The sequence below is a fragment of the Telmatherina bonti genome (assembly GCF_933228915.1).
Source record: "Telmatherina bonti genome assembly, chromosome: 13".
NCBI classification, from domain to species: Eukaryota; Metazoa; Chordata; class Actinopteri; order Atheriniformes; family Telmatherinidae; genus Telmatherina; species Telmatherina bonti.
Genome location: NC_136611.1, coordinates 5677795 through 5749883, shown reverse-complemented (window position 1 = coordinate 5749883; position 72089 = coordinate 5677795). Strand labels below are relative to the sequence as shown.

General features: G+C 41.3%; 3 protein-coding genes across 3 annotated transcripts in view; 2 read left to right on the top strand and 1 right to left on the bottom strand.

Moving 5' to 3' along the window:
- wdfy3 (WD repeat and FYVE domain containing 3) overlaps nucleotides 1-24299 on the top strand; it is a 137567-nt gene extending 113268 nt beyond the window's left edge. The window contains 24 exon segments of the mRNA XM_079252111.1: nucleotides 1958-2126; nucleotides 2197-2360; nucleotides 2475-2623; nucleotides 4459-4579; nucleotides 5929-6014; nucleotides 6175-6255; nucleotides 7185-7239; nucleotides 7327-7446; nucleotides 7534-7651; nucleotides 7749-7855; nucleotides 10782-10935; nucleotides 11028-11119; nucleotides 11209-11421; nucleotides 11508-11649; nucleotides 13334-13488; nucleotides 15984-16142; nucleotides 16235-16414; nucleotides 16992-17174; nucleotides 17255-17348; nucleotides 17424-17564; nucleotides 18539-18802; nucleotides 18887-18998; nucleotides 19077-19274; nucleotides 21283-24299. Of these exon segments, the coding sequence (XP_079108237.1) occupies nucleotides 1958-2126; nucleotides 2197-2360; nucleotides 2475-2623; nucleotides 4459-4579; nucleotides 5929-6014; nucleotides 6175-6255; nucleotides 7185-7239; nucleotides 7327-7446; nucleotides 7534-7651; nucleotides 7749-7855; nucleotides 10782-10935; nucleotides 11028-11119; nucleotides 11209-11421; nucleotides 11508-11649; nucleotides 13334-13488; nucleotides 15984-16142; nucleotides 16235-16414; nucleotides 16992-17174; nucleotides 17255-17348; nucleotides 17424-17564; nucleotides 18539-18802; nucleotides 18887-18998; nucleotides 19077-19274; nucleotides 21283-21403 (3378 nt within the window). The 3' untranslated portion in view covers nucleotides 21404-24299.
- A 4972-nt stretch (nucleotides 24300-29271) lies between these two features.
- Nucleotides 29272-61823, top strand: cds1 (CDP-diacylglycerol synthase (phosphatidate cytidylyltransferase) 1; the record flags this gene model as incomplete). The annotated part of the gene is made up of 14 exons (XM_079251196.1): nucleotides 29272-29340; nucleotides 42567-42718; nucleotides 47952-48048; nucleotides 48126-48223; nucleotides 51020-51159; nucleotides 52425-52483; nucleotides 53228-53310; nucleotides 53533-53620; nucleotides 55167-55235; nucleotides 55507-55659; nucleotides 56360-56479; nucleotides 56993-57096; nucleotides 59034-59165; nucleotides 61805-61823. 14 exons carry the CDS (start codon nucleotides 29272-29274, stop codon nucleotides 61821-61823), a joined length of 1383 nt encoding a protein of 460 aa, XP_079107322.1.
- Nucleotides 61824-70925: 9102 nt separating this feature from the next.
- Nucleotides 70926-72089, bottom strand: part of tmem175 (transmembrane protein 175) — a gene marked incomplete at both ends in the record, with an annotated part of 9555 nt that continues 8391 nt past the window's right edge. The window contains one exon of the mRNA XM_079251195.1: nucleotides 70926-71598. Within this exon, the coding sequence (XP_079107321.1) occupies nucleotides 70926-71598 (673 nt within the window). The remainder of the gene's footprint in view (nucleotides 71599-72089) is intronic.

Genomic DNA, 72089 nt, shown 5'->3' with positions numbered 1-72089 from the left:
TCCACCACCAGTTATCTACTGGGAGTAAAACAAGGGAAGATGTGTCTCCACCACCAGTTATCTACTGGGAGTAAAACAAGGGAAGATGTGTCTCCACCACCAGTTATCTACTGGGAGTAAAACAAGGGAAGAAGTGTCTCCACCACCAGTTATCTACTGGGAGTAAAACAAGGGAAGATGTGTCTCCACCACCAGTTATCTACTGGGAGTAAAACAAGGGAAGATGTGTCTCCACACCAGTTATCTACTGGGAGTAAAACAAGGGAAGATGTGTCTCCACCACCAGTTATCTACTGGGAGTAAAACAAGGGAAGATGTGTCTCCACCACCAGTTATCTACTGGAGTAAAACAAGGGAAGATGTGTCTCCACCACCAGTTATCTACTGGGAGTAAAACAAGGGAAGATGTGTCTCCACCACCAGTTATCTACTGGGAGTAAAACAAGGGAAGATGTGTCTCCACCACCAGTTATCTACTGGGAGTAAAACAAGGGAAGATGTGTCTCCACCACCAGTTATCTACTGGGAGTAAAACAAGGGAAGATGTGTCTCCACCACCAGTTATCTACTGGGAGTAAAACAAGGGAAGATGTGTCTCCACCACCAGTTATCTACTGGGAGTAAAACAAGGGAAGATGTGTCTCCACCACCAGTTATCTACTGGGAGTAAAACAAGGGAAGAAGTGTCTCCACCACCAGTTATCTACTGGGAGTAAAACAAGGGAAGATGTGTCTCCACCACCAGTTATCTACTGGGAGTAAAACAAGGGAAGATGTGTCTCCACCACCAGTTATCTACTGGGAGTAAAACAAGGGAAGATGTGTCTCCACCACCAGTTATCTACTGGGAGTAAAACAAGGGAAGATGTGTCTCCACCACCAGTTATCTACTGGGAGTAAAACAAGGGAAGATGTGTCTCCACCACCAGTTATCTACTGGGAGTAAAACAAGGGAAGATGTGTCTCCACCACCAGTTATCTACTGGGAGTAAAACAAGGGAAGATGTGTCTCCACCACCAGTTATCTACTGGGAGTAAAACAAGGGAAGAAGTGTCTCCACCACCAGTTATCTACTGGGAGTAAAACAAGGGAAGATGTGTCTCCACCACCAGTTATCTACTGGTATCTGGTATCTACTAGTTTTGTTTTTCTCGTCGCACTCGGTTTAGAGGCAGGATGCTGACCAGCTCTTGTTGCCATAGTAACACCTGATACACAAAAAGGTCTCATTCCCCCGCGCTAATGATTCTAAACATGCAAATGAAATGAAATGGGGAAAAAAAAAAAGACAAATACTTTATTAATCCCGAAAGGAAAGTCAATTATAATAAATATAATTGTTAAAAATAATTACAATATTTTAATAAATAGTTAGTTATTTAATTCATAAATATTTTTTCATAGTAGAAATTATTTTATTTACTCAATAAATCTTCAGTTATTTAATAATTAGTTATTTAATTCATAAATATTATTCATATGGGAAATAATATATAATGTATGTATTTTTCAGTTAATAAATATTCAGTTATTTCATTAATAATTACAAATGAATATTAATCATAATCTATTGTTACCAGACTACCAGACTCTACGATTTGTTCCACATGGATAAAAACAAATATGCAGCTCTGCTTTCTGTCTGGTTGTGGCTGCATGACAGCAGCAACACGTGGGAATGTTGACGTAGTTCTGCTGAGACAGAAACGCCGCCTCACGGCTTCGTTACTCTTTCTGCTCTGCCTGACCCTGAAGTTAAAACCTAGACGTGCTCAGATGATCAGATTACGTCTGTTTTGGGTTAAAAGAGAAAACAAACTAACTTTGACATGAAAAGTTGTTGTCTGGTGTTGCACAACCTCGTTTCTTTTGCATTTAATAAAAAAGTGACAATAAAGACCAGAAATGCAGCTAAATCTGGATTCTGGACGTGGTTTTCTGCTCCTTGCTCTGCAGAAACCTCTCCGCTACCGCCGAGCCATCAGCTACGACAGTAAGGAGTACTACATGCGGCTGCTGTCCGGGAATCCGGGCATGTACCAGCACTCCGTGGAGCACAACACAGAGGGGGAGACCACGCAACATGAGCCGGAGCATGGAGAGGACACCATCGCCCGAGTCAAAGGTAGAAACGAGACACTGCCTCCGTCGCCGCGTCTGGCGCCTCCCGCTGACTTTTCGTCTCTCCTCTCCAGGTCTGGTGAAGGCTCCTCTGAAGAGGTCTCGGTCCACGGCGGACGGCGGCGACGAGGACAGTCAGGAGCAGCTTCAGGAGCAGCTGCTGGAGTCGGGAGGCCCCGAAGAGGAGCAGAGGACGGACAACACGTCACTGCTGCGCCTCCTGGAGGAGGGAGAGAAGGTGGGAGACGAGCGTCTCAGACGGTTTTCCTTCAGCAGAACGTTTGTTCTGGCAGGAGTTTCATCCACAGGACGGTAACCTGAAGACAAATGATGAGCTGTTTGTCTCTTCCAGATTCAGCACATGTACCGCTGCGCCAGGGTGCAGGGTCTGGACACCAGCGAGGGGCTGCTGCTGTTCGGGAAGGAGCACTTCTACGTCATCGACGGCTACACCATGACTGTATCCAGGGAGATCCGCGACATCGACACCCTGCCGCCAAAGTAGGTCCACGCCTCTTCATCCGTCGCTCCGTATCCGGGCCTGGACCCCCGCGAGGGGAAGTAATTATTCAGCAGACTTGTTTCCTTTAAAGCATGACATCATCCCTGTGGACGCTGCAGCGGGAGGCTCTGCGGTGGTGGTGGGGGGGTGATGTAATGCTGCTGGCGGAGCATGCGTCTTCAGTCCCTCCAGCAGCTTTCTACATATTTATCTTTTTAAGGGCACTCGCTCTGCCTGTTCCTTTGAGACCACGTTGGAAAACAGCCCAAAGGAAGAAGAGACACCAGCAGATGGTCGCTAGATCCAGTCCAGCTCCCCTCCGGAGGGTTTCATCTCCTCTCAGAGTTTCTCTCTTTAAGTTTGAGAAATAAAAAGCAAAATGTTTGCTTTAGTTTTATTTAGAGAAAAACTTATTTCTGGTAATTTTGTTTCAGTATTAAAGTGCTGAAGGACTTGTTGTCTCCACGCTTCAACACACCTGACTGAAATAAACAGGTTGGCAAGAAGCAGTTGGATCCATTTGATTTAAATCAGGTGCGTTTGAGCAGGGAAACAACAAAAACCTGCCAGAAACTGGCCCTCGAGGACTGGAGTCTGACACCCCCGCCTTAAAGGGACATAAAATACTAATTCCTCCCATCTAGCGCTGAAATTATGTCTCACATTTTAACTATTAATGTGTGTTTTCCAACATCTGTTACAACAATAGCAGCCGGCGAGGTTTAAAAAGCCTGATGAAACCACGTCTTCTCGTACTTCATGGAGCAATTTAGAACAAACTTACTGCATGGAGACGACTCACGATCAAAACTCCAACTTCTGCTATTCAATGTTTCACACGTAACAACATGTGTGGTGAAATCTGGCGGCTGAAGCAGCGTTTGGTGTCGGTAGAGCCAGACTAAAAGCTGCTGTGGAGGATTTATAAGATGCATTTACCAATGACCCCCAGCTGCAGCCTGGAGAATGGGGCAGGGCTGCATATTGGTTGGGGTTGGACGTCCAATGGGTGGGGTTGGATGTAAAATGGGTGGGGTTGGATGTAAAATGGGTGGGGTTGGATGTAAAATGGGCATGGCTAGAGTTAGGGTTAGGTTTAATCCAATCAAAACTTTAAGGGGGCCCGGGTTGGACGTCCAACCCTTCCCAATATCCAGCCCCGCCTCATTCTACAGGCTGCAGCCAAGACCCTCTCGCATTTACTGCCACAAAAAGTTGCTGAAACCACATAAACATCCACTTCTGTAGCAACGATGCTGGTGTGTTTTAGCAGGATCTCCTGTTACGCTGCCATGGTAACAAGCAACACTGTTTAACCAATGAAACCAGTTAGCTTTAGGCTAATTTAGGCAGGAGAGAGCTGCAACTTCAGTCCCTTTCCAAGCTCTTTCTGCCTGAGGAAGTCTAGCTCCACGTTGAGCCGACTACTTCTTTTCGATGCTCCAGCCACACTACCTTGCTTGTCTTTCTTGCTGATGGTGAAAACTGTTCCTGCGCTGCTTCTGCAGTTTTATAAAAGACATTTTAACAGCTTTTCCAGCTTGTTTGGTCGAAAGCACCCCGCAGGGAAACGTTGAGGCTGTTTGTCCCTTCACAGCAGCTGTAGTTTCAACACGGCAGACTTTTATGGCCACTGACTGTCTGCTGTACATATAAACACATCTATAATTCATCGTGCCAACAGCGAAGGTCATAAAACACCAACGATAGCATATATACAGGCAGATATCGACAGTAGACAACAGAAAATGTTTCGGAATGTCCCTGTAAGGATGAAAATACTCGATACTGAACGAAAAGTTTCTAAGTGGATCATTGTGTGTTGTCTGTCCAGTTTGCATGAAGCCATCATCCCCAGAGGAGCGAGACAAGGCCAGAGCCAGCTGAAGAGAACCTGCAGCATCTTCGCTTATGAGGACATTAAGGAGGTCCACAAGAGACGCTACCTGCTGCAGGTGAGCAAGCATGTAGACACCGTCCGCCCACAACATGCACATTCAAAGACCTTAAATTCCCTTCATATTTTTAACCATTTGTTTCTTCTAAACTCTCAGCTGATTGGCCGATCATTCAGAAGCTTTTTGTTTCTGTTTGTAACGCACATCCCTGTTGAGGCCTTATGTAAATCAAATCAAAGTTTATTTGTATAGCACCTTTCATACAAAAAGCAGCTCAAAATGCTTGACATATAAAGCAAAACAAATAGACACATAATCATTCACACACACACACACACACACACACACACTGACACACCCCAATCCCATGTTGCCTGATAAAGCTTCTAAAATAGTCTTCTGTCTCTTTAACAGACAATAATAATAGAATTAAAAGAATAAACATAAAAGAGTTAACATCTGGCTTGGCAAACTGTGAGGAAACGATATCCTGGGGATCCTTTCACACCACGGGGCCAGGCAGCCCATAACCATAGGGTGTGTCACTACTGGAACGGCCCCGATCCATACCACAGCCAAATGGCTGCAATGCAAGGGCCGACCTGCCAGAGGCCATCCCCATAGCAACAACCCGGCAAATTGAGTAGGCAAGGCCCCCAGCATGTTGGATCCCCATGAGGAAAACACTGAAGTAACAGAACTTAAGATCAAACAAGACCAAGACCTACAAGGAAGCAGCTAAGAACACAAATTAAATAAATAAATACACGATAAAAGTGTGCAAAAAAAAATATATTTAAGAAATAAAGTGATAAAATCAGATAGAAATAAACAGGTAAAATTGAACAACAATAATAAATAAATAATCCTTACATAGACTAAAAACTGGATAAGATCATCTAAAAGCTAAACTGAAAAGGTCTTGAGCTTCTTTTTTAAAAAATCATGGGTCTCTGCAGCCATAAGGTTCTCCGGCAGGCTGTTCCACAGACTGGGACCATATCGATGAAAAGAGGCCTCACCGTAAGGTTTGGTTCTTACTTCAGGAACATGTAAAAGGCCGGTATCAGAAGACCTCAGGGTCTGTGAGGGCTCATATCTTAAAAGGATGTCAGATAAATAAGAAGGCCCAAGACCTTTAAGACATTTAAAAGTCACTAAAAGAATCTGAAAATCCTGAAACATGCAGTTAAACGTGTTGCTTTGTGATGTGGCTCAATGACAGCAGAAAAAGCTGGACTCTGCAGAGCTACAAGCCCACACAGCAGAAGGAAAGAGAAAAACGTTGCATCTTCACATGAACTTCACATTCAGCAGATTTTAGCTTAGACTGGCGAATCGGGACTTCACAGCAGCTTCTGCATGGGTTCGTCTCAGATAACATCCTGTCATGTTTCCTCCTGCAGCCGATGGCAGTGGAAGTCTTCTCAGCTGATGGAAGAAACTACCTGCTGGCCTTCCAGAAAGGGGTCCGCAACAAAGTTTACCAGAGGTATCGGGTCTGAATGTAAACTGGTCCACGTGTCGCTGAGCTGCTGCTAAGTTTAAGAATTAATAAGTGACTTGATGTCTTCATAATCACAGCTGGAGTCTGTAATGCAACGCAGCATGACGGTGTGACTTTACCAATCCAGATGTTTGATTCCCTGCAGGTTTTTAGCCGTGGTGCCTTCGCTGGCTGACAGCTCGGAGTCGGTTTCAGGCCAGAGGCCCAACACCAGCGTGGAACAGGGGTAGGCCTCCTGCATGTAGCATAACATCCTCTATGCTCAGGTTTAAACTCCACTTTGAGCCTTGACTTGACCTCACCCCTTTGTTTTCTGAAGGTAGAATACAGATTTTCTCTCAGGCATCAAGGAAAACGTCTTCTTTTTTGTCACTTAAGTTTTTATTGAGTTTTTTTGTCACAACAACAATACAATGTCTAGTTGGATTAACATTATCAACAAAGTAACTTAATGAAAAGAAATGAATAAATATTCTAATGACATGGGAGTGCTCTCTACTCTTAATAAGTGGTATTGCCCTGATCTTAAGCTACGTCTCTGAATTTATGGTGTCATGCCCCCTCTTTCTTTTTTTTTTTTTTAAATTCAACCCTCTTCCCCCACTTTGAATCAAATTTCCCCTCCTGTATCCTCAGTATATGCATTAGTCTGTCCATTTCATATATTTCCTCCACTATTTCCAGCCATTGCTCCTTTGTAGGTGGTTCGGTTTTATACCATTCTCTAGTGATAGTTTTCTTGCTGGCTGCTAACAGGGCCTTTTACTAGATATATGTCCTCACCTTGGATTTTCTCTTCTGTCAGGTTTCCTAGGTATAGCACCAGTCCTGTTCTGGGGAGTTCATAACCTAACACTTCCTTCATTACTTTCCAAACTTCCTCCTAATATGCTCAAAGTTTTTGGCATTTCAAGAATATGTGTGAGTGGTCCACCCCTTCCTGACCACATAGTCTCCAACACACCTTCAGTTCTACCGCGTACCTCCCTTTTGTCTAGAAAACGTCTTCTAGCTCCCTGGTTTTGCTTCAACGTTTTCATCTTCAACTTTATACACATCTTCATAAACAATGCAAACAGTTTGGTTCTAAATGTTTAAGTTATTGACCAAAGGAGAGAAAAATGCAGTTTATTTTTCTGTCTTGGCGTCGGTCAGGTCTGGTCTGCTCAGCACGTTGGTCGGGGAGAAGTCCGTGACTCAACGATGGGAGGTAAAGACCTTTCTGCTGATCTCAACACAAGAATCATCTCTGTGTCCAGACCCAAAGCATGCCTGACACATTTCCATTGTTTCCCAGCGGGGAGAGATAAGCAACTTTCAGTACCTGATGCACCTGAACACGCTGGCAGGACGCTCGTACAACGACCTCATGCAGTACCCCGTCTTCCCCTGGATCTTGGCCGATTTTGATTCGGAGGTAAGCGAAGAGTCTCCTAGCGGATCATCTTGAACGAGCTGCTGGAATCGAGTTGTGCTCATGTTTTGTGTCGTGTTTGGTGATCAGGAACTGGACCTCAGCAACCCAAAGACATTCCGTAACCTCGCTAAGCCGATGGGCGCCCAGACCGACGACCGTTTGACGCAGTACAAGAAGCGGTACAAGGACTGGGAAGACCCCAACGGTGAGACTGCAGAGAGAAGCCAATGCACTACATTTCAGTGATAGTTTTTACGCTTTGGGAAGAAAGCGGTGTGTAACTGTGACGTGTGTTATCCCAGGAGAAACCCCGGCATACCACTACGGCACCCACTACTCATCAGCCATGATTGTGGCCTCTTATCTGGTCCGGATGGAGCCGTTCACGCAGATTTTCCTCAGACTTCAGGTTTGATCCTCACCTTTTCTTCCCACTTAGTTTTTGTCTCGGCACTAAAGCTGGTCAAGTCTCGTGTCTACCGCTGGGTTTTTACCCGTTATGGTTTATTTTATTGTTTGTTTTTGTTCATTTGTTGATTATTTTGGCTAGTGGCATTAATCTAGTGTCTCACATCTACTTGAACATCTTCAGATCTTTTTTATGTCGTACGTGTGAAATCATTTCTAAATCAACATCTGATCAATATTTAAACAATCAGAAACTAATTCAGAATCAGCACCTCCAAATCTGAGACCATGGTCCTCAGCCGGAATAGGGTGGATTGCCCTCTCCGGGTCGGGAGTCAGGTCCTGCCTCAAGTGGAGGAGTTTAAATATCTCGGGGTCTTGTTCACGAGTGAGGGAAGGATGGAGCGTGAGATCGACAGACGGATCGGTGCGGCGTCTGCAGTAATGCGGACTCTGCGCCGGTCTGTCGTGGTGAAGAAGGAGCTGAGCCAGAAGGCGAAGCTCTCGATTTACCAGTCGATCTACGTTCCTACCCTCACCTATGGTCATGAGCTGTGGGTCGTGACCGAAAGAACGAGATCTCGTATACAGGCGGCTGAAATGAGTTTCCTCCACAGGGTGGCTGGGTGATGTATCGTGTATACTGGATATATCATGGCTAGTCACCTGTGCAATATAGAAAATGCCTATATTCATCATATTCGAGTATCCTGTTGTCACGCAGGTGTTTTTAGCTGTGGGCGGGGTTTTCTCACTCCTCCTCAACTCTGCACCGCTTTGCACAGAGAGTTAAAGCAAGCGCACCTCGTTACGTACATAACGTGAGCTACGTGCTCCGTCATGAGAGGCAGCGTGGAGCCACTGTTGCCAACTTGGTGACTTTCTCGCTAAATTTGGCGACTTTTTTTGTGAAAAGCGACAAATCTAGCGACTTTTACAGGAGTTACTGGAGACTTTCCTGGCGTTTTGGCGACTGACTTTAAAGCGCATATTGTAAAGTTATTGTCAGAACGAGAGTCTCTCCCCGTCCTAAAGCACTCAGTCGCTCCGGCTGCAGCTGCAGCCAGTCAGAGGAGCAGAGAGGACACCTGCACGACTCCACCTACAGTCACAATGAACAGCCAAATCCGCCACTGATCCCGCTCTGGATTACAGAGTGGCACGTAAATTACAAAGTTTTTCAAGTCACGCAAAAATAATTAATTCTATTTGATTACATTCACAACCTCTGTCACTTACTCACCTCGTCCACTGTGTGTGTGACACAAGCATATTTATCTAGCTCGTCATGTCTCTAGAAAGTACAGAAAGCAGTGGGAATCAAATCCTGAATTAAAAACTGGCTGAAGCCGTTTATTGGCGACGATACGAGGACATTCTGCCTGGATTATAAGACTGATTTCTACGCTAAACTCTGCCATTAAAAAAATACACGACAACTCAAAAACGTATCCATAAAGCAAAGCCTTATAATAGTTCATCATTTGAAAAGTCCCCCCTAGAGCACCTATTTTCATACGTTGCATTTATTACATCATGCAAAGTCACTTTATTTTGTTTTAAAATGACATGTTTCTGCCACTGCTTTAACTGTTCAATAAATACGGTTTTGATCAGTTTGCTTCGTTACAATTTCATCCTTTTGGCATGAATGTTTAAAATCAGCATATTTTAATGCAGTATGAGCAATTATGTTTTAATGGAGACACAAAATCATCTTACTGATGTGATTGTATGCACCAAAGCATTCATTCAAGGCTAAGGTAAATATCAAGATATATATCGTATATCGTGACAGGTCATAAAAATATCGGGATATTACTAAAAGGTCATATCGCCCAGCCCTACTCCGCAGGGTGGCCAGGCTCTCCCTTAGAGATAGGGTGAGGAGCTCTGTCATCCGGGAGGAGATCAGAGTAGAGCCGCTGCTCCTCCGCATCGAGAGGAACCAGTTGAGGTGGCTCGGGCATCTGGTCAGGATGCCTCCTGGACCTCCCTGGTGAGGTGTTCCAGACACGTCCCTCTGGGAGGAGACCCCGGGGAAGACCCAGGACACGCTGGAGGGATTATATCTCTCGGCTGGCCTGGGAACACTTCGGGACCCCCCCGCAGAGTTGGCAAATGTGGCTGGGGAGAGGGAAGTCTGGGCTTCCCTGCTGCTGCCCCCGCGACCCGACCCCGGATAAGCAGCTGAAGATGGATGAACTAATTCACATAAACACAAGAAACAAATCCCTCTTGGCACCTTTGTGGTACAGCTCAGTTAAAACTGGCAAAAACACAACAACCTCCTCCTTCTGCTTAAAGTAAGACAATAGTACAGTCTGCTGGAATCCTGTAAAATGTTCAATGTCACCATTTTGTCAACACAAAGAAATTTAAACAATAAAGAATTTGTCCTTTTATACCGTAATGACACTACGACCAAAATATGTAATTTTAATGAAAGTCAATGGGACATTTTGGCCACGAAGGTCTCCAGTGGGAGGGTCAGATGCTACATAAACAATACAAATGCAATCTAATCTGTTTGGCTGCCAATCTTTGTCAAATCCAAGACCAAAGTCTCATTCCCCTTGAAATTTATTAGGTAGAAAATTAATCATGTTTATGAGGGATTTTTAATAACTAAACTGACATTTAAAAACTTGAAATCCTAAAGTTGAATGTTTTTAAGCAGGTCTGAAGTTGTTGAAGTGAATTTTGAGGAAAATATCAGGAAACTATTGAGGTTTGATGATTTTATCGCAGTTTTTTTGTGCGTAGCCTTTTTCCTTCCATGAAGGTCATTGGAAAGCGGTAGATAAATGCTTTTTAGTTAAAGTTTGATGGAAAATGAGTCTCAGCTTCTTGTGAAGACTGCTTGTAGACGAACGAGTCCACATAAAAACAAGATGAAAACCAGTTCCTGTGTGTTTGATCGCCAGGGAGGTCACTTTGACCTGGCGGACCGAATGTTTCACAGCGTACGTGAAGCTTGGCTCTCCGCCTCCAAACACAACATGGCCGACGTCAAGGAGCTCATCCCGGAGTTCTTCTACCTACCCGAGTTCCTGCTCAACTCCAATAACTTCGACCTGGGTCGGTATTGGGAGGGTTTGGATATCTACGGCTCAAAAAAGTATCTGAGTGAATAAACTGTCATGTCTCTCATTCATTGCTCGACGTACCAGGCGCCAAGCAGAACGGCACCAAGCTGGGCGACGTTATCCTCCCACCGTGGGCCAAGGGCGACCCTCGGGAGTTCATCAGAGTTCACCGAGAGGTAGAAAACAAACCCACGCATCGCATTTACAGCCACAAGTTTTAAATGAACCTCAACCGTGGAGCATTTTCCCTCCGCTCCGTTTTCAGGCGCTGGAGTGCGACTACGTCTCCGCCCACCTTCACGAATGGATCGACCTAATCTTCGGCTACAAGCAGCAGGGTCCTCCAGCTGTGGAGGCGGTGAACGTTTTCCACCACCTGTTCTACGAGGGTCAGGTGGACATCTACAACATCAACGACCCGCTCAAAGAAACTGCCACCATCGGTTTCATCAACAACTTCGGACAAATCCCCAAACAGGTTGGGCGTCGATCTTCATGCAGAATATTCACAGTTGCCTGCTCTGGTGGATAAAGAGGTCTCACTGTTGTTGGTGTGTGTTTCAGCTCTTTAAGAAGCCCCACCCTCCTAAACGGGTACGCAGCAAAGCCAACGGTGAAGCAACGGGTGTTCCTCCCAACTCAAACAGCGACAAGATCTTCTTCCATCATCTGGACAATCTTAGACCTTCTCTTGCACCGGTTAAAGGTACAAGACGCACATCTCAGATATAAAACCTTTTCTTTAAAGGCAGACTGAATTACTGAACAAACTTTTTGTTCTAGCTTAGCTAGTTTCCACTGTTTAACACTTTGTCACTGAAAACAGAGCATGAATATGTTTGTTTCAAACCATGTAGAGACCAAGCAGCGATCTCCTGCAGTTAGAGTGAAGCCAGAAGCTGCAGTTCCCCCTTCATCCACTAGGGGCTCCAAAACAGGGAATCCCCATAGACTCCCATGTTAAAAAGACCAATTTCACAGCAGAAATAAATATGTTTACAGCAGAAATAAACATGTTTACAGCAGAAATAAACATGTTTACAGCCTGGTACAAAAACATTTTAGGTTTAATAGGTCAGGTTTACCTTTATGACAACTGTGGGGGTCGTGAATTTTTTTCTAATTCCTCCATTTAAAAGTAATTTCGTCACTAATTTCAGCATATTTAGGGGCGTGTGCTTTTTATTGACAGGTATCCAGTCTCCAGTTCTCCTGCTAGAAAGAGGAACAACTGTAGTTTTTAGCCGGTTAACAGCGTGATTTAGCTTTAGCCCACTTAGCTCTGTTAGCTGGTTAGCTCAGTTAGCGTCTAGCTACAAGCAGGTGGAGTTCGCTAGATGTCAATCATCCAACCCCTCTTCAGCTTCACCTCTTTGCCCATGTTTGTATTTTCCGGGCGAGACGACACGCCTGATCCTGCCAAAATGGCGATGGTAGGAACCGCCCACCGAGCTTTAACTCAGCTCTTCAGAAACCTACGCTTGACGTCACGGAGGCTCCGCCCATCTTTTATGTACAGTCTATGGTTCAGAGACATCTTGTTAAAGATTTATTCTTCAGCTGCTAAAAGGCTGATTTTGTGCCTGCTTTCCTATGGATTGTTAAAACTGAGCTCAGATTTCTAACTTGATTTGTTGTTTTTGACATTGTTGGTGGAAACTTGACAGTAATCTTTGGATTTTCATCTTCGGTTCCAAAGACAATAATTTCTGATTTATTTAGCTGAAGAAAGCTCAGTAACATCCAAGCAGACTTAGGCACATACTGAAACTTTGTATGTTTGGGACAGTAAGATAGAGCTGGGTGTCATCGGCGTAATAATCATGCCGTTTGTTTCTTTAATCTTAGGGGCATGTAGCTGCTGAATCGTCGGGGCCCCAACATGGCGCCCTGGAGAACTCCAAGTGTCATTTTCAGTCGATCTGTAGTTTCCAGCTGACACAAAGTCCCTCACAACTGAGCAGCATTTAAATCAGTTCAAAAGCCGATGAGCAGCTCTCCTCTAGGATGACAAAAACTGCTGATATTTCTGTATTTCATATATCTACAACAGGAAATTTGTTGTCAGTGTTGAAGAACTAAAGTTTTTTTTCTATATTTAGGGTTAAAAATAAAACAGTGATTTAAATTGTTTAGATGATTTTTTTTCTGTGAGAAGGAGATGTTTATGTAAAAGAACACAAGCTTGTAGTTTCCAAACTAATCACAAGAAAACCAGATTAAATATGAAGTATTACTGGTATTACTGGTTCTTTATGTCTTTAAGAGCCGTGCTGGAAGTTCCAAATAGCTGCGTGCAGACCCCTACATCATGGATACTGATCTCCCGTTCATAACCAGGTTTTTCCCTCTCAGCGCTCTCACACTGCCGTGGTTTTTACCCCATCCAGAGCTGAAGGAGCCCGTGGGACAGATTGTGTGCACCGACAAGGGCATCCTCGCTGTGGAGCAAAACAAAGTCTTGGTTCCGCCCACATGGAGCAAAACCTTTGCCTGGGGCTACGCCGACCTTAGCTGCCGTCTGGCGAACTACGAGTCCGACAAGGTGAGCAGCTTCCTCAGAGATCTGAACTCACTCATCTCCTGTTTTAACCCCTGACACGCGTCACTTATTAAAGTACCTGAGCTGGTTTAGTCTTTTGGAGATGCTGAGTCAGGACTTTCAGGGTTCTGTGGATTTCCAGCTGGAACCACTAATGTCACCTTGATGGAAACCAGTCAATGTTGGAACATGACGAAAGGCAACGTTTCCCCCTGCTGGTGTCTGGAAGGAATTGCAGATAAGCTCCACCTGATGGGACAGAAAGCCTTTATTGGAGCTTTTTAAACAAAAATGTCTCAAATCTCAATAACTTTCATACATTTAGAGGATTTTTAAAACTTCTGCTTGTGGGAAAACTGGGATTAAAACAGTTAAAAGTCTGTCATAGTTCATTTTTCTAGTGAAAATATTACAGGAGTTGACAGATCACTCTGCTATCCTGCTGTTGGCAACAGGATGGTGCTTTATTTTGTGACTAACAGGATAATATGCAGTAAAACTGGATGTTTAACACACGTTAACATCCCAGTTTAGATCCTAATTAATGGGATCCTCCTTCTGGCCTGATATGAACATTATTTCTGTATTTCTTCTTTTATTATAATTAATACTGTTTTGTCCTTTAATCTCCTTCTCTTATTATTCCGCCTGTTGTTTTATTGTTTGCCTGCTATGGAGCTAAAAATGGAAATTAGCTTTAGATATAACATTTTATATTTACATTTTGTATTCATAATAATTTAATTATTTTGGAAATAAACTTAGTAAATAAAGTCAGTTTAGAAATCTCAGCTTGTTTAACCTTAGTTTTATGTCTTTTTCATAAAACTCCATCTTTCACCATGATTTCTCTGTTTCTTCCTTTTCAAAAGCAGGATAAACATTTTTTTAAAAAGTTAAATAAATAACAGAATAATAAAAGTTAAAAAATAAACGTTATAAATAATATAAAGAATAAAACATTGAAAAAAATGTAAAAATGAAATGAATAAATGTTTTTTTTAAAAAAAGGTAAATAAATATAAAGTAAAAGTTATACATAATATAAAGAATAAACCATTAGAAAAAATTAAAACATGAAATGAATAAATGTTTTTAAAAAAGTTAAATAAATATAAAATAAATGTTAAAAATAATAAAAAGAATAAAATGTTTGAAAAAAATTAAAAAATAAAACAAATGTTTAAAAAAAAGTTAAATATGAAATTTATTAATAATAAGAATAAAATGTTAGAAAAAAACGAATAAATTAACATTTTTAAAAAAAAAAAAGTTAAATATGAAATAAACGTTATAAATAATATAAAGAATAAAACATTAGAAAAAAAATAAAAAACATAAAACAAACGTTTTAAAAAGTGTTTTTGACATTTAACTACATTATCTCCAGACAGGAGGTCATGTGTTTGCTGGCGTCTGAATCTGCCTGTTTGCCTGTTTGTTCTTTACTTTTGTGCTTTTCTCGTTTATTCTTTTTATTTGCTGCTTTTCAGAGATGAAGAAGGAAACTTTAACCAGATATTTCTGACATTAGAGGTGTTGCTCACCATCTCTTCTTGACAACACGCTGCATCCTCTGATTCCGGGGTGTCCCGATCCGCCCCTAGAGGGCCACAATCCTGCAGGTTTTCCATGTATCCCTGCTCCAACACACCTGATTTAAATGAATCAGTCACTGAGCAGAACTTCGCAGGCTGCTGGGTCTGATTTATGTGAGCCAGGTGTGTCAGAAACAAGGAAAACCTGCAGCGCCTGGAGGACCAACTCCAGACGTCCCTGCTCTGATTTAACCTTCATCACACTGCAGAAAAATTACGTTTTTTCCTTATAAACAAACAAAAAACATCATGCCTACCCGTTTCAACAGCACATATCTTTCTTGTTTATTGTTGTCATAAAGAATGAAAAAACATGTTCATCGCGTCTTTTTCATTCTCTTTTGCTTATTTCTTTTTTAAAAAAAACCACACACCAAAAAAAATGTATTAACAGTTTTTCTTTGGAACTTTTTACTGGTGAATATCAGGGATGCGTTCCACCAACACGTCTCGATCGTTCTGCTCTGTCCGCCTTTCCATCTTTTACTTGGTCTGCACGCCCATTAGTCTGGCGGACGAACAGCGATGATCTCTTTGATGAAGAATAACTCAAACATTCCCCTTCAGACACATCATTGTCTTCTAAATGTTGCCCTAAAAGTTCACCAACAGCGAACTGTGTTACTGTATTTCAGAGCGTTCATACACCGGCAGCGTGTTGAAGGTTAATTACCTGAAGCTAACGAGACAACAGATTGTGGATCCTTCTGATGATCTTTCAGAGTCTGACACTAAAATCAAGAGAAAAAAATGATCCAACCCTTTTAGAGCTTTAAAATCCTCCAATTTTAGGAAACTGGCTTCAGGAAGTTGATTTGCGTCCATGAAATAAAAATGAAATTTAAAAAAAAAAAAGTGTCTGATCTTAGAAAATAATCTTGATTTTCTTCTGATTTTCAGGCGCTGGTGGTGTACGAGTGTCTGTCCGAGTGGGGTCAGAACCTCTGCGCCATATGTCCCAACCCGAAGCTCGTCATCACCGGCGGCACCAGCACCGCCATCTGCGTGTGGGAGATGGGAACGTCCAAGGAGAGGGCCAAATCGCTGACGCTCAAACAGGTCGGCGGACTCTGATGAAGCTCCTGTTGCAGCAGGAAAAAGTTGAGCTCAGAGAAAACCTCCGTTAAACTCCATGGCTTCTCGTCCTCCAGGCTTTACTCGGCCACACGGATGCCGTGACGTCGCTGACGGCGTCGTCGGCGTACCACATCGTGGTCAGCGGCTCCAGAGACCGAACCTGCATCATCTGGGACCTCAACAAGCTTTCCTTCGTCACGCAGCTGCGGGGCCATCGGGCCCCCGTCTCTGCCCTCTGCATCAATGAGCTGACGGTGGGTTGGAGCTCAGATTTCACCTCTTCTTCAATCAATCAGCTCGGGATGAGAAATCAAAGTTTTCTCAACATGTCTGAACAGATCAGATGTTTTATCACGTCATCCTACTGAAAATGTTTGCTTAAATATTTCTGATATTTTTACTCCAAACATCAAATCTGTTCATCTGTGTGGATTAAATTCTGATAATTAAATAAATTCTGGGTGTTAGAAAGGAAAACACACACATCTGACTACCTAAATATACAGATTTAAATCATTTAAAACATCTTATTTTGGCAGAAGGAGACGTGAAAATGTGAGAAAGTATTTTTATTTGTTATGAAAATGGTCAAATTTAGCATCGCTTGACTGGATCTGATGGCGGATCTACTCTGGAACCAGTTAACAATCCTGGATGTCTGACAGAACAACATGCGACTCATGTTGATCAGAAAACAGCAAACGTTGATCTGGAAGCGTCATCCAGATCGGCGTCGCGTTGGAGGAGAAATCTTCCTCCAACGCGACGCTTTTTAGCTTAAAATCTGCGTTATTAATGTGTGTGTGTGTGTGTGTGTGTGTGCGCGCGCAGGGGGACATCGTGTCGTGTGCAGGGACCTACATCCACGTGTGGAGCATCAACGGCAGCCCCATCGCCAGCGCCAACACCTTCACCGGCCGCAGCCAGCAGATCCTCTGCTGCTGCGTGTCCGAGATGAACGAGTGGGACACGCAGAACGTCATCGTCACCGGCCACTCGGACGGCGTCGTCAGGGTAACCGAACGTCTTTCCGTCCCGCAGGACGCCACGAGGCCTCGCCGATTAAACGCTGCTTCTTTATTTTTGTCTGCTAGTTTTGGAGAATGGAGTTCCTCCAAGTCCCAGAAACCCCCGCCCCCGAGCCGGCGGAGCCCGAAGTCCACGACTGCTGCGGCGACGAGAAGATCGGTGAGTCCGCCGGGAAAAATCGGCGAGCAGCAGAAGCAACAAATGAGTTTTCTGAAACTGTTCCTGGATCCTCAGAGGGCGGCGAGAGTCACAACGGAGACGAGGACAGCAGCGAGTCAGACGGAGACGAGCCCAGTTTGAGTCAAGAACCCAGAACGCCACGCAACCCGTCGACCGGCGGCAGCCAGCCGGGCAGCACCGTCCACAGACCACGAGGTAGTCGTACGATCTGACGCTTAACGTCCATTTTAATCTGTGTTGCAGGTTTTAGTTTTAGTCGCCTCACAAGATGAGAACAACCCATGATAATTCACGCTGCGCTGTTTGTGTCACGATGAATCTCCTGAAGTTAACTTCCGACTCCTAAAACAAAAACATAAAGAAATCAAACGGAATTAAAATATTATTACTCGATTTAAAAGTTTATATGTTGGAGTTGAGTTTTTTCTTAGTTTAATTTAATTTTTATTGGTCAAAATTCTAATTATTAAACTAAGTTGTTTTTATTTGTTTTTCAAAATAAAATCAGTTTAAGTAGTTAAATCTATTTTGAATCTATTTTTTTCTTTATATAGACTCCAAAATACTTTCATTTATTCATGTATTTGTTATTTTATTTTCTAGTTTGTTTAATTAATTATTCATTTAAATATTTATTTATGTTTATTTAATTTCTTATGTCTTATTTGTCTTTGTTTGCTTATTGATATCTTTATTTGTTTTTTATTTGTTTCATAGATAAACAAGCAATGAAAATGAAATAAATTACTTGTTTATTTTATATTTTTTCTTTTTTGCTTGTTTACTCCATTTTTATCTCTGCTTGTTTGTTTATTTTGTTTTTTTTTTGTTTATTCACTTATGAATATTTACTTTTATTTGTCTGTCTGTTTATTATTATTGAAGTAATACTTAAGTATTTACTTTTTATTTTTACTTGTGATTCTTCTGGTGATTAAAAAGTCGTATTTGTAATGAAGCTTCTGGTTTAATGGATGTTTTGAAGGATGATTCTACAAAGCAGATGGTTTATTTTTGCATAAATCAGTGATTAGCTTAATGATTCTGCATCTCCTTTGATTTATTGATCATTTCTGTGAATTTTTATGTCACTACATGACTAATCCCTGATCTGATCTCCTCTTCTTTTTACTTTAAAATTTATTTCCATCTTATTTAATGACCTGAAGGTCCATCGGCCCGAAACGGCGCCTCGTGGTCGATGGACAGCGGCTCTGACGACTCTCACCGCTGGTCGGACACTCTGAGCATCGACGAGAAGGAAGGATTCGTGTTCGTCAACTACTCTGAGGGTCAAACCAAAGGCACTCACCCCGCTCACCACCCTCATCACCCTCACCACCCTCACCCTCCTCACCCAGGCCAGGGCGCGGCGGTCCAGCCGCTCCATTCCGCCGTCATGGAGGCTCGGATGTATAACCAGCTCAGGGCAGGTGGGTGTTTCTCACCTGAGCGCTGTAGGAGGAGCCGTTTGCTCCTCCCATCTGACGGCAGTGTGTTTGTTTGCGTGTTTCCAGGCTACAGATGGGAACGCCAGCTGGTGTTCAGGAGCAAACTCACCATGCACACGGCGTTTGATCGCAAGGACAACGCTCACCCGGCTGAGATCACCTCCCTCGCCATCTCCAAGTCAGACCAGACGAACAAAAGAGCTTTTTTTCTCCGTTTCTTTTCACCCCCTAACGCCTGCATCCTCTCCGTCCGCAGGGACCACAGTAAGATCCTGGTCGGCGACGGGCGCGGCAGAGTGTTCAGCTGGTCGGTGAGCGACCAGCCCGGCCGTTCGGCGGCCGACCACTGGGTGAAGGACGAGGTGGTGGACAGCTGCTCCGGCTGCACGGTTCGCTTCTCCCTCACCGAGCGACGCCACCACTGCAGAAACTGCGGGCAGCTCTTCTGTCAAAAGTATGACGATAAACGCAGAGAAGAATAGTTTATAGCTGCTTTTCAGACTCTCCAGTTTCACTGTTCAGAAAAAATAAACCTAAAATCATTTAAAATATGTAAAAGCAGTCTCATAATTCTGCTCAAAAGACCCGTTTCTGCTCCTCTACGGCAGAAACGTAGACATTTGTTTCACACTTCATCGCGTATTTTAGCATTGCTGTAGTTCAGTCATTCGTCCACTAGAGGGCAGTTCGGAGTCCACTTCCATGTTCTGATACCGGTTGGTAGCGTTGATGCACCACGATGAAGTTGCCCAAAAACACCCGAAGAAGAATAAAATCATACAGTTTTTTTGTTTTTTTTCCAACTTGTTCTTCTTCAGGTGCTTTTTATTTGGCAGTTTTTGCATCATCTGCTTTCTGTTCCTCTTCTCCTTTGGTTTGTTCCTTTCGCTGCTAGCGTGCTAGCTATACAACCCAACACACCAATTTCCGGTGGTTTTCCCCCATTTTCCACGGATAGGATGAGCTCCTTGAAAACGGACCAAATTACCGACATAACCAACCTGCGTCTGTGTATCCGATTTCAGTGTTACACATAAACGGGCCTTAAAAAGGGAAAACCAATTCTTCAACCTTATGGTGGTTAAGCTAGCAGGTGGGAGGGAGAGTTGATGCAGAAGGATGAGGTTGTTAATGGCCGTGAAGGTTAAAAAAAAAAGCAATTATATTTATATGGACTGGTGACCTGTCCAGGGTGTACTTGCCTCTCGCACAGTGATTGCCGGGATAGACTCCAGCTTAGTTTGGAAAGTAGTTCGGAACATGAATGACTTAATTAAAATGGAAGCCGGTGGAGTTGCTGCAGAACAGCTATGATATGACAGGAAGGGTTTTGGAAAATAATTTGGACTGCAGAGTTTTGAATCAGTTAACAGAGGAACTTGAACCAATAAGAAGACGGTTGCATTAATAAAGACGGGATGAAACCATGGCGTTGGCCAGAATAGTGGAACCACTGGGTGTGAGAGGTGGACGGGACGAAGCTGAACGAGGGACTTTGTTTTTAAGGGACTGGAATGATGGATTGCTGTCAAAAAAGACACCCAGACTCTTAACCCCATGGGAGGGGGGAGTAAATGGAGTAGCTGTCGGTAGGTACGTTTCCATGACATCTAGAATTGCGCAAAAAACTAAATGTCACTAAAAGAAAAAAAAAAAAAAAACCACTAGTTAAAACGCATACATTTGGAAAATACTCAAATATGGCTAAAAGGTTTTTACGCTCTCATGAGGTGGTTTGTCAGACGTTTCCATATAGAAACGTATCGCAAAAGTGTAACGGAAACACTTTTTTTGCATTTACGTATCCCCAGACGTGACGTGGGGGGTCATGTGACCAGTTCATTTCCGGAAAAGATGGCGTGGTGCAGAACAAGCAAGAGTGAATTTCAGTTTTAGAAAAGAAAATGAGGGAGAAAAAGTTCGTGAATTCTCAGCAGGAAGTAGAAAACTTCAAAATAACACTACGTGGCTACCTTGTCGCAGTTCTCATAAAATCTCGTTAAATGGACGAGATTTTACAAAAACCGTGGCTTATCCGCTCAACGCTGTTCAATGGAAACACCTGGAAATCGCAGTTGTTGTTGGTCGAAAAAACGAAATATTGCATTTATTTTGTGGAAAAATGAAACGCAGCTCGTGGAAATGTTGCTCATCTTGGAGAAGATGGATCTGGTGCCTTTGAGATATACTTCAGTTTCATCACAGTTAGGTTTCAGAGAGTCATAAGAATACCATGATCTTGTCTCCTGTAAACAGTCTGAAAGGGAATTTGTTGGCCAGGTAGAGCTGGGTGTCATCTGCGTAGCGATGAATCCAGTTTTATGGAAAACATTCCCAAGGAGGATCGGGTGCATCAAGAACAAGAGAGGTCCGGGCATGAAGGCGCTCCAGAGGACAGGGGAAGCGGTTTGGATGCGAATGATTTGAGTTTAATGTCCGTCTCATCTCACCTTTTTTTTCAGGTGCAGTCGCTTCCAGTCTGAGATCAAGCGGCTAAAGATCTCGTCTCCCGTTCGGGTTTGTCAGAACTGTTACTACAACCTTCAGCACGAGCGAAGCGTCGACGACGGCGGCAGAAACTGAGACGCCTCCAACGCCAACTCCTCCAACATCACCCAAAACCTCCCAGTTCATCCTCTCCGGCGTCCAGTAACCATAGCAACGACAAAGCAGGATGGGATAAATCTCCACTGTCCATCTCAGCAGGGGAGGAAAGCAAACAGAAAAAAGTAAAAGAGTCAATCAGCGCCATGTTTGCTTGGTCTCCTCCTCCTCCACCACGTAGAAAAGAAACTTGTTTATAGTGTAAATACCTTCCACGGCCTTTTTAACTGGACAGAACTAAAGCGAAGGTCAACGAGGGAAAAAAAAAAGAAAAAACATGCTTGTATCTTTGCGTTGTGACTAACCACTCCCGGCTTTAAAAAGAAAAGAAAAAAACAACTTGTGTGTCGTCTGCGTCACAAGTCACGGCGAGTCCAGAGTAACACGGAGAGATGAATGTCGACTTTTAACGTCTGTGGGTCTCGTTATGCAAAAATCACTTTTTATTTCTCTCTTTTTTTTTTTTATATAGATATAAATGAATAATTTCCTGATCATTTCATTGTTTACATAAAAAATGTGAGTTATTTTATGTCAAACCGTCATCATCACATCCGTCATGTGAGGTTTTGTTGTTGTTGCTGCTGCTTTCTGAAGACTGGAGGTTATCATTTCGGATTTTACTCAAACATATCATTCCATTTTTTCTTTTTTATTTACCTTCTTGTGCATTTCGTGTCGCCGTCAGCGCAGCTTCTTGGATGCACGTAGAAAAGGGACGTCTTTATTTATCCTGTTGCGACTCCACCCTGCAGCTGTGCAGTACTGCAAACGGTATCGATCGATACCGTGTAAATCCAGGGCAAGTATCACTGATACCAGTACCGATACTTTTCCTTGGATTTTCAGTCTATTAATGATTTTGACCTGAATTATTGATCACAGTTTTGATCATGATTAAAAACAGCATGAATTTTTTTTATTACATAAAACATTTTTAATGAAAGAAACATTAATTTAAGGTCTTTTGTTTGTAAACAATATAAAACATCAGTATAAGAACATAATATAATTACATTTTATCAGGTTTTTGAGCCAAACAAAAGGAAAACCTGCTGAAGCCCAAGAAAAATATCATTCTCCTCTCACTAGTATCAAACAGCACGAGCCTTGGTATTGATATCGATATTTGCATCGATCAGCCCAGTCTCCCCCCTCCTCCAACCAACCTAGTCCAACCAGATTTCAAAGCCACTTCGTAAATCCATCTTCAGATGTTGACCTGTATATGGTGAAGTTTAACTCTCTTAACAGAGTAATCTGCGTCTGATTTGATTTATGCTGCTCAGAAAACATGAAAAACGGGCCGAAAAGTTGGATTTTGGTTGTTTTTACCTGCAGTTTGAAACAATCCTGTCGACGTCAAAGGGATTTAAATGTAAAATGTAGAAAAATCTGTTTGGATTTTATGAAATGAGGTGATTTTTAAAAAGCAAATATGAGACATTTTCAGACTAAATGAGGAATTTTCATTCTGTGAAATGATTGAATGCGAATTTTCTGTTGTTTTAGCTGATAAATGATAGGACTGTACTGTCAAAAGTCTTCAGCCAACTCTTATTCTTTAAATGCTGCCAGAACAAAAAAAACATGCAAACAGTTGAAAACTACCGTAAAGTAGGCAAAACATTCTCTAAAAATATACGTTTGTACAATATTAATATGTTTGGAAGTCATGCTTCCTTTAGTTTCTGTCTGTAGTCTCCAGGAATGGTTTTTGAAATCACCTGCAGATAATCGGAAAACTGCTTTAAAAGATTCTCTTTGAAAGTCTCGAGAAATTCTTCACAGTACGGTTTGATCTGGGAGTACAGGGTTCATCTCAAGCACAAAAATCTGTCCAAATACCATTTTAAAGAGATAAAAATGTCTGTTAGATGTTAAAGTTAACCCCCCCCCTTCTTCAGATTCATAGGCAACAACAACAGTGATGCGTTCAAGTGCTGCATACTTTTTTATTTGATAGATTTCAGTTTTCCCACCACTTCTCACCGTGTCAAACATGCAAAAGAAAGAAAACCTTTTAGACCACTTAGACCCCCCCCCCCCCCCCAACAGTTTACCCCGTCGTAGTAATAAAGGTAACAATATGCACTCTTTACCCCCTCCCGTTTCTGTACTGTAACCGAGTGTGCAATCATGCCATCAGCTGAACGGCCGAGTCGGCTTCTCAATCACGATTTCCTTTTTGCACCTTGTAAAATAAACAAAACGAAAAACAAAAACAAAAAAAACCCAGCAGGTTTACGTCGTCGTGGCAACAGAGAGGTGTGTCTCACCGCAGAGAAATGAACTGTACAAAGTATTTATGCAATTATAACTGGTTTTAGATTTTTTTTTGTAATGATTACTGCGATTTCAGCAAGTTTTGTTACTTGTTGCATGTTTATTAACACAGCTGACTTTCTGTGTCAGTGCATCATTGTACATGTTGTTTGTTTTTTCTGGATTTCTTTTATTTTTATTTCTTTTTTCCTTGAGGCATTGTGACGAGTTGCCGCGGGCGACTGGCAAACGGGTTTGTGTACAGCCGCCGATCATGTCCCGACTCCGGGTGGACTTTTGTACTCTTTATGGGAAAGAAAGAAAAGAAAAAAAAATGTACAGACGAACTGAGATGGAAACAAAAGAAAATTCTGGATCATTTTGGTGGTCTTGTATTAGACTGCTTTACTACAGTATCTGGTGTGCAATCTGTGATAGCTGAATGTTCCTTGTATATTTGTGTTCACTACATCCTCCAGGAGAGAAACCAGTAGAGTAACCCCCTCCCCCCCCTCCTCGCTGCCCCCGTTACGGAAACAAAATGCTTCAATAATGCAATAGATCTGGTACTTATTCTTTTTAAGTTTGTTTCAATAAATAATTGCTGTTTACCACCAAACACTTGGCTGATTCGTCCTTTCTGAGGTTTTATCAATCCATTGCAACCATCTCCAGATCCCCATGTGGGATCCAAGGTGTTCCCAAGCATCCGTGACAGTGGAAGGTATTTAAAGAGCTGAAGCTCGGTGGGCAGACCGCCGTCACGCCCAGAAAATACAAAAATGGATGAGGAGTTGGAGCTGAGAGCGTGGAGGTGGATGATTGCCATTTATTAAACTCTTACCTGCTTTTAGCTGAGAGCTAACAGGAGCTAACCAGCTAACGCAGGGTAAAGCTAAGTTAGCCAGATTAAATGGCATCTTAAAACACACACATGAAGGTAAACCTGACCTAATAAACCTGTAAACATGTTTATTTCTGCTGTAAACATGTTTATTCCTGCTGTAAACATGTTTATTCCTGCTGTAAACATGTTTATTTTTGCTGTGAAGTTGGTCTTTTTAACATGGGAGTCTATGGGGATTGGCGCCATTTTGGTGCCCCTAGTGGATGAAGGGGGAACTGCAGTTTAAACATTTCTGCCGGACGTTGCCGCTTGGTTGGAGCGGCAACCATCCACAACAGAATGTAAACTGGTAAACACCAAGGTAGAGCCAGGGTTGAGAGGGGAGCCTTGGCACCAGGAGCTCGGATTGACCCTGTTACATAGACTGTATATAAAAAGATGAGCGGAGCCTCCGTGACGTCACCCGTAGGTTTCTGAAGAGCTGAATTAAAGCTCGGTGGGCGGTTCCTGCCATCACCATCTTGGCAGGGGCATGCGTGTCGTCTCACCAGGAAAATACAAATATGGGCAAAGAGGTGGAGCTGAGAGGGGGGCTGTGAGCGTCATGGTGGATGATTGACATCGAGCGAACTCCGAGCTTTCTGTAGCTAAGGGCTAACCGAGCTAACCCGGAGATAACAGGAGCTAACCAGCTAACGGAGGTAAGCGGGCTAAAGCTAAGTCATGTTGTTAACCGGCTAAAAACTGCGGTTGTTCTACTTCTTCTTACTTGAAGCGGGAGATTGGGTACCTGTCAATCAAAAGGAAACGCCCCTAAATATGCCGAATTTCAAGATTAAATTACTTTTAAACGGACGAGTTAGAAAAAAATTCACTGTAAAATTCTGGCTGTAAACATGTTTATTTCTGCTGTAAACATGTTTATTCCTGCTGTAAATATGTTTATTTCTGCTCTAAACATGTTTATTCTGGCTGTAAATATGTTTATTTCCGCTGTAAACATGATTATTTCTGCTGTAAACATGTTTATTCCTGCTGTAAACATGTTTATTCCGGCTGTAAACATGTTTATTCCTGTTGTAAACATGTTTATTTCCGCTGTGAAGTTGGTCTTTTTAACATGGTAGTCTATGGGGATTTGCTCTGTTTTGCAGCCCCTAGTGGATGAAGGGGGAACTGCAGTTTTATGTACTTCTGCATCGGCTTCATTTTTAACCGCCGGAGGCTCCGTCCATCTTTCATTTACGGTCTATGCCCTGGACCACCTGCAGGAGGAAGAGTTTCAACCAGGTGAGGGGCGGGGCCTGAGCGACCTCACCTTGGCGGTTCAGATTGTAGGAGGACATTTAGAAACAAGACCGGATTATGCTGACAGCTTCAGTCAGCGATACATGTCGTTTATATAATTTAAGTTTGGTTTCCAGAAGAAATAGAATCCATTGGCGGGACGTCTGGTTCAAAGCAACACGTCACCATGCGCGCGGTCACAACTGTCCTACCCTCACGTGAGCACATAAAAAACTAGCATAGAAAAATTTATCAAAGATAAAATGTCTTTTCAGCGAGAATAATCTTCAATAAAACGTTTTTTACTGCAGTATTTCTGGATCCAGCAACATCTGCATGCATAACTTTTCACAAGAAAACTTATGACGTCATAACGCTTCACGTTTTTTCCGTCAACAGTGACGTTCTGACGTACAGTAAACACTGGTTCTGGTTCTGCCAGGCTGGTACCGTAGCTGGTCGGCCCAGTAAGGACTGACTGGAGAGAGAGTCCACACCGCAGCAGACCCGCATCAGATCAACGCAACAAGCGCAGGCTCAAACCGGAAGCAGAGCGTTTCAAAATAAACTTCTTTACATCTTATGGAAGAGATGTAACTTTTATGTCATATATTTCATAACTGAATGAATTAATACGATTTCTTTATTTACTCCTCATGAAATATATTTTATTTTTATTTTTTCTTCTAGACGTTTAATTCATTTTTCCTCCATTTCAGTCCAGTCCTGAACTTCTGACTATTTTCAGGACATACTGCTAATGTACTTCAATCTATTCAAGCATTTTATGGAAGAGGATAGTTGGAGGACAAGGAGATGAAGGATCTGACTGAAAGTGATAAATAAATAACAACGAATCCAGCAAAGACCTGAACCTGGAGCTGAGAGATGCATCTGAACCTTCAGTTGATCCTGTTAGATGAAACCTCATTAGAAATGGTCTCCATGACAACAAAAGGAAGTTTGATTTGTCTTATAATTGTGTAGATTTTGTTTTTGCCTCAGACCTTATATCTACTAATGTTTGCACATTTTATCCTGATTTTTTTGTACTCATATTTTTTAATATTATTTCATATTACTAAAAAAATACAAGTGATGCTCGAGGCTTTTGCATTACGTCCGGTCATCTGAGCGCCTGACACCACCAGATCCCATCACACATGGAAACCTGATTATGTGCAGAAGAATTTTGGCCCCTGACAGCGACCGTCATTTCTATGTTCATCTTTCCAGTCAGTAATTTTTAACCGCTGCAGCTTTAAAAATCCAGCAACACTCTTTCTTCATTCACATGATGGGATGATCTTTGTCTTTCTTTGCTTCAGATTGGCTGTATCATGTGACCATGAAGTTAAAGTCCCACCCCTTTTGATTTTGCCTTTCTATTTCACCAAAACAAAAAAGGTGTCTTGCTCACATCACTTGATCTTCTGCAAGCTCCTGAGGTCCCATAAATCCAGTCTGCATCTGTTCATCTCATCATGAAGAACGTTACACGTTAAACTTGTAGAATATTTCATTTAATGTACTGATGGTACATAAGTGTCCTCTTGTGATTGTTCGGTGCCATAGCCTGCACTTCGGTGGATGTTTTCTGGATTAAAAGTTCAAATGTTTTCCTCCTCACACTGTCCATTCTCCATCTGCGTTATTCCTACAATTTTAAAAAGTATTATGATGTGATATTTAAATGCAGAAACAGTATTCAGGCATGTTGCTGCTTTGCCTTTTTTTTGGCTGTTTTTATATATTACAAAAAAAGATTTAACACAATAACAATAATCTTCATTCCAGACACTTTGGTCCAAATCAGGAATTGATCATAAAAGAAAAAGAAACAAAAACACATATATATGTAAACACATAGCCTATATAAACACACAATAATTATAAAAACATCCGTAAAGACAGACATTCATTCCACTGCTTCCAAAAACAGGAGAAATAACTTAAGAAGTCACTTAATTTTGGCTCAGTCATAACAATTTCATTTTTTGACTCTCTTAACACGTAAATCTATACATGAAATTCCTCAGCACAGCATGAAAGGTAGGAACGTTATTTGACACAAGCATCTGACTTGCACTCGTCTTGGAAGGAACAATATTCTAAAAGCATCATGAAATTCCACCTGAAGCTTTTTCATTTTAGCTTTGCTAGTATTGCACCACAAACGAGCAGAAGAGTACAATATGTTCCAAAAAGGTCGACTTTCACATCATCTGTACACATATTGAACTGGCGAGCCAGAATATTTCCTTGTGCGTACAGTTTACAGCAATGCCGGTGGCCATAATCATCATCACATAAATCATTTCTGATTATATGGCCGAAATATTTCACTTTGTTCACCACATTTAACTCCTCGTCTGCTAAATAAAATGAAGGCAATTTTAATTTTGGATCCTCCTTGGTTCTAGCAATCATGACAACACTCTTAATAGGATTATATATGATGTCATACTGCTCGCCATAACTTGCACAGCACTTGAAGAAGCTGTTGTAAACCTGCACTGTAAGGAGACAGAATAAGCAAGTCATCTGCATACATTATATGATTAATAAGACAATTACCCATTTTGCATCCAGCAAAAATTCATTAAAGAAGGGGAAAAAAAGCTGCCTGTAAAATAAGCTGAAAGTGTTCATAAATAAAAAATTTATGAAATTATTTTCTGATTCTGGTTCAGTAGAAATATTTTTTGAAAAAGCAAACAAACAAGATAATTCATGACATATCACATCACCCATAAGCCAATATTTAGATGAACAATCCTTTAATGTTTCCGCTACAGTCAGGTGTCCCGTGTTCCTCTCAGTCAGACTTCTGCACCTGTTGACAGGTATTTTGTCCCACTGTTCATCAGAAAAGTGCTCTAATTTGCCCAGGATCAATTTGTTTGGTTTTTTTCTTTCTTCAACTCAATTAAATGAAAAAACAGTGTCTTATATTACTAAATTATATTTTTGCAAATTTTTAGTTCTTGTTCCTTTTCTAAGTCTCCAGTTATTTGAGTGACAAATTGTGTAATTGTGTAAACTCAGCCTTTTCTTGAATGAAAGGGGATGAATACATATGAGCACAACTGTATATATATATATATATATATATATATATATATATATAGCAAAACCAGCTTTTTTAGTTTGAAGTGACTACCGGAAGTGTTTAGTCCTCATTCTGTGCAACTTTTGGAGCGTAGAAGAAGAAGACTGCGGTGATAAACAAACACGCAGCGAGTCTGGTGGTTCCTGCGGCTCCTTGTTGGGACGCTCACAGCTACGGTCCACCTCCAGGACAGCTAATCTTCTCATGGATTACGTCTGATATAACTTGTTTTTTTTTTTTAAATATCCAGGAGCTTTAAGGGGAAACTGAAGGATTTTTACCCTCTTTCTGAGTCGATTTATGTGACTTTCACGTCCCGGCGGAGAAACGAGCAACATGACGGAGCTGAGGAAGCGAGGCGGGGGCGGAGGAGACCCTGACAGCACCGATAACATCAGCGACAAGGTAAATAACACCTCACAGAACAAAAAGGACACCGGTTTTATCCTGAGTCATCGGCCAGAAAACGAGTCATTCAGGTTGGTGTCGGGTTAGCTGGCGGAGCTACATGAGCTAGTCAGCTAGCCGCAGGTCCGAATAATCCTGCTGCAGCCTCAGCACGCGCACAGAAACCGGTCAGAGATGATAAACATCCTGCTGCAGCCTCAGTAAAGTCACAGAAACAGGTCTGAGATGATACAGTCTGCTCACAGAAACAGGTCTGAGATGATACAGTCTGCTCACAGAAACAGGTCTGAGATGATACAGTCTGCTCACAGAAACAGGTCTGAGATGATACAGTCTGCTCACAGAAACAGGTCTGAGATGAAGTCCAGTAAAGATAGAAAAATATTCACAGATTCAGCTTTTCCGAATTAATAACTCATCAACGTAACATTACTTCTACAAAACTGACAACACCGTAATCAGAGCAAGGTAGACTGCGAGCTATAATCAAATTTTCTTTAAAAAGATCCGTCCTCCGACCTACCAGACTTAAATGGGACTCAATGCAGAACCTGCTGCTGCTTAGGGACCGTTTGCAAAAGATATGAAAAAAAAAATAAAAAAATTCAATAACCACAATATGACTTGTTGTGTCACCAAACTCACAATACAAATAAAACATCTCATTTGGATCATACTACAACTCTTACTTTGGAAAAATATGCATAAATGTATTTTTTTGGGGCAAAGTAAGAGTTGTAGTATAATCTAGATGAGATGCTTTATTTACCCTGTGAGTTTAGTGACACTACAACAAGTCATATTGTAGTTATTAATAGATTTAGGCTTTTTTACATAAATAAAAAATAGTCAGAAATACATTTAAGAATATTTTTCCAAAGACTCTGAAATGAGTGTCGCCTCAACGCGCTCACAGAAACCGGTCTGAGATGAGACCCGAGGACGTGTGTTTGATCTGAGCTTCACCTGATTGTCTTCAAGTGCTTTCACCTCCGTTCTAGACGTAACAGGTAAAGATACACCTGGAAAAAGGATCTGGATGGTTATATTACAACCAGTTTATTTCAAGGGGCTGGAAGGTTATTTATAAATGTTTAGCAGAACCAAAGGTTGAAACTGGTTTAAAAACAAACACATTTTTCTCTTTATTTCAGTTCTATTAAATGCAATTTATTCTTTTAATTTCCATAATTGTTCTTATTCACATAACTGAATGACTTCTGATTACAGAGAAGTAATTTTAGCTCTCAGTCTAGTCAAATTAAGGGTTTAGGTTTTCTTACAACACATGAGCTTAAAACTTCAAGACTTTAATATCTAAAATTATATAGGTAACTATGAAATTTGATTGATTTTTTTCCCCCTTTTGTTAAAGCCATCATTTGATGTATCAGAACTGATGTTTTATTGTGAAGCCTTGGCGCTTCAGCATATTCCTTTTTATGTTGCTGACTGATAGTGAAACTATGATTTTCTTTTTGGTTTGATTTTGGTTTCTAAACTGAAATAAAAGCATTCTTTCATTCATTATACTGCAAAATACTGTAAATGACATAAATATGGATTGTCAAAGTTAAACATTATAAGAACGAAGAAACACTGAACCAGCATAATGAAAAATAACTTTTATTTTGGTCTTCCTTCCACTCCTTTTCATTTTTGTTCCTCGAGAATTACCGTATTTCTGTGTTTCTGGACATTTTGGTCGTCTTGTTGTCAGAAACATCGTTTTACATTTCATCCTGCTTCTCGTTGTCAGAGTCGACCTTTGCAGAGATAATGCTCAGATATTGTACCGTGATTAGAGGTTTATACAGCTGCATCTTTCCAAACGCCTGAAAATTGTTTTGTTTTTGTTTTTTTACAGGCAAGCCTGAAACATTTTTCATTTGTGCAGTGTGCCATCTTCTAAAACTAAAACTTGGGGTGCAGAAAAACACTCATTTCCTTATGGAGCTGCAGATGTGAAGCCGTATTTCCATTCTGGCCTTGTTTTGCTGAGAATTTCTGATTTTCGGAGTGAAGAATTGGTAGAAGCCTTTTGTCTCATTGTGACCACATGTTGAAGACCTTTTTATAATTAAAAGTTTGTTGGTTTTATAACCAAAACAATAATCGCAGCACTGCCGTGGGCATCTTGTGGTTTCAGGCAGAAGAAAAAATAAGAAAGATTTAATTTAAACCATTAAAATGTAGGCTAAAAATCAGCAACTTCACTAGAAGATTACATGACTTTTTTTCTTTCAGTTTAAGAAAAACAACTAAATATCATCTGAAAAGTGTTTTCTACATTATGAAAACTACTTTAAACTGCATTTATTATTGATTTGTCAGTATTTCAAGGTATTTATAAAGATGACATCAGATATTTGCCTTTGTTAGTTTATTATTGGAGCACTATCTGGTTCAGATATGATAGTAAACTGCATATCTTTGGATTTTGGACCGACTGACAAACTACTCACCTGGAAAAGCTTTTCCTAAAATAACCTTTAGAGATTATTCCATCCAATAACCAAGTTGAAGTGAAGACAGCAACGTTTTTATTCTCCTTTTGGGTTTTGTTGTTAACGGACATCTACAAGAAACAGCAGGTAAAATCAGTGTCTCAGACGCTGGTCGGGTTTTTACTCAACAACTGTTGAACTTTGCAGCTTGTAGTAAAATAAAAAAAACAGTCATAAATACTTGTTTAGGTTTTTCTTCATTTCTTTTGTCTGTTGCATCAAACACAACAACAAAATCTAGTGAAGTCGTCACCTGAAATTACAAATAAATACCTTTTAGCTCACTGTGGATGTTAACGTTAGCAGCTAACTAGCAGGGCTGTGACGATACGCTTTTGTCCCGATTCGATTACGATTTTTTTGGGTGCCGATTCCCACAATTCTTCGATGTTGCTGATTTTGTGGATTAAAAACAAAAAATATGTATAAAACCTTTTTTTTTTTGCTCGTCATTTTCCTTGATTTAACTGAGGAAAAATCAAGCCAGTATCCAGACCATCATTCTGCTGCTATAATACCCAAGAAGACAAGTTAAAAGATCAATAAAAACAATAAAAATGACTGAAATTTTTTAATGGATTATTTTTATTTGATTGAAAAAAAAAATCAATTTTTTTTAAAACAAAAAAATCTCTTTTAAAACTGTGAAGCAAAAAAATCCCAATTTTCGATTTTTCGATGGGATTTTCCCGCCCCTACCAACTAGCCAGTTAGCTTACTGGAACAACAGGCGTCCTTGTTTGTCAAAAAATGCTGACTTGCGTCCCGTTAAGCAGCTTGTGCATCGTCACCAAACTGCAGTGAAAGGGAAGTTCTACGTTACAGGTGCTTCTACCGGACCATGAAACGGGACAATAATCCCAACACGTCTGCAGCAGAATGACTGAAACACCTTGATTATCTTTCTTTTTTAATGACTCCAAACGTCAACCTGACGGCAGAAACAAAAGCTGCAAACCTCAACGGACTGAAGCAACGCTGGATTAAAGAAGACTGGACCACAGATAATGAGGAAAAATTACAGTGAAACTCTGTAACTTCTGAGCCGAACATGAGCCTAATGTTAGGAATAATGGAGGATTTTCTTCATTTTGCAGCGCCTGGCGCGTGTCAGCGCTCTGAGGAGGCTAACGTCTTCAGAAATCAGACATGCTGACATCACAGGAGCGGATCCGCCTCTCATGGGATCATGTGACCTGGAGCGCTTTGCTTTATGGCCCCCGTCTAAAGCACAGAGGGCTCTGCTTTCTGCTACTTGTCCTCCTCCTTCAGGCCAAATGTTGTGGAAGTAAGATGGTGAAAACGGTGTCTGAGGAGGCCAGACAGAGGAAGCAGGAAAGGGTTTGCTCCGGAGGAAAGACACCAGTCCACCTCGGATGAGCAGCAGAACGTTGCAGGAAACGTCTGCGTCTTTATTTGGCTGTTTAGTCGCAGCTCAACGTGGCGAGTTGAAGCTAATCGGCCAGAAACCAAAGCTAACCGACTTCCTAAACAGTTTGTGAAAAACAGGGGTGGATTATTTGTTTGTTTGTTTATTTACTCGTAATTTTGCAACAGCGTCATGTGACCTGTGAAAAGCCAGAGGCTTAGCGCCCCTAGTGGCGATAAGTTACATGGTTTCCCTTTAGCTCCATACAGGAAGGATTCCTGTCAGATGTTGCTTCTAAAGCTACGAATACACGTATCCGTCACTCTTTAGCTCAGTTTCTGCTCCATAAATAATGACTGTACAATGTTCATATCAGGTTGGAATTATCTAAGTTTAAGCCCTGAAACTGACCTGTTTTTTAACGATATCCTACGACGTAAAGTCCTAAAGAAAGTTAGCGTTGGTGTTTACACACCAGTGTGTCTCAGGGACATATAGAACAGTGTAACCTCAGTGGTATCGTTACTGATGACACTTATCTGTTAAACTGACGCGCATTAATCTGCTCCCATACTGGCATGTCAGTCCTGGAGGACATCTACGATAGTTTCTCACTCTTCATTTATTTTGCAATTCAAAGTTTTTAATCCTCACAAGCAAATGAAAGCTTGAACCTTCAGACTGTCGGCTTGTCGTTTCCATTCGGAGCCGGCCTCTCATGGTGATGACTCAGCCCAGAACAGGAGTGGTTTTTTTTAGAGGTTAAAGGATCACTTTGCTGCGTCACACCCTGCAGCAGCACCCAGACATAAAGATGTGTGTTTATAGACGGAAGGAACGTGTCTGATGCTGAAGCTGAGGCACATTTCTCTCCCATGCCATCAGCGGGTCTGCTGCGTCACTGTTGGCGACTGCTCCAGACTGGTCGGGATGGTTGACCTTGGTTGGCCAGCTGGTTGTCCCTGAAGTGGCAGCGGCGAGATAAGGACGTTTAATGCTTCACTGGTTTCGTCTTCAGTCTGCTTTGCTGCCTCATGGTGTGGCTCTGCAGTGAAGTTTTCATGTGGGAGTTGGATGCTAATTTCTTTTGGTTTGTTGTTTATTGATCAACCATTTGACATGTTGCTCCAGTAAAACGTTGCCTAGAAGTCAGAATATCATGTTATCCAAACATGCAGACATGTTGATTCAGGGCTCGGTGAGAAATGAACATTTTATTTTCATTTAGTCTGATCACAGTTTTTTAATACTGCTAGTTTTAAAGCTTCTGTACTGAAAGTAAAAGACTTAATGATCAAAATGTTTTTGGCAATAAACATAATTCAACCAAGCAACATTGATGAATAAATGTGTGTGTGTGCATGCATGTGAGTTGTGAGCGGTCACACCTGATAAACGGCTTTTCTGAAAGTCTCTATGTAGCTCAAACCAGAGATAAACTTGCTCCTGTTTAAATGCCGCTTGTACAGTACAGCGGTAGCAAAAGACGACACAGTTCACTGGAGTTTTGGTTGTGTGGCTGCACCGCTATCAAACTATTAGCAACTAAGATGCTAGTAGCAACGAAACTGCTAGTAGCGACTAAGATGCTTTTAGTAGCTAAACTGTTAGTAGCAACATAGATGCTTGGAGCGACTAAACTTATTAGCGACTAAACTTCTTGTAGCGACTAGGATACTAGTAAAAACTAAACTACTAGTATTAACTTTGATGCTTGTTGTGTCTAAGATGCTTGTAGCTAGTAAACTGCTAACTACAAGTCACCTTCTAGCTGCAACTATACTGCTATTAGCAACTAAGATGCTTTTAGTAGCTAAACTACTAGTAGCAACTTAGATGCTAATAGTGACTAAACTGCTAGTAGCAACTAAGATGCTCGTAGCAACTATACTGCTATTAGCAAATAAGATGCTATTAACAACTATACTGCTATTAGCGACTAACATGCTTGTAGTAGGTAAACTGTGGTAAGCAACTAAGGTGCTAGTAGCAACTACACTGCTATTAGCGACTAAACTGCTAGTGGTGACTAAGATGCTTGTAGCGCTAAATTGTTAGTAGCGACTAAGATGTTTGTAGCAACTAAACTGCTAGTAGCAACTTAGATGCTAATAGTGACTAAACTGCTAGTAGCAACTTAGATGCTAGTAACAACTATAATGCTATTAGCAAATAAGATGCTAATAGTGACTAAACTGCTAGTAGCAACCAAGATGCTAGTAACAACTATAATGCTATTAGCAAATAAGGTGCTAGTAACAACTATACTGCTATTAGCGACTAACCTGCTTGTTGTAGCTAAACTGCTAGTAGCGACAAAGATGCTTGTAGCGACTAAGATGCTAGTAGCAGCTAAACTGCTATTAGCGACGTTGGTGCTAGCTAAACTGCTATGTCTACTTTGGGCTGAACTCGCAGGCTGTGCTTGCATATTCTTTGCGTGAAATGTCTTTTGTTGTTTTCTTTTAATATTCATTAAAAGTATTTGTTGTTTTGATGGTTTTTGGAGGCACCAATCGTCGACGTACCTTCCATATTAGCTTTATTTGCCCCATTTATCTGCCCATAACCCAACCACGGCGCACATCTGACGTCTAGTAACGTTTCTTCTCATCACAGACCATAACGTCGGAGGATAACTCCAAGTCATATCAGACGAATCTGTTTAGTGGATCTCAGGTCTATGTTTAGACCTGAGATCAGATCTGCGATTACGCGTTGACGTTAATGAATCCTGCAAGTCAGTCGGATGATGATAGATTGAGCTTGTTCGGCTGCAACATGATGTTCTCCATATAGCACCAGGGCAGGAGAGAAACTCTGGCTGCTCCTAAACAGCCAAAGTTTTATGCGGTTTTCAGTTTGTTGAGGTGTTTTTGTGTTTTCTGTGGACGTATCGTCATGGAAACCAGATAAATAACATTAGAAGACTCTTCTGTTGTGACTTGATGCTGTTTAGAAAATGGGATGCTTGGTGTTGGCGGGCCTTGTTGAGTCCCAGTGTAATTCTAGGGAAGCATTAAGTTCTTATCATGGCTGCTGTTTGGCTATTTACATGTTATTTGACTGTTTGCAAACTGGTCTTCCTAGAAGAATCGTTCCTCTGCCTCCGTCTGACTCCACAGCTTTATTAAATGTTTTATTGGAAAATGAGTGTTGAAATCCAACGTTAAAGAGTGTGTGTGTGTGCGTGCGTGCGTGCGTGTGTGTGTGTGTACAGATCAGGCTGACAGAGTTGAAACAACAAAGGTTAAAGTCAGAAGTTGCTGTGCAGACCTGAGCTTGACTGGGAGCCTTGCTTCCCACTTTTTCATTGATCCAAACAGTATTGATTCCTGTAATGAGCATTTCAGTCCGCGTGGGTCTTTGTGCTGCAGTTTGGTGGGAAAATGCAGAGATGATGAAAGCTGAGACGCTGCTACCAGCAAGCCCCCCCCCCCCCCCCCCCCCCCCCCCCTCGCTGGTGTTTGCTGCCGATTAGCCTAATTCCATGCGTAGGCTGTAGCTTATTGGGTTTGATCCTCCCAGTTGACCACATCCAGACGCTTGGTGGTGTCTGCTTAAAAGTTTCCATCGAGGCAAGTTAAGCCTGACTGTGGCTTCCTGCTGTCAGTGTCGTGATAGTTGTAGATCTCTGATCAATAAGAGCAGGAAGCGTCGTTTAGCTGCATGCTTAGCTCTTCCTCTCACTCCGACATCGGTACAAATGTCCTGGTTAAACGTTTAAAGGTTAACTTGAAGGGAAATAAGATTTTAAACTGATTTCTGTCTGAAATTTACTGATTTTATTCTACATTTGAACTTTTTTTTCTTTTGTAAATTTACAATTTTGTACTTTTTTTTGTGTCATCATCAAATTGCACATTTATATTTTGTATTTTTTAGCACTTCAGAAGGTCCTCTTAACATTTTCACACCCGATCCGTCGTGCTACAAAATCGTCATCCGGTTCCTGTAATAAAATAAATAAAAGTAATTTGTGGGGAAAAAAAGGACAAAACATCCTTTTTATAGAATAATTAGTGTTTGTTAAATTATGCTGAATACTTTTCTGCGGCATGTGGTGTCATAGAAAAGAATAAATGGAGGATTTTGTTATTGTCAGTAATAATATGTATTATTATAATGAATACCAAAGTGGTAACGAAAAGAAAGAATCAATTAATAACAAAAATAAAAACATATAAGTAAATGTTTGCATTTTTTAAAAATATTTTTAATTTCTCTGTTTAACATTACTTTAAAAAGTTCTTGAAATTTAATTCTATTACAATATTCAATATTTTAATCTATATTTTATTTTTTAAAAACATTATGTTAATACATCATCCTTAAATTTCTTTAAATTAAATGTGAGATATCTATTTTTATGATTTTAATCAATAATGGAAATAAAACATGAATTTTTTTTTTCAAATTTCTTTTAGCTGTATTGTTTAAAACATTCGATATTTGAGTTAGATATAGACTAAAAATGGAATTCATTATGTCGTAAAATGTTTTGTAATTTAGTAAAAAAAAAAATCTTTTTTCATAATTTTCTAATTTAAAAATGTTTTGAAATAATATTTACTGACCTTAAAAATGTGCATTTTGCATCATGGACTCCTTTGATTAGGGTTGTAATATCAATAATTTAAATAGTTTATCCTGAATAAATGTATAAATAGATATCAAATGAGCTTTTTATCGTTAAACTGTGTGTGCGTCCTTTCACTTATTTTAGAATCAATATCTGCTTTTCTATCATGAAAACAATAAACTTTCAGCTCGCTATGATGGCCAAAAACAAAGCGATGCAAAAAAAAAAAAAAAAAGAAAAAGCTTTTTAATTGTAATCTAGGTGACGTGCTTATTAAATCATGATATTGATCGGAGGTCATTGCTCCTCACGCCTGGTAGGATCGTGAGATTTATTACGCGCTTTTCTAAAGAAATCGTTGTCCTGACGCCAATAAATATGACGATTTGCAGCATCATATGCTAGCAGATACAGGGTTTCCCCTACATCAGGGGTCCTCGTGGGCCACTGTTCTGCAAGTTTTCCATGTATCCCTGCTCCAACACATTTATCTGGCTCCAATAGTCAATAAAGCTCTGCACAATGAGCGATTAGTTGGAGCGGGGATACAGGGAAAACCAGCAGGATTGTGGAGCTGGACACTCTGCCGTATGTTGACTCAGCTAACAGCTAACAATGTAGCCGTAGGCGACGTAGGCGTAGGCCAACACAACATTGTTGTGTTGTCGCCTCCCGAAGCGCAGCTGCAGTGGGATACTCTGACGTGCACGTGAACGCAGCACGCCGGGTGGCGCAACCAGGAAAGGGGCGGGGCCTAATCACACTTCATTAGTGGAGGACAGGTAAACTTCTGACAAGCAGTACCGCATGCTAACGAATAGGGCTGTGACTATATGCTTTTGTCCCAATTCAATTACGATTTTTTTTGGGTGCCGATTTGATTTAAATTGCGATTTTCACAATTCTTTCATATTACTATTTTTTGTAGATTAAAAATGAAAAAATGTATAAAACTTTTATTTTTGCTCGTCATTTTTCTTGATTTCAATGAGGGAAAAACAACACAGTAGCTAAACCATCATTCTGCTGCTATAACGCCCAAGAAGACATTAAAAAGATCAATAAAAATAATAAAAATGACAAATTTTGTCATGGATTATTTTTATTTATTTGAAAAGAAAATCAATTTTGTTAAAAAAAAAAAAAAAATCAGGTTTAAAATTGTGGAGCAAAAAAAAAATCCTGATTTTCGATTTTTCGATTTGATTTTCCCACCCCTACTAACGAAGTTTATAATATCTGTTCTAGTAGTTTCATTATCAGCATGTTTTCACACCGTCCGCCTTCTCCATCGCCATCAGACGTTCAGGCACAACACGTCAAAAGGAATTTAGGAATAATTTCAGCTCTGCGTGCCAGCCGCCTGCAGCAGCGGCTTCAAACTGCTGAGAAATCTGGCAGCCTGTTCTCTTAGCAAGACCCCTCCTCCATCTCCTCACCTCCTGCTCCTGCAGCAGAGACAGTAATAGCCAACAGGAGGACAAAGAGGACGAGCTGCAAGGACAGCCATGATTCGGTTGCTGTGTGCAGCTCCGAGACGTCAGGAAAACGCCAACACACCACCTGCGATGTCCATCATTTCATGCTTCATCTTTTTTTTTTTTTTTTTTTTTTAAGTAGAGATGCTCGGAGACCCAGGATTAGTCTGGTCCCCACATATTTGCAGAATTCTTGAAGGAGTTTGAGCCTAATTTCACATAAATTGCCAGATTTTCTGTTTAGCAGTTTAGTTAAAGCACATTGTTGTAGCGGTGCGGGAAAGTTCTGCGTGTTTCCGACATAAAGTCCTCAGAACTGTGTGAACATGAACACAGTGCTGTATGAGCTCTTTGAAACATATTTTTTTCCAAGTAAAATAAAATATAATTATACTGTTGATTCAATTCAATTCAGCTTTATTTGTATAGCGCCACTTCACAACAATGTTGTCACAGGACACTTTACATACACATCATTTCAGGCCATTTCATACATATCCTATAATAGAAACTCAATCAAATCAAAAAATGGGAAATCAGGATTTTTTTCTTCACAATTTTAAAATCGATTTTTTTTTTTTTTTTGTTAAAAAATCAATTTATATTAAAAAAAAAAAAAAAAAAAAAAAATCTAATCCCTTATAAATGTTGTCATTTTGTCGTCTTGATTGTTTTTATTTTACTTTTTACTTGTCTCCTGGGGCGTTATAGCAGCAGAATGATGGTCCGGCTACTGTGTTTTTTCCTAATTGAAATCAAGAAAAAGGACGCGCAAAAAGAAGTTTTATTTAAAAAAAAAAAAATTGTTTTTAATCTACAAAAATCATCAATATTGAAGAATTTTGAGAATGGCAATTTAAATCGAATTGGCACCCAAAAAATCGGAATCGAATTGAATCAGGACAAAAGCATATCGTCACAGCCCTAATAGAAACCAACTGATTGCATCGAGTCATGACTTGGATCCAATCCTCCATCCTGAGCTGCACGAGGCGACAGTGGGAAGGAAAAAACTCCCCTTTAACAGGAAGAAAACCTCCGGCAGAACCCGGCTCAGGGAGAGCAGCCATCTGCCTCGACTGGTTGGGGTGGAGGCGACAGGAAAGACAGAACAACATGTACAACTGCACTTATTCAGGAAGACCTGCGGAAAAAAGGAGAAATAAGTTAGAGACGGCAATACTGGCATATATTTATACATTAATATATTAGAGAAACAGAGTGAGGTACTTCTCAGTGCATCAGGTAACATCCCCATTGCTACATAAGTAATGGATGGCTAGACTACCCATAACTATAAGAGCAAAGAGCATAACCTGGACAGTTGGGTCCCGTACATGCAGACTCCAACTCAGGAGATGCTCATATCCTAACTATAAGAATCATGGAAAAGGAAGGTTTTCAGCTCCATCTTAAAGGTGTGGAGGGAGTCTGCCTCCCGAACCCACGGTGGGAGCTGGTTCCATAAGAGAGGAGCCTGATAGCTAAAGGCCCTTCCTCCCATAGTACTCTTAGAGACTCTGGGAACCACCAGTAAACCTGCAGTCTGAGAGCCAAGTGCTCTCTTTGGAATATATGGAACTATAAGATCTTTATGTCCAATGGAGCTTGGTCATGGAGAGCTTTATATTGATGCCTGGAATCTGTGAGTCTATGAATTATATTTTAGATTCACCTCTTTGATTACTTGTTAACATATCGGCTAATTAATCAGCCAATCACATGGCAGCCAGTTAGGGCGTCTAGTCATGTAGATATGGTGGAAACGACTTGTTCAAGTTAACATGTAAAATCAGGAAAATCGGTGTGTTGTTGGTTTATTTACTGGGAATTATTAGACAAACATCTCCAGGGTTTCCAGTAAAGCTCTGAAGAAGAGAAAACATCCAGCGAGCAGCAGCTGTCTGGACCAGAAGGTCGTCCTGATGTCAGAGGAGACTGGTCAGACTGGTTGGAGGTGGTGGAAGAGGACTTTGGCAAAGAACAGGAAACTGAAGCTTAAATTCAGACAGATTCACTGGAACTAAACTGGAAAAGATGGAGAAACGTTGCTGGTCTGAGTCTCCAGTTCAGCTCCACATCCACATGGTAGGATCAGAATCTGCTGGAAACATCATGACAACATGGATCCATCCTGCCGTCAGGATCAACGCTTCAGGCTGCTGCTGCTGGAATGGTGGGGGGAGGTTTTCTGGTTCCAGTTTGGTCCCATTAGTACCAGTAGGACCTGGTTTAACCTCCACAGCCTACCTGAGTCCTGCTACTGACCATGTCCATCCCTTTCTGAGCACAGTGTAGCATCTTCTGATGGAAACTTCCAGCAGGATGATGCACCATGTCACAAAGCTCACATCATCTCCACCATGACGATGAGTTCACTGTCCTCCAACGGCTCCACAGTCACCAGATCTACATCCAGCAGAGCAGCTTTGGGAGATTCTCATCATGATGTGTGATGCTTCATGTGTCGACGTGTCATTAAATACTCTGACATGAAAAGCGAGACGCCAGACAACTAATTAATAACTAATTATCAGCCACATGACGTAAAACGTGAGCGCGGAGAAGCTTTCTCTTTAAAAGACTGTTTCTAAATCCAGATCATAATTCCATTGAGGGATTAGTTTCCCTGTTTTCACTTGAGCAGCTCGCTGAAGCGCCTGGACTTCTTCTTCTCCTGCCTTTTATAGTTGCTTTTACTCAAACATTGCCAAACATGGTTAAATAGGAGCATCAGGGTAAATCTGACAGCTTTACCTTTAGAAATACGGTCTGTCGGACATGATTGGCGAAGAAAGCGCTAAAAATGGGAGGGTTAATGCCTGCACAGGGAAAAGTTGTGTCCTTTCTGATCTTGTTTGTAAAAAGGGAAAGAAAAGCTGCAGAGGTGGAAACATCTCAGCTGAATTCTCCGTCGTTGTTTCTGACGCTCGGTCTGAACTTCAGCGAGTCGTCTCGTCAGGAAAAACGTTGAATTCCCGCCACATTTAGAGCGCCAACCCCGCCTGAAGGTTAAACTCTGGTCTGTTAAACAACCATCTGCTCGGCCTTGTTTTCGTTCTTAACGTTGTAACATTCTCTGGTTTACGTCACAAGTTTTCCCCCAAACGAGCGAAGCTGCTTGTGTTTTTCATCCCGGCCTTTCCGCCTGTCAGCGCTGCTGCTACACACACCTGCGTGTCAGGTGGGAGCCTCATTATCTCGTGTGTGTGTGTGTGTGTGTGTGTGTGTGTGTGTGTGTGTGTGTGTGTGTGTGTGTGTGTGTGTGTGTGTTTGGTCAGGAGGCAGAAGGCGAGGACAGGCTTGGCCTGTCAGGCGACGCGGAGGGAGAATGCGATGTTGACTCCAAAGCAGACACTCCAGACGTTCCCCTCTCCACGGCAGACACGGACAACACTCCACAATGCCTGAACAAAGCTCTGGAGGGGCTGCCACCCAGGTACGCACCTGTCTAATGCAGAGGACACGTCCCTAACCTGCACACCAGATGAGACACTAAATAAGTTTTCTGCAACCTTTTCCTCCAGTTGCTCACACATTTACTCACCTGTTTATAACCGAAGCTGTGTTACTGGGAGGGAGGGGGGTCTGATCAGCGCAGAATTATCACATTAAAACAGCCTCCAAATCTGCTAAGTGATCACAAAATAGTTTCAGCGACTCATATCACTCTAAATAAACATAAATCTAATAGGAAAAGATGTGATTTCTTTTTATTCAGGGGTTTTAAAGTTAAATTAACACAAAGATTAATCTTTGGAATTGATGCATTTTCTTTCTTGCATCTTTTTGTGATGATTTTGTGAGAGAAGAACGACATGCATCAGCTTTTTTTTTTTTTTTTTAAATTTATTTAACAAAGTGTACATGTACATCAGAGAAACGTTGAAGTGAATGCATGTTTTATCATCTATTAGATCACAAGGAGGGCAGATTTCAGACTCTTTCGTCACAGATTTCACAAACCCTGAAACAAAAAGCTCAGCTTCTTGTCGTGATTGGAGGAAATCCTGCTGTAATATAGCTGTAAGAAGCTGTTTTCCCTCCATCAGCGAGTGATTGATCACCGTGGCAGTGGGCTTGTCGGACTAGACCTGATTTAGGTTGCAGCTGTGGGAGAGGTGTGAACATGCTCATGTTAATGCACTCAGCGATATGTTTTCAGAGCTTATATCGCTCCAAAGATGGTTTATTTCCCACACTGACACATTTTTTAAACCTTGAAGAACAGATATAGTATGAAAATATGAGGCACTAATCGATTTGGATGTTTATATATTTGAAGTAAAACAATAATTCCCAAAAACTGAGACTGTAAATCAAAACAAAATGACTCATCAACACAGATTTAATTCCCAATTTGAACATAAACAAGATATCTGCTGCTGAAACTGAGACGTTTTACAAGTTTAATGGAAATATGAGCTCGTTTTTAATCTGATTACAGCAACGCATCTCTGAAACATGGATCAGGTGAAACAACACGCTGACACAACACACATGTGTATCATTTGATAGATAATGGGGTTGAATGACAGCAGGTCATGGTTGGGTTTAAAAGGAGCATTTCAGAGGCAGAGACTCGCAATCTCAGACAAAATGTGTCTAAAAATGATACAATAATCAGAAAAAATAATGAAACCTTTGAAGGTCCAACATCCACAGTACAGATCATCAAAACAGTCAGAGAATTTGAAGGAATCTCTGTATGCATAGGACAAGCCTGAATTACACAGAGAATTTGAAGGAATCTCTGTATGCCTAGGTCAAGCCTGAATTACACAGAATTTGAAAGAATCTCTGTATGCCTAGGACAAGCCTGAATTACACAGAGAATTTGAAGGAATCTCTGTATGCTTAGGACAAGCCTGAATTACACAGAGAATTTGAAGGAATCTCTGTATGCCTAGGACAAGCCTGAATTACACAGAGAATTTGAAGGAATCTCTGTATGTTTAGGACAAGCCTGAATTATGCAGAGAATTTGAAGGAATCTCTGTATGCATAGGACAAGCCTGAATTACGCAGAGAATTTGAAGGAATCTCTGTATGCCTAGGTCAAGCCTGAATTACACAGAATTTGAAAGAATCTCTGTATGCCTAGGACAAGCCTGAATTACACAGAGAATTTGAAGGAATCTCTGTATGCTTAGGACAAGCCTGAATTACACAGAGAATTTGAAGGAATCTCTGTATGTTTAGGACAAGGCTGAATTACGCAGAGAATTTGAAGGAATCTCTGTATGTTTAGGACAAGCCTGAATTACACAGAGAATTTGAAGGAATCTCTGTATGCTTAGGACAAGCCTGAATTACACAGAGAATTTGAAGGAATCTCTGTATGTTTAGGACAAGGCTGAATTATACAGAGAATTTGAAGGAATCTCTGTATGTTTAGGACAAGCCTGAATTATACAGAGAATTTGAAGGAATCTCTGTATGTTTAGGACAAGGCTAAAGCTAAAACTGGATGCCGGTAATCTTGGGTTCCTCAGGCAGCACTACCTTAACTCCAGATATGATTGTCCTCACTGTTTGGACTCAGGAAGATTCCAGAAACCATACAGTTCATCCTGAAATCCACACATGCAGGTTAAAGCGCCATCATATGTGAAGAGGATCCAGAAACACGCCGTCTTCTCTGGACCAAAGCTCATTTAAAATGTTCTGAGTGGAAACCTGGATGAAGATGTGGAGTAGTTTGTGGACAGCATGGACGGCGTGTCCTGCAGACTAAAGAGGAGAGGGAGCATCCAGCTTGTTATCAGCCTGCATCTCTGATGGGATGGGGTTGCATTAGTGCCGATGGCGTGGGCAGCTTCCACATCTGGGAAGCTCCATCAATGCTGAAACATCTGCTCCCATCCAGACAACGTCTCTTTCAGGGAAGACCTTCCACCATGCTGGACCACATCCTGATGGTGGAACAGGAGAACTGGTCCAGTAGGACCACGCTGAACCACATCCTGATGGTGGAACAGGAGAACTGGTCTGCTCCAGTCCAGACCTTTCACCAGTACAAACATCTGGAGCATCATGGAAGCAGCTGGAATCCTGCATCAGAGATTACTCTCCTGAAACTCCAGCTGTTGGTCTCCTCACTCCCAGATGTTAACAGGCAGATGTTGGAAGAAGATGTCATCCTGGAACTACTTTTTACACACGTGTTGCTGCATCAGATTCAGCTCATATTTTCCATAAAACGATAAAACACAGTTTGATCATCCGATCCAACTATTTGTCTTCCATAAAATGTGGATTTTCCATCAGTTTGACACATTTTATACGCCGCACCTCAACTTTTCTTACGGCTTGTTTGCGACGTGATCGTCCAGATAGATGCATTCACGTGACGGATTGAAAAACCGATTCTGCGGCGGCTGCCGGCGACTGAACACGGAGTGTTTTCCATGAAGCGGAGGTGTAACCAATAAGTGACAGGCAGGTCAGAGGGCTTAAAGGCTCATGAGGAGGGAGGCGGTAATCCCTGCAGGCTCGCCATTGGAGGCGGCGTGCTGCAGAGGAATAAGATGAACAAGAAGGAGACAAGAGTTGAGGAAGTAGATTAATGCAAGGAGAAGGGTTGAATGGAGGTAGTTTAAACGAGCATGCGGCCCGAGTGGAGGCAGCTGTCTTTTTTCATGATGCAGCTATTTTTTGTTCTCCATTCATACAGCCGGCTGCATGCCGAGCACCGTCGCTTCGCTTTTGTTTGGCTTCCAGGCAGCAGCATTCCCTGCAGCCACACACACTGCATGGTGTGTGCAGACAAACAGAACAAAGCCTCTTTACAAGGATTACCACGAGCTGAATGTATAGAAATATTCTCCTAACTGTGCATTTATAAGCTCATTTTTAACTATAAGATACTTGAGTGAGGATCTTTTAGATTCACTGTGGAACAAAGTGACATTCATCTGCAGTCTGAAACTCTCAGCTGTCCTCTGGTGTCTGCGACTTGTTACGTAAGACCAGCTTCTCTGAGGCTGTCAGCCAATCAAAAGAACAACTCGTGACTGTCTGCAGAAAACAGGAAATGATTGGTGGGAGTGTCGGCCTGCGATCACTCTGATACCAACTGAAGTACCTCGTATTGTCTTCAGCTGCTGTAGATTTTCAGTCTTGTTAGCTTTGCTGCATAAATGTGACTCCTTGTTGCAGAAAAGCACATCGCTGTGTTTCGGATACGTTGACTACGTCTGCTTCACGTGAAGAGGATGGCAGAAGTACCGGCTTTTGACCAAATAACCCTTTTTTCACCTTATAAAATGCTTCCGGTTTCTGTAAAAATAAATAAAAACTGGTTTAGGGGTCACAGAACACAGAAACACCATGACCTGAACCAACTCTGACTGAGACGTTGCCATGGGAACAGCATCTACTGATCGCTTTATTCAAAGTCGGCGCTAATCAGCTGAAGAAGGCCGCAGCGCCACACGCACCAACACGCCTGACTCTAAATGCCGAGTCATCGTGCTAAACTTCACAAGCGGTTGGATCAAGCGGCAACCTCCGGTGGTTAAAAGTGAAGCCAATGCGGAAGCGCATAAAACTACAGTTCCACCTTCATCCACTAGGGGCTGCAAAACAGAGCAAATCCCCATAGACTCCCATGTTAAAAAGACCAACTTCACAGCAGGAATAAACATGTTTACAGCAGGAATAAACATGTTTACAGCAGGAATAAACATGTTTACAGCCGGAATAAACATGTTTACAGCTTGGTACAAAAATCCCTTTTAGGTTTAATAGGTCAGGTTTACCTTCATGACAACTGTGGGGGGAGTGAATTTTTTTCTAACTCTCTAACAAAATTCACCACATTTAGGGGCGTGTCCTTTTGATTGAAAAGTACCCGATCTCCCACTTCAAGTCAGAAGAACGTAGAACAACCGCAGTTTTTAGCCAGTTAACAACGGGACTTAGCTTTAGCCCGCTTACCTCCGTTAGCTGGTTAGCTCCCATTATCTCCGGGTTAGCTCGGTTAGCTCTTAGCTACAGAAAGCTCGGAGTTCGCTCGATGTCAATCATCCACCATGACACTTCATAAACCTACGGGTGATGTCACGGAGGCTCAGCCCCATCTTTATAGAGTCTATGATTTACACGCGACACGTGTTCTAGTCCACTTCCTGGTTTGCTGGAATCAAACTGAAGCTGCGTTTCCATGACAGTTTTTCACAAAATAAAAGCTTTATTTATTAAATTTCGCCACACTACTACTGCGATTTGCAGGTGTTCCCATTAGGCTGCAGTTGACAAGATTTTACGAGAACTGTGTCTTGTAAGGTAGCCACGTAACGTTATTTTGGGGTTTCTACGCGGTGCAGAGGATTTACCGCGGCGTTTCGAAGCCTTTTTCCACTCATTTACCTTTTGAATTCATTGTAAAACTCCGTTCTTTGCTCCATACTTCGTCATTTTTACGGGAAATTAACTGGTCACATGACCCCTTACATCACATCCAGGGGGTGTATAAAAACAAGGGAAAAAAACAATTTTCTGTTTTGTTTCAATATCAAAACGTCTGATAAACTACTTAATGAGAACGTAAAAAGTTTTCAGTGATATTTGAGTTTTTTTTTTCTAAATGTACATGTTTTCATTAGCATGTTTTTATCGCAATATTTACGTTTTGCGCAGTTCTAATCTCATGCTTTTAATCTTCACAGATGGAAGAACTACTGGATACGAGGAGTTTTGTCTTTAGCCATGATTTCAGGCTTTTTCCTCATCATCTACATGGGACCAGTCACTCTTATACTGGTGGTAAGTTGCTCCCGCCACAAGACATGACGCCTTTTGATTTTCTGTCTCCAAAAACTGACTCACGTCATCCGACGCAGGTCATGACCGTGCAGATCAAGTGTTTCCACGAAATCATCACCATTGGCTACAGAGTTTACCATTCCTACGACCTGCCTTGGTTCAGGACGCTCAGCTGGTAAGAAAAAGGATTTAACAGTAAACACCAGACGCTGGGGAATTACTGGGACGACGATTCCCATTAAAAAGCTCCAGCTGCAGGATTTTAACTGGGAATTATGCCTCAAACTTGACGTATTAATGTCTTAACTAGATTTTCTCTACAGTGACTCAAATTTAGCAGTGATGTGATTATTTCCATGCTGACAGAGACACAACCTGCCTGCAGATTTGACCGTACGGAACGTTTCGGAGCTGCAGTTTTGTCATTAATTTCTCCTTTTTTTTTTTTTAAAGTAGGGAAACAACAAGTAAAGGTACATTTACACATTTTCACACCTGCTGAAAAACCAGTCAAACCACCTTTCTGACCGCTCACCTAACCTCTGATCACCTCTCTGACACCTTTATCAGGAATCACAAAGAGCAATGAGAAACACTGTCAGGGCTCTTTGGAAGCTTGTCTGGCTTCTCGAGGCTGCAAGAAGAAGAAAAAAGTTTATTTGCCATGAGAGGCACGTCTGGAGCAGGGAGGGGTCACTACAGCGGAGGGCGATGTCTGCTTTATGTACAACAAACCCGGTTTGATACCTTCACCAAGGAGGTTATGTTTTTACCGGCATTTATCTGTTTGTGTTCAAGATAACTCTAAAAGTTTTGGACGGTGTTGGAGTTTTTGGAAATGTGAAAAGATAAAACTGATTTCATTTTGGTGGTGATCCGGATCAATATTTGGATCGAGGAATTTTGAAAGACCAAGGCAGAGGTTTCCGCTCTCCGAGTGCTTTTTTAGTTTCATATTTAACGAGAAACTTCGTCTGCGGCAGGGCGGGTAGACCGTATATGAGAGATTAACGGAGCCTCCGGCGGGTAAAAGTAAAGCCTATGCAGAAGTACATAAAACTGCAGTTCCCCCTTCATCCGCTAGGGGCTGCAAAACAGAGCGAATCCCCATAGACTCCCATGTTAAAAAGACCAACTTTACAGCAGAAATAAACATGTTTACAGCCTGGTACAAAAATCCACTTTAGGTTTAATAGATCAGGTTTATCTTCATGACAACTGTGGGGGGAGTGAATTTTTTTCTAACTCGTCCGTTTAAAGTTAATTTAATCTCGAAGTTCGGCATATTTAGGGGCGTGTCCTTTTGATTGACAGGTACCCGATCTCCTGCTTCAAGTAAGAAGAACGTAGAACAACCGCGGTTTTTAGCTGGTTATCAACATGACTTAGCTTTAGCCCGCTTACCTCCGTTAGCTGGTTAGCTCCTGTTAGCTCCGGGTTAGCTTTGTTAGGTCTTAGCTACAGAAAGCTAGGTGTTCGCTCGATGTCAATCATCCACCATGACGCTCACAGCCCCCCTCTCAGCTCCACCTCTTTGCCTACATTTATATTTTCCAGGTGAGACGACACGCATGACTCTGCCAAGATGGTGATGGTAGGAACCGCCCACCGAGCTTCAATTCAGCTCTTCAGAAAGCTACGGGTGACGTCACGGAGGCTCCGCCCATCTTTTTATATACAGTCTATGGTGTGCACGCTCCGGGGTCCGAGTGTTTTAAAGCCACATGTTGCTGTTTTACCAAAACAATCCGTTTTACCTGCAACTTTCCGCTTCATGCTTTTCCATGTTAGCCACGCCCACTTCAAATGTCCGGCCAATCAAACGACATTTCTCGGAGCCCCGCAAGAAAAAAGTTCTGCCAGCCCGATGCGTCGGGAACCGTCTTTAAACACGTCTGCGAGGACAAAATGACGTCATTTTTTCTCGAAGCCTCGAGAATAAGTAAAAGTTCTCGTTTCTCGTGGAGAAGTTTTAGTTCATGGATGAATAAAATAAGACCGCGGAGGATAAATGGCTCGTTGTCGAGGCCTGTTTGTCCATCTGCAGAAAGGAACCTCAGAGACTCGGTGAAGAAGTTTACCTTTAGATGTGTGGCGTTCATGCTGACTGAAAACTTGTGATATTTTATTTTCTGACTGCGTAGTTTATTTACCGTGTTCAGAATGAAACATGATCAGCAATGTGCTTTACATAGAAAACATGCATTACAGACATCCCACACACAACCAGGACATTAGAAATACTTCCAAGTGAAATACACAGTTAGAAAAGAAGGCTTGCAGAACGAACATGCAGATTTAAAGAACAGATGAAGCGAAACACACGTCGGTGCAGCAGCTCAGGCCACATGTTTGCAGATGTTTGGGTTTGCTCTCTGTCCTTGTGTGTGTGTGTGTGTGTGTGAGTGTGTGTAAAGAGCTTGTGTCTTTATTGTTTTTAAATGTCTTGTTCTCTCCTGTTTGTTTTAATCCTTATGACTTGATTTTATCTTGTAAAGCACTTTGTGTTGCCCGTGGCATGAAAAGTGCTGAAGAAATAAAGTTTGATTTGATCAATCGTTTCTTCAGGCGGCCACGTTTCATGGACTCGTTTATCAGCTGCGTTTTGTTCACACGCAGCTTCTGTTTGCCCCTCAGACCGACTCTGTTCCTGCTTTTGCTTTCTCTTGATGCTTTGCATACACCCAGTCCGCATGCGGCTGCAGCGTTCAGCGCGGAGCAAAGATCACTGCCATGCTGGAAGTAGATGAAAGCTCGTTTCAACCTGCCTCTTTTCACCAAGGTCACCACCTCATAACCACCCCCCCAACACACACACACACACACACAGCAGGTCAATGAACAGTGGCTGAGGAACACTGTTAAACACAGGGACACACAGCTACACACCAACCCGGCTTATCAGCATTCCAGAAAAGTCTGCTAACCGACATAAAGGAAGTGTGTTTTTCTTCTCCCCTGTCTCGTTCAGGTACTTCCTGATTTGTGTCAACTACTTCTTCTATGGTGAAACTGTTGCAGATTACTTTGGCGCTCTGGTGCAGAGGGAGGAGCCTCTGCAGTTCCTGGCTCGCTACCACCGCTTCATTTCCTTCGCTCTGTACCTGTCAGGTGAGTCCCCGCCTCCCAGACGCCGCCGCCGTGACTTGGACAAACACACACATGCTCTTTGGCCTCCGGGCTTTCCTTCACACATTCCTCTAGGAGGAGGAGCGGATCGGATTTCAGCAGCGTTGCAGGGGAGGGAAAAGATGAATAAAGCGTAACTAAACGTTTACAGCAACACGAGCTCACATCTTCCTCCTCAGTTTCAGTGTCTGGCAGCAGTTTGGATGAAAACCGCTGCGTCCTGCTCCGGCCTGGAGGTTGTCTAACTGAACCTGATCGAGGTGTCTCACCTGGTCTGACAACTGGAATAGTTTTATGTCAACTTAAAGAACTGAAATGTAACAAGTTTAAAAGTAAAAGATCCAGAACAGCTTGAGAGTCGCTCTAAACTTCAGCCCAGTGATTAATGTCCAGTTTCTGCAGTTTAGTTTGTTCTTATCAGCTTCTCATCGGGGATCTTCTCAGTAAACAATCCCGTCTGCAGAGCGAGGTGTTGCTTCATCTGTCTAAAAGTTTTTCATATTAGGTGCTAAAAACATATTTACAGTTTGAGCTGAAGCACAGACAAAAACACTCATCATCCTCTTTCACCGGTTCAGCTGCTTGCTAATACAAATGTCAAATCAGCCAATCACACGGCAGCATCTAGTCACGCAGACGAGGTGAAGACGACCTGCTGGAGATCAAACTGATCATCAGGACGAGGAAGAAAGAAGATTTTATCGTGATCTACTGGGACCATCTCCAGTGGTTCCAGAGAAGAGAAAACATGCAGATGTTGATGTCAGAGGAGAATGGTCAGACTGGTTGGAGATGATGGAAAGACAACAGGAAGTCCAGTCAGCACTGGTTCCAACCAGAACATCATCTCTGAACACACAACCCGTCCAGCCTGGAGGCAGGATGATGCACCATGTCACAAAGCTCACATCATCTCCACCATGACGATGAGTTCACTGTCCTCCAACGGCTCCACAGTCACCAGATCTACATCCAGCAGAGCATGGTACTGGTCTGGTGTGGTACCAGTAAGGTGGACCTGATCCTGATAAAGTGACTTATGATATAAACGTTCATTTTAAACTGGATTTCACAGATTTGATCTCCTATATGTGTAGATATACCAGTAACTGTAAACTGCTCTGCAGATAAAACATTTTTATGAAGGTAGTTATGGATCAATATTTCCCAGTACAGTGAATAAATATGATGTCATTGTCTTCAATCCTACAGTAAAATCTGACTGCATGTTGTTTACTCTTCCGCAGGTTTCTGCATGTTTGTGCTGAGTTTAGTGAAGAAACATTACCGCCTGCAGTTTTATATGGTGTGTATCAGCCAAGTAACTATCTCCTTAAATCCTGCTGTCCATCTCTTCTGTCCAGCTGACATCTTAAACTCTTACATAATGTTTCTGCTGCAGAAGTCTTTATTTCCTGACGGTATTATCCAGGGCTATGACGATATGCTTTTGTCCCGATTCCATTCCGATTTTTTGGATTTAAATAGCAATTCTCATAATTCTTCGATTTTGCTGATTTTTGTAAATTAAAAAGAAAAAAAATGTATAAAAACATCATTCTGCTGCTATAATACCCAAGACTACAATTTTATCATGGATTATTTTTATTTATTTTAAAAATTAAAAAAAAAAAAAATCTATTTTAAACTTGTGAAGCAAAAAAATGAAAGCCCTATTTTCCATTTTTAGCCTCTCTTTGACACATTATGACCATATCTTGTAGATATTTGCAGGACTTCTGCAGCAGCGGTCTCATGTATCTGCATCTGTTCTGCTCTCCTGATGTGTGAAAAGGGCTTTAGATTTCCACAGTTTTAAGGTTAAAGTGAAGCATGTGAGACTGCATTCTGTCCTTTCTTTCCACCTGCTCTGTTTTATTGTTTTGGACATTTCTGCGTCGCCTCACCCTGCAGCATGGCTTCATCAGCGCCATTCTTCCCGCCTCGCTCGCTCGCTCCTTCGCTTCACTCTTTCTGACTTCTGAGCAGGCACCGGCGACATTCCCATGCAGTGACACTGTGGTGTTTGTGTCTGTGTTTGCCATTCCAGTTTGCTTGGACCCATGTGACCCTGTTGATTGTGGTAACTCAGTCCCACCTTGTCATTCAGAACCTGTTTGAAGGAATGATCTGGTAAGGAGGACACAGACAGACCAGAGGGATTTGCCTTGTCTCTGATTGTTGTTGCACATGTTTTTTTTTATCACAAGTGTGTGCTCACTGATGTGTTGTTTGTGGTATTTTTATTGTTAACGCAGAAGACAACATATAATTTATTATTCTCAGATTAAAGAAATGGTTGGAACTCGTGTCATTCCAACACGTCTCACTGCAGCTGAAATTCCTGTTTTCTAGGTTTATTGTCCCCATTTCCATCGTGATCTGCAACGACATCATGGCCTACCTGTTTGGGTTCTTCTTTGGGAGAACTCCACTCATCAAGGTTAGTTATTACTCCTGTCGTATTGCCTCCATCTCACAGACAACTGTTGTTCACTGACAGGTATACGTGGAGGTAAATCTGTTTAAATGAGCGTCAAAGAGGAAAGTAAGTACATTTATGTTTATTAGATAAGTTAGATCTCTGAAACTAAATAAAATCCGTCCAAATTAAGTTATTTGTATTTATAACGATGGAAGTCACAATTGTTTGGTTTTACAATTAAAGGGATAGTGCATCCAAAATGTGTTTCAGCCTGTGAATGAAGTCTGGTTGCTGTCAGGATGTGTTGCAACAGGGAAGCCAGAGTTGGCCATCCCTGATCCTCTGTGGACGAAGCTAAGGTGTCTGCGGCATGTTAGATCTGTCCAGAAGCGCGTTGGAGCAGGTAGAGCAGGTTCAGCCGCGGGTCGGGATGTCTGGGGAAACTGACTCCAAACCCCAAGCCAGATATGTGTCAGAGAAGCAAATAACAAATCATTCAAGAGAAGAGCTCTTCGAGGGCCACAATCCTGCAGGTCTGCCATGTATCCCTGCTCCAACACACTTGAATTAAAAGAATCATTCACTGTGTAGAACTTCATTGGCTGTTGGATCCATTTAAGGGAGGCCTCTTCAAATGGGGTCCCGCGGGCCTCATGTGGCCCAGAACCAACTTTTATGTGGCCCCAGAATAAACATATTAACCAAGAACCTTCAGTCATTCCTACGCTGGTTAAGTAGCCTCCGATCCTACAGTCATGCAGACCATGAATGCAACACCTGGTTGCCTAGCAACATCAACCCCAGCTGTGTTGTTGTGTTTTGAAGTTGTAAGAGTAGCGCCAGCAAGCATGTCGCTCTCTGTCCCAAAACGTAAAATTGATTTAACCCCGCCTGGACTGAGTATTTGTTTATTTTTCCGTCACCGATGTGTTTAATATGCGATGAGTGTTTAAAGGTGATAATGTGAGGAGGCGCCACATCGAGAAGTTTAGTTTAAAATTATCCTATGTTAAAAGTTAGGAGAAAAATAGGCTCTGACTGGAATTTTTATTTTATTTTCTGCATTTGCCCTTTTTATGTGGGACTGAAGTTAAAATAGAAAAATTAATAAACTACTTATTTTTCTAAATGTAAATGTCTTTTTTTAATTTATTTGTGTATTGTTTCTGATTTATTTTTCCTTACTTCATTTACTGGCTCTGATAATTTTTTTATCTGAAAATCTGGTCCACCTGAATATCTAATTGAGTAGCCGTGATTTAAAGTGTGTTGGAGCGACTTTGGACACCCTGCTTTAAGAATAAACTGATCTCAGGTCAGATTTAAATGAGCTGACAGTATTTTCTGTCCCAAACACCAAACCTGGACGTTTTTAAAGCAGCTTCTAAGTGAATCCGGATCATTCTGTCTGCCTGACGCATGTTGAAACACAGTTTTGGTGATGACGGCAGCTCCGTGACCCACATCAGAGATGGGTTTGTGGTGAGATGGCGTGAAAAAGCTGAATGTTGGATGAAAAAGCTGGATGTAAAAGACGTCTCTGTTCTCCTCTCATGCCCTGCAGCTTTCGCCCAAAAAGACGTGGGAGGGCTTCATCGGCGGTTTCTTCTCCACAGTGGTGTTTGGCTTCATTGTGAGTACACTTAATGACATTATACATCTCAATCATGTGTTCTGCATTTCCTTCTTCTGACTTTCCAAGTATCCTAATGAGGACATTTTCATCCACTGTGAGAAAATAATTTGTTTTGCACAACAAGATGAGAAACCTTACGATCGTGATTTTGGAATCTAAATCGACATAAATCTGATTTTTTTTTTTTCCGTTTATTTGGATGAAACTTCAGATAATTTAGAAAAGAAGCTCATATTTGTCTTGTTCTTTGCCCCCCCCCCGTCCCCAGCTGGCCTACCTCCTGTCTCAGTTCCAGTACTTTGTGTGTCCCGTGGGCTTCAACAGCGAGACCAACAGCTTCACGGTTGAATGCGAGCCCTCCGATATCTTTGTGATGCAGGAGTACACGCTTCCAGCTGTGCTGCAGAACACGCTGAGATGGGTAAGACCCTGCCATCGCCGTTTCTTCCTGCTTGGTTCAGGTGTGAGGTGGATTCATGGGGAACCAGCAACAAACTGGTCCAGAGTTTCTGGGCTTGTGTCTCCGCGAGTTGATTCGTATTTATAAACCTCATCATCCAGCAGGAAGAGTTGACCTGTTTACATCCTGCTCACATCTTTGTGGCTCAGGCTTTGGGTTTTAGGTTAAATAAGAAAAAGCAGCAAAAAATGATCAATTAAACTGATTAAAAGTGAGATCAGTTAAAAGTTGGTGTGGAGATAAAATAAATGTTTTAACCTGATTTAAAAGTGTCGACGTGTGGCGGCTGGCAGCTTCTTCCACAGATAAATGCTGCTTCTCCTGGTTTAGTCTGGACTCTGATCTGGACTCTGGCCTGGACTCTGGCCTGGACTCTGGCCTGGACTCTGACCTGGACTCTGGTCTAGACTCTGACCTAGACTCTGACCTGGACTCTGACCTGGACTCTGACCTGGACTCTGACCTGGACTCTGGTCTAGACTCTGACCTAGACTCTGACCTAGACTCTGACCTGGACTCTGACCTGGGATCTGACCTGGGATCTGACCTGGGCTCTGGTCTGGGCTCTGGTCTGGACTCTGTGCTGGATTCTGACCTGGAATCTGGTCTGGAATCTTGCCTAAATTTGTCCCTGTTTTTATTGTCTTGTGTGTTTTTCCAGAAAACGGTGAACATGTACCCCTTCCAGGTCCACAGCATCTTCCTGTCGTCCTTTGGGTCTCTTATCGGACCTTTTGGCGGCTTCTTTGCCAGCGGTTTCAAGCGAGCGTTTAAAATTAAGGTAATGTCATTTAATTTTTCTCCTGTTTCATATCCGCCGGAGAAATAAATTCCGTTGTTTCTGTATTCACTGAACGCCTTCTACCAGTTTCAGCCTGGTTTCATAACCACTGACACATCTATGGAATCAGATTTGTTTCAGAATCTCCAAGCAAAACTTTTTAAAACTCAAGCAAAAAACAACAATTAAAACCAAAACTTTCTAAAACTTAAGTAAAATAAATGATCTCAAAATCAAAAATTATCAATCATCATGGAAACTATTAGGCTTTTATTTAGTTAAATTGAGTAGTTTTGTTTGTAGTTTCCTCTTCCTCTTTCTCTTCTCGCTATTTTGGTTGCGCTTCACAGTCTTTGGTTTTGATTCTCGTTTGTTTGGTTTCATTTCTGACACAAACCTTTCATGGGCGGGCTCTTTCAGGGGTGCATTCCGATTGGCTGGTGAGTTAGGCTTCAGCTGTGTCACTCAAAAAACTCAAAAACTTTTCACAGTCCGATCCTTCCTCTTCTCTAGGACTTTGCCAGCACCATCCCCGGTCATGGAGGCATCATGGACCGCTTCGACTGTCAGTACCTGATGGCCACGTTCACTCACGTCTACATCGCCAGCTTCATCAGGTCTGAAAAAAGGAACTGTTGGATACCCTCTGCTTATAAAGATTCTAGAACTGGGAGATAAAACTAGCTGCGGCTGCAAGATGTTACGACATAAACTGCAACATTTTTCCAGTCAGAATAAGAAAATGTTTTAAATCATTAATATAAAATAGAAATTTTAGTTCAAACCAAATGTTATTTCAGTGTAAAACATGACACAGAAGCTGATTTGATCTCATCATTGTTGCTATTATTTTATGCACTTCACTCCTTGGATTATGTTCCTCATTCCTGAATCAGACTCCTGACTTGTGAGCGGGTCTCTGCAGAGCTGAATTACGTGCTGAACGGTATTTGCGTGAAGTGTGCTGGAGAAGGGAAGCGTCTAAAAGTTGCAGGATAGTAGATCTTGAAGACCAAACTTGGGCATCCCTGTTTTAGACCAGTATTATACATGAAACCCTTCTAGAAGTGAAGAGATCTGAAGCTTTATCCACTGCCCCACCTGAAATGATGGATGATATGTTGTCACACCGGGGGGTTGGTGCTTCATGGATTCGTCCCGGGACTCATTAAATAAGGGATAATGCCTGACGAAGTGTCCATTATCAGAAATTAATGGACGACGCAGACGCGTGAACCGTCCGACGTCCATTAATTTCTGATAATGGACAACTCGTCAGGTATTATACCATGATCACTCACAAAGGAAATAATAAAAGATCAATCACTAATATTTTTACTGTTAAAATAAGGTTTTTAACAAGAAGCAGTGGAGCGGACTATTTAATGTCTCTTATGGTGTTGCCAACGTAACCCCCATTGGCAGCACCTGCAGCTCATTCAGCAGCAGATACTATTAACACAAATCACTGATGATGGTGAAATATGATGGTGTTGTGGGATGTGTGTGACTGTGTGGTTCAGGGAGCTCAGTGTGTATGAACGTGAGTGTTTCTGCATGGCTCGCCGTCAGGTGATCGAGCCTGAAAGATAAGTGTTGAACGGAAGTGCCGCCCCTCTCCTTTTAACAGATTCCAATGAAAATATGGTGATTGTCTGAAAATGCATACTTCTTCACAATACGAAGGAAATCGGGGAGGATGTGTGATGGTTGGTTTCTATAATAGCATAAGAAAAATTTGGTTGTGGAAAAATCTAAATGAGAGCAGCACGGACCTTTTTAATTCTTGAAGGTCGCTGTGAAATTAGCGTAACCGCTGGAGCATTAATGCAGAAACACGCATAGTCCGCTGCACCGCTGCAGGGTGACGTCAGAGCAGCTCTGTTCCTCTTTCAGAGATCTAGAGCTTCATCACAAACTAACTGCTTAAATATTATTTAATACGTTTGAAACAATATGATAGATATTTTATCTGCAGTGACTGATTTCCACTGACGATCTCGGTAGAACGTGAACATAATACAGTAGTGAGATGGGGAGGGATCGGGAGACTTTTCTTTTTTCTTTCTCCTTTTTCTACTCTGGTTATTGTTCAACCAATGGTCTAAATTAACCTGAAAAAAAAAAAAAAACTTGAAAACTGGCAGATCAGATACATTCATCAGTAACCACGGGCAGCTGTTTGACATAGTCCTTCCAGATATTCTTTCTGCTTTCGGTTTTGTTAGTCTGTCGCTAACATTTCTGTTGCCACGGTTACCAACTGGCATTTGAGCCGGCGCAATGATTTAGAATTAGTCGCCTATTTGACGAAACTTTTTTTAACTGGTGTCCATTATCACTTTTTAACGGACACCCTGCAACCAATCGAGTATTCACCCAGATCATGGTATAAGTCAGCTTAATGACCAGATCCCCCAGCAGACATTTGTACCAAGCAGATTTTACCTTTTACGTGGTGGTCTGGAGATTTTCCCCAAACTTTAACTTGACTTTCTAAATGTTTTGTTGTTGTTTTCCCACTTTACTGACAACTGAAACGTTTGTCTTACAGAGGCCCGAACCCCAGCAAGGTGTTGCAGCAGCTGTTGATGCTTCAGCCGGAGCAGCAGCTCAGCATCTTCCACACTCTGCGATCCCACCTGAAGGAGAAGGGCATGCTGCCCCCACCTGCTACTCAGGCAAAGTGAGAGCCCACCGGCCTCGCAGGATGATGACAGGAAGGTGTAGCATGGTTCTGGTGGTTTGTGTAAGCATGTGCACACACACACACAGACACCCATGTGTGTGATCCCAGGCCTCTGTCAGGACGCCCGTCATCACCCTGTCGGCTCTTTTTATCAACTTCCAACAAGCTCAAAATCCCAACGTGGACCCTGGAGCGACCCTCCAGTCACGCAACAAACTTAAAAAGAGAAAAACATGTGACTTTCTGTGCTTAAACAGTCACCATCCAAAAACACAAAACACAAACAAGCATTCAGACTGAAGAGCAAGCATCTTACTGGACTAAAGTAACTGTAAAGCACACGGCTTTCCCGCTGCGGGTGTAGCGTGGATGGTGAAGTTTTGCTGTGGACAGCCGTCATTGCACTGAGAAAAGAAAAAGAAAAAAAACACAAAAAAGAAGCTTTTACCAGCATAAACTGGGCCCAAAGTGTTGGGCATGTGGACCTGAGCTGCAGCAGACTGTTGAGACCTGTCTCTGCCGGTACGGGGTTGGAGATGACAAACATACTGAAGACACTTTTCGTTTTATAGACTGTGCTGTATTTAATGATACTTCACAGCTTAACTAAACATGTAGCATGTTTGCAAGTCCTGCCTTAGGCTACCACTAAACGAAGCTCATTCTTCAGCTCCACGTGAACGTTTAGCTGTTAGGTGTCTGACTAAACCAACTCGCACAAGACCAGTCGCTTACCGATCGACCGTTGGCCTGACAACGCAGAAAGTAGAGCCTCATCTGCACACTCAACACTTGAAGTTATTGTATTGTACATAAATATACTGAAAATATTTAGCTAAACTGATACATAATATATAATTCTGTATACTGTAAGACCTGCTGTGGGGAAAAGAACAAAAAGAAACACTTAAGTTATGAGACATGATGTGCGAATTTGTAGCCTTTAGCATGAACAAAGTAGATTTTTATCAGCCAGTCATGTAGTTCTAAGCTGCGGGAGAACTTTTATTAGAGATTGTGAAGAGACTTCAATATAATATGCTACATGGGAAATGCACTTGTGTTTTTTGTTGGGTTGGGTAAGATAGACGTCACTATTGTGTCTCTAGTGAGGTAATAAGACATAAGGCAAGGTTTGTTAAATCTTCCTGTAAAGCTCACATTGTTACACATAATTCTACAAAACAGCTAACATGGACGCAGCAGAAAGTTGCAAACTTACATAGAAATAACCATAATTTACATTTTCTGACCTAGTTTCTTTTCACTTGAGATTAAGAAGCTCCATTCTGTCATATCTCCAGCTGAATCCGCTGTGGAAATGAGCTTGTATGGGGTCAGACTTTATTAGGATGGTGAAGAAACAGTCTTACTCGAACGCTGCTTCAGGCTGTCTGCCTCATCTATCAGCTGGTTTCTTCAGAACCCTACGGTAGCTTTTCTTCATGTGCTCCTGAAAAACCTGGAAGGATTTTATGTAACTTTACAACAAACAGAGAATCGTTAGAAAAACAAAAGACCAGAATAACTCCCAGAAGTACAACAGTGAGATTTATATTAACACGACTCTTTTATTTAAACAAGATTCCCCCCCCCCTCCCCCATTTGTTAATGCTAAATTATTATAAATAGGTATAAAATATTACTTAATAAAAACACAAATAGTATCCATTACTGCAATTATTTATTTTTAATGCTGTAATCTCAAGATCATGAATCTCGTTGTCACAAGTTTCCTCATTCAGGGGGCGAGTGGTAATCTCATCATTAGCGAGGTGAGTTTCGGTCTTGAGTCCCTGCTGTGAAACAGAACTCAAACCAATGTTGGCCCTTGAGCAAGGCACTCAACCCCTCAGTACTGCTCCCAACATGGCAGCCCACTTCTCTCTAGTACATTTAGAAATAAAAATTAAATCACAAGATACAGCATGTTTTTTGCTCGAGATAAACCCCTCCTGTTGTTCTTTCATCTTGCTAAACGGCTGCGGTTAGCTGCTAAACTAGCTGGCTAGCTAGCTAACTAGCTAGATAACTAGAAACACCTCATTGTTTTAGATTTTTTTTTAATGATTATTTTTTTCAAGATGACAAAGTTAAGATTTTCCAAACACGACCGCTCTCAGCTTCCGTACTTAACTGCACTTTAAGAAGTTATTTGGGTTTGTGTTGTTGAAGTTACAAAGTGAAACAATCATGAAGACCAATGAAGAAAAAATATCTGATCACTGATAAAAACATTTTTTAATCCCATAAAACGGTTAAATATTTGGACAGCGAATCCTTTTACACAGAAGAACGGCCATGTTTCTGCTATAACAGAAATGTAGAAGCAAAATGCTTTAAAGGCGATGAGGAAGAAATTGGAGGAATATATATTTTTTTTTAAAAAATTATATATATATATATATATATGTATATAAAATTTTTTTTTTTTTTTAATTTTTTTATATTAACTTTGCGTCCACATAAGCAACGGTTCTTGCTGGTGTACTATGCTTATTACCGGAAGATTCCCCCTGGGAGCTCATGAGGGAACTTAGACCAGATAGAGTTGCTTAATTTGTCTCCACGTCAGATTCTAAAGTAGTTCCGATCTCTCGCGAGTGACTGTAACGAGTGTATTTTTCCCTCTGCAGTTGCACTGATGTGTCGTAAAGATCCGGATCATTTCTGAAATGGTCAACAAGCCTGTCAGAAAACTTTCCTTCATTTTCACCACTGTCCACCTTCTGACCTCATTTCTGGTCGGCTTGGGCTCTAAAATGCCCCCTAGTGGTTACTCTAATATTGCAGCTTGCAAACATTTAGCGTTACTTTGTGAGTACAGAAGGCGTGATTAACACATGTACGTGTGATTTAAAAGCAAGTTCTTGGCCTGAGTGGGTGCAGGTGTCGTTTTAGGGAATGATTGAGGTTTGAAGTTGAAAAAGTTGAATAATATACAATTATGTTACGCAAGAACAGGCAACTGCGCATGAAATTTGGGTTGAGTTAAACTGAGAATATCAGACAAAAAACTAAATATCAACTTAAATTTTATCCCTACAAATTAATTAACCAACAGGTTGTCTAAGAGTTACTTAAATCTCATTCCAGGTTACTTGAAATGTTTTCCAGGATGACCAAGACAACTAGAAATTAGTTCAAATGAACATAATAAATATGCAGCTTAATTATTTTAATTGTTTGTATCAATTTTTGTGTTGATATTTTGTTCAGTCTTAAAGGGCATGTTGCAGGTTAAAACCCCCTTAAATCAGTATGGAGATAAATATTGTGGGAACTGATGTTGAATACAAACATACTTATAAATAAACTTTAGGTTCTGTCAGAATTTGACGACTGCATCTAAAACGGCAAGACAGCAAGAGACGTAGGCAAAAGGAGACAATGTGCTGAAAAAAGCCCCCCTGCTGTGAAAAGCACTCATTTTGCCTGTAGATGGCGTATATTTATTATTACATTTAAAAAATAATAAATACATGCCACCTACAGGCAAACTGCTGTTACTGCACCTATTCTGATTGGGTGTTTTACACCGTCTCCCTTTTCCAATGTCACTTCCTGTCTTGCCATCTGACAGAAACTCCTCCGAAAGCCCAAAATAGTGTATTTATGTGTGTTTTTATTCAACACTGGTTCCTACAATATTTTTCTACATATTTATTCAAGGGGTTCAACGTGCTCTTTAAAGCTGCCTACTTTGAGCGTAAACTAATTTGCCTCAAAAAGAGACAAAAAAAGTGACAACAACAAACGCCCTCAAACACAACAAATTTAATGTTTGTAAACTAAGTCTGAAACTGCAAATTGCCGTTTTTATGTGTGAGCTTTACAGGAACAACCAGAGCGGATTTCGTCTTCCAGTCTCATTTCCTAAAAACTTGAGATTTTTTCTGTTTTTTTTATTTTATTTTATTTTTTTTAAAGTAAAGCTTCCTTTGTTGACATGTTTTTAGTTATAAAGGGGAGGGGGCGGGTGTCGGGGTTCTTACACATCTTACATGAGTAAGTTATGAATGTAGTTTGCAATATAGGATGTTATCAATGATAACATGTGATTACTTGTTAAGCCTTTGTATACTGTCTGATGTGTCTGCACAGTAAATGCACAGCTGTAATTACACACATCTGGAAGCATACGAAGAACTCTGGGAGATGGTTTTGTGAGCAATATTATAGATTATGCAAGTTGACTCCTACAAAGAAGGACTGAGTAACTGGTTTCGACGGGAAGTCTGTGGTGACGGTTCAGACGATGTTACAGCGCTGCGTCCGCAACGAGATTCTTATCTCTCAGAGGAAAGTTTACCAAAGCACTGTCTGCGCAACCATGATTTCCTTCCCAAAAAAAGAAACGCTGGGTGGGACGAGGCCCCACGGCGTTTTGTGCTGCTTTTCTGGTGACGGGAACGTTTGGACCTGGGCTGTGGACCCGTAAGCTAACGTTAGCATCGTGTGTTTTAGCTTTGTTGTGTTTGCAACAGAAATTATTGACGTTCTGTTCATGTTTTCCTCATAGAAGTGCATTTTATGGATTATCTACTATTTAAAGCTATGACTTGCTGGGTAGATTCGGCACACACACACACCCAGTCTTCAGCACTGAGCAACCTGACCAAAACCTGGAGACACACACACAAACTATAATATAGTTTTAGGAGTCTGGAGTGTGCCATCAAATTGTTATATTTAACATTTCATGGCTGCAGTTTGTAAAAGAACACCTGCTGCAGCAATAATTCCCTTTCTAGCTCTGTGTGATAAAGGAAAAGTTAGACATACATGTTAAATTTGACTGGTAATTGATTTAAACTGTCTTAATATTGATAGGTGATCAATCCTGATGTCAGCTGGTTATTTAAATAAAAAGGTGAAGGTGTTTTTATCTATATCGCTGCCCAAGGTTGTAAGAATTACAGGAATGCTAAGTTTTTACTGGTTCCTGTCATCCAAAACAAGTACAGCCAAGCTTTTCAACCACTTCATTAATATATTTCTGTCCCTTTTGGTTCCATATTAAGCAGAATTCACTTTCTAAAGGTTTTCTAACAGCCAGATGTGTCTCCATATTCTCTGTTTGAGGCTCAAAAATGAGAAAATTCTGTCTCCTCCCTCACTTGCTGCATTCTCTCCCTGTGAAGGGCGGGGGAGTGGGCGTGGACAGAGCCCACTCATGAATATTTAAAGGTACAGACACAGAAACGGCCCATGGTCAGTAGAGATCCATAGAGCCGCTTACTGAATGGCTGAAATTAAGGACCAAGGCTGAATTTGGGGTGAAAAACAGTGTTGTTTGAGCTCTGACACTGACATGAAATTGTTGAAAAAATGTGTAATAAGGGACCTTTAAAGTCTTCTGATGAATAAACTCACTGGTTAAAAATAAACGTAATTTTAGAAATCACTCATAGCTCCTCAAACGGGTCAGAAAGAAAAACAAAAAAAACCAGACTAAAATCAGAATTATCAACATTTTTTTTAAAAAATATTGATGAAGTTTAATTAAAAATACAGAAAATGATCGATATTTTCAATCTGTTATTTATTTATAATATTATTCCACTGGCACACATCAGGCTTTGGTTTTGCAGCTGTAATTAATTTCCCATTAATTAATTTATATTTTTATTTAAGTTATACAGACATGAAGCTCAATTAAGCTCAAATGTCATGTTTCTGTTAATTTTGTGATTGTTTTGCATAAATTTAGTCTGATTTGCTTTGAATGATAAAGCAGAATGCTGTTCAGATGGGGGTGGGGGGGGCATATAAAGAAATGTAAAAAAAACATTAATATGTTAGAGATACAATGCAGCAGTTTGTTGTCTGGAGGTGAATAAAGTTTTTTCTTTAAACCATCTTTCGTGTTTTCATTTCAGTGATGAGACAAAGATTCGCTTCAAGGATAAAGTTCAGGTTTATTCACAAAGCTCAAACACTTTGGCTTTTTACTTTATTTAAAAAGAAACAAAAAAATCATTGAAAACATTTACTGACTGTTTCTGAAATGTTACAAGTACATATTTAATTAAATCACGATTACAGTTTTGGCACAAACATTCACAATGGACAGGAATTTCTGGCATTAAATCCTGTTTAAGTCAGTCTGGAAACAAAGTGAAAGACGGTTCAGAACAGACAAAAAAAGGAGTCAAAATTAAAGAGAAATTGAACAAAAACCAATGAAAACATCCAAATTTACAACCAACTGATTCATGTTCTGATCCTTTGATGAAAAGTAAAAACAAAAGTGACCTTTGTGAAGTTTTATTTAAAGTGCATCTCAGATTTCGTCCCTTTTAGTCGATATTAAAACAAATAAAAGTCCAACACGTCAGGATAAACATCAGATTTAGAGTAACAACAGCGACCTCGTCAGGAAAAAGGAGAAACTCCGGTCTGTGACCTCCCTGGAAAACTGGAGGTAAATCCGTCATCTTTACCTGGACCTGACTGGAAAACCTCACATGATGGAGACCATGGAAGGACTTTGGAAAAGATGATGAGAATCTGACCACACTGCATCCCTGAAGCTACAGATGTTACAGTGAAACAGCTGCTCGCACGCCGTCTCAACTGGACAAACGTGACGGGAATTATGGGACGGAAGTGTATTTCTGAAGAAAGGATGCTCCGATGAATCCCAGAGAAAATGTAGGAAGCAAATGTAGGAGCGCTTGTTTCACTCCTGACATCTCAACCATACTAACCAGATCTGTTTGTGTCGGGTTTTTGCTGAATATATTTAATCCTGGTATCAGTTTAACCTCAGGGATCACCAACTCCAGGTTGCTTAGGCCCGCCTCCGACTGGTTTTAGATTCTTCTCTGCTCCAACACACCTGACTCCAATCAGTGGGTTTCTGGCTACGTTAACGTGAGTTTTAATTCCTCTTTAATTCTGAATAAAAGTTAAATCTGCTTTAAACCGGTGGAAAAACGACGTGTAAAAACCTGGTTTCTAAAGCTAAAGTTTATAAGGAACTAAACTTGATTCCGAATTTATTCACATTTTAAATCCAAACTGATTAGTGGAAAAGGTTTACATGACGTAGGAATTAAAGTCCGATCGTTCTGCACATCCCCGTTAGCTCGCCCCGTCCATATTCCGCGCGTTGTTTCGCCGCGTGTTTGGGAGTCTGTCTTCCTTCTCCTCCTCAGCTGCAAGGGAAGTAGTTTGCTTGTGACAACATAGACTGTATATAAAGATGGGCGGAGTCTCCGTGACGTCATCCGTAGGTCTCTGAAGAGCTGAATTGAAGCTCAGTGGGTGGTTCCTACCATCACCATCTTGCCAGGGGCATGCGCGTTGTCTCGCCCGGAAAATACAAATATGGGCAAAGAGGTGGAGCTGAGAGGGGGGGCTGTGAGCATCATGGTGGATGATTGACATCGAGCGAACTCCAAGCTTTCTGTAGCTAAGAGCTAACCGAGCTAACCCAGAGATAACGGGAGCTAACCAGCTAACGGAGGTAAGCGCGCTAAAGCTAAGTCACGTTGTTAACCGGCTAAAAACCGTGGTTCTACGTTCTTCTGACTTGAGACAATGTGCTGAAAAACAGAGTGAATCCCCATAGACTCCCATGTTAAAAAGACCAACTTCACAGCAGAAATAAACATGTTTACAGTCTGGTTCAAAAATCCATTTTAGGTTTAATAGGACACGCCCCTAAATTTACCGATCTTCGAGATTAAATTACTTTAAAACGGGCGAGTTAGAAAGAAATTCACAGGTAAACCTGACCTATTAAACCTAAAATGGATTTTTGAACCAGACTGTAAACATGTTTATTTCTGCTGTAAACATGTTTATTCCTGCTGTGAAGTTGGTCTTTTTAACATGGGAGTCTATGGGGATTTGCTCTGTTTTGCAGCCCCTAGTGGATGAAGGGGGAACTTCAGTTTTATGCACTTCTGCATAGGCTTCATTTTTAACTGCTGGAGGTTGCCGCTTGGTGGAAACTCACCTGGCGCCGCAGGGTGGAAACACACCTGGCGCTGCAGGAAGGTGCAATCCAGGCTGCTGGATATCTGCAGCAACGTCTCTGGTTGGGGAGGGGTTTGCATCTGTCTGCAGCTGGACGAAGTTTTTTATGTTTAAACTACAGAAGTTCTTGCATCTAATGTGCAGTAATAAATGTGGTTATTATTGTCCAGGTGAGATTACCTGCAGAGCTGATCCTTGTTTACACCTGGAGTTAGTCTGCACTTGGAATAAAACAGCCGCTGGGAACGTTTAAAGGAAACTAACAAACATGTAATTAAGATGGAGAACAAAAAGGTTCAGGTTCAACCTTTGTGTGTGTGTCAGGTGTGTCGCAGCAGGGAAACATCTAAAACCCACAGGACAGTGGACCAGAAGGGGTGTAAAGCTGCTGATCCCTGGTTTGGGTGCAGAGACGTTTACAGATGAACTACCGGTGAGGTTTGTGGAGACGTTTAACTTCTAGTCTTTCTGGTTTCCGACCAACTAGACTTCAGGTCACATGAATCATTCAACCCTCATGTTTTCCTCGGGACGCGTTTGTCTACTTGGTCATACTTTTAGCTCTATTGCTGCTAAAAGCATGAATTTTTGCAATAACTTCTATTTTTTAACATTTTTTTAAACCTAAAGTTTTTTTCTATCAAATCTTTAAATAAATTTAGATCTATTTGTGACCTTTGTGGCCAAAAGTGTCCACTCACAGAAACTGCTATAAAATAGCTGTACTTCAATATCTTCTTCTGATTTAAATAATTTATATAACTTCTGTCCTGCTTAAAAATACCAAATATTTGTCATATTCTTTTTAATTTTAACTATTTAAATGCCAGTTTTAATATATGAATTCCTGCCTCATTTATTAAAAAAAACACACAAAAAACTAATTATTTTCCATACAGTAAATATTGGAGGTTTTAGTCTTTAGTGGTAATTAGACACTTAGACATGTTGGAGATTCGCATCAGATCCTGCTCAAAACAGTCACTTAAAGACTGTTAACCCTTTAAATTCCAGTTTAACTACATGAATTGTTTTATTTAAACAAACATTACATTTTTTTTCATAAAATATATATTACAAGGTGGAGCTTTGGTGTTATATTTGAAGATTTTATAGCGGTTTTTATGCTTGGACCCTTTGACCTCGAAGGTCACCTGAGGGTGATAAAATCACGTGTTTAAAACCATCTGGAAATAAGAGTCCAGGTTTTAGATATTTTCCTGCTCAAACACAACGATGTGGAGAGCTTAAGCTGAAAGTTGGATCCATTTCCTCTGAATCAGGCATGAAACATGTAAAATATGCAGGACCACAGTTTGAGATCCCTGATAAAAGGGGATAAAATGTCAAGAACCACTAAAAAAAAGGGGGAAAATTCAATCTTGTATTTAGCCATTCGGTATCATCATGACTGCAATAAGAATATGTTGTAATGTATAACGAACATATGTCTCCGTTTCCGACGTGTAAGCAAAGCCTCATCCACAAGTTAAACTAATTATTTAGTCCAAGCGAAACAAATGCAAAAGATTAGATGTTAAAACTGATTTCTAAACAAGTTCACACAACAAAAGAGCAGAATTCATCACAATGTACAGAACATAACACAGAACGATTACATTCTGATTATAAAGGCCTTGAAGCACTTACTCCGAATATTTCGTACGAATAATTTGCACTGAAATATTATTTATTTTTTACTGAATCAATGGAAAAGTCAATGGAAACCTTCATGGCAGTGATAAAATTTTGTCAATAGATTATTGTTTGAACACAACGGTGTACAGAGTGGTGGTCCAGCTTCAGGTCCTGGACTAAACAAGTCCTCTCTTTTCTAGAACATGATGAACCCGATGCCTCTTTTTCCTTTTCGGCACAATATCGTCACTTGATGTGGAATCTATCTTTGTTTTTCGTACCTTACAAGTTTGTTTTAGAATCTACATCATTTATTAGCAATTCCGTTTCGCACTTGGAGGGCAGAGACAAAAAAAAACATCCATTTCACCCCCAAATTAGGTGCAATTTCATGTCTTTATTGGCATCGGTGCCGGTGTGGAAAGGCTTTAGACTGAAGTCACTAAATGGTCTCAGGAACTCTGATCAGAACCACTAAATGTGTTCCAACTTAATACCACAGAATAGAAGCAAATAAATAAATTATTTATGTAAGTAAATTGCAATTTGAGACAAACTGAGCTACATGGATAGCTAGCATATTTGAAGGCACATTTAATGCAGTAAATACTTTATATACATCTTGTTTTTATCTATTGCGTTGCAGTCGGCCTGTTTCTCCATTTCAGAGCGCATCCAGTGTGTGTGTGACAGCAGCAACAACCCAAAACCAGGCTGGCCGGATTTCTTCATTAAGCCTTAAAACTCCACTATATCGCCGATACCCCTAACTGCTATCGCTTGCATAATCATCAGTTTATCAGGAACGGTGGTGGATAACTGGTCCTTTAGATAATCTACTGAAGTTTTCCAGGCATTTCTATCCCGTTCAGGAGGTTTACAATCCAGCATACAGTGTTTATTCAGTCACTCTATGTAGTACATCCATAATTATCCATGATAACACCCTTATTTCTCACATTTTCATCCTAAAAAATAGCACTACTAGAGGCCTTTTGAAACTGATGACCAATACGGTAGCTTTAAGTGGACGATAATGTCCAATCAGGAGCAGAAAAACATCAACAAGTGAGCAGAAAAGAAGAAAAATAAAGGTCCCCTGTGTCTGCAATAAAGATGTTTCTGATACAAATTGGTGCCAAAAAGTAGCTCTGTTGGTTCAGTGAGGATAGTAGGTACATTAGGAAAAAGGTAAATAGTTTTTGTTTTGATTTTGTTTCAATGTCATTACAAAGCAATGTCAGTAATAAATTCTGTTAGTTGGCCTTTATGTGCCATCTCTACACCGTCACCATGCACCTTTATAGCCTCATAAACAAATAACCGAGATTGTACGTTGTTGTCACCAAACTCAAAACAAGCATTTCTTTCTCTGTAAACATCTCAGTCTCAACATTTGATGGGATGTTTTTCATTAAACATTGGTTTTAATCACATTGTTGGACATTGTATTTGGTTTTTACTTCCACTTTCCAGGCTTAGCTTCTTAACGTTTTACACATATCTGACATAAAAATAGTGCAATGAAGACTTGTATGGCCATAACTGCTCAGTGTTTAAAGTGCAGAAGCGGCTAGTAGTTAAACTCCAATGATTTTAATCACCTGAACACAGAAAAATAAAAATTTACCCCATAACGCTTACAGTTCTTTCCTTACTTCTTGACTTAACATGATTAGAAAATCCACTGTGTATGGATAGAAGGTAAGAAGTAAATTAAAGCAGTTGGACGGCTTGCAGTGTGCATTAGGAACATATAAATGATGCATCTGTGCATGCTAGTGCCAGCTGGGCGTATCAGTACAAGCCCACTCACACTGATTGTTAATTAACTGCTAATCTGATTAGCATTAGACTTAAGAGAATTCGATGAATAGGCTTTGGTTGTCTTCTGTACCATGAATGTCAACAAACTGGACATTTTCTTTGTCTCCATAGGATCCATTTAGCTTTGTTTTAATCCTATTTGTACAGACTTCATCTCAAGATTTAAGCAAGTTTGATTGTTGAAAAGCTGTTACAGACTTTTCATTTTGTTCCTATTTAAACCCCACCAGGCTACAAGAAACTCTTCCTGTGGCCAAGCCTTTCAGCGTTTATACCTCACAGCTCTTTCACGCTACATGTCAGCTAGGTAACTACGGCATTAAATGGCATTCTTGTTTCGTCAGCTTCCTCCTCCACAACTCTTCTAAGGTTGTGCTGGTTGGGACAGAAAATCATCCGTAGCAGTGCTAACCCGATACGAACTAAAACCCTCAGCAGAAGAAAAGCAAAAGGCACTGTGATTTCCATCAGGTGGAAGATGGGAGCGCTAAATTTACTCAATATACAAGTGAGGAAAAACGTCCCCAAAGCAACGCAGGGGTACAGAGCTAGCTTGGCTAGCATAAACACGTGCTCACGCCCATCATACCACACGTAAGGGTGCAGGGTTTCCTGTTCGTTGTAAAGAGCAACCACCCATATGGCAAGCTGAAATATACCAGCGAAGAAGACAATCACACAGCTAATCTGAATGGCTTCCAGTTCGTTGCGAGAGTTGTCCGGGAACTCATGTGTTAGCTGGTAGGCTAAAGGTAAACCTCCAACAAATGCCAAAGAGAAGGTGTTCAACAAGCCCATGAAGCGCGTTGCCTTGGTGACATGAAGGAAGAGTGAGTGATGGACAAACCAGAGGAGGCCGACGGTGACGAAGGAACCGAAGTAGGCGAGGTACTCTGGGCCGTAGTCCTGCAACGCAGCTATGAGGCTACCGCCATACTGCTTCTGCACGACCGTCAGATCTGGAACATTGTCTTCGCTGAATGGAAGAAACACAAAACCCTTCAATTGTTAAATGTAGACACACTAATTAATATTCCATTGGTTGTATTGAATCATATGACCTGTGTGGCCTCGTGTTCAGGTACATCTCAGAAAATTGATTTGGGGAGCCATGTTATCTGCTGGTGTTGCTCCACTGGGTTTTCTGAAGGTCTCAGTCCACACAGCATCTAGCAGGACATTTTAGAGCACTTCATGCTTCCTTCTGCTGACAAGCTTTATGGAGATGCAGATTTCATTTCCCAGCAGGACACCTGCCTACACTGCCCAAGGTACCAAAAGCTGCTTCAATGACCACGGTGTTACTGTGCTGGATCGGCCAACAGACCCACCTGAGCTGAACCCCGTAGAGAACCTGTGGGGTGTTGTCAAGAGGAAGATGAGAGACACCAGACCCAACTATGTAGATGACCTGAAGGCTGCTATCAAAGCAACCTGGGCTTCCATTACACCTGAGCAGCGCCACAC